General features: G+C 33.1%; 5 protein-coding genes across 6 annotated transcripts; 4 read left to right on the forward strand and 1 right to left on the reverse strand.

Annotated features, from left to right (window-relative positions):
• The first annotated feature begins 14,721 nt into the window (after positions 1-14,721).
• Positions 14,722-32,633, forward strand: LOC137920818 (chitinase-like protein EN03). The gene is made up of 9 exons (XM_068763903.1): positions 14,722-14,890; positions 25,107-25,357; positions 26,395-26,527; positions 27,247-27,417; positions 28,452-28,620; positions 29,599-29,729; positions 30,412-30,537; positions 31,437-31,536; positions 32,337-32,633. The coding sequence occupies exons 1-9, from the start codon at positions 14,779-14,781 to the stop codon at positions 32,446-32,448; spliced, it is 1,305 nt and encodes a 434-aa protein (XP_068620004.1). The 5' UTR covers positions 14,722-14,778; the 3' UTR covers positions 32,449-32,633.
• A 1,137-nt stretch (positions 32,634-33,770) lies between these two features.
• On the reverse strand, positions 33,771-35,418 carry LOC137919056 (transcription initiation factor TFIID subunit 7-like). The gene has a single exon (XM_068762027.1). It carries the CDS (start codon positions 35,319-35,321, stop codon positions 34,122-34,124), a length of 1,200 nt encoding a protein of 399 aa, XP_068618128.1. The 5' UTR covers positions 35,322-35,418; the 3' UTR covers positions 33,771-34,121.
• A 427-nt stretch (positions 35,419-35,845) lies between these two features.
• LOC137919859 (nucleobindin-2-like) lies at positions 35,846-56,360 on the forward strand. Of its 2 annotated transcripts, none has more exons than XM_068763179.1 (10): positions 35,846-35,956; positions 36,878-36,999; positions 42,710-42,817; positions 44,214-44,321; positions 46,395-46,565; positions 47,606-47,728; positions 51,761-51,860; positions 54,063-54,296; positions 55,339-55,442; positions 55,513-56,360. In XM_068763179.1, the coding sequence occupies exons 2-10, from the start codon at positions 36,883-36,885 to the stop codon at positions 56,197-56,199; spliced, it is 1,752 nt and encodes a 583-aa protein (XP_068619280.1). In that variant the 5' UTR covers positions 35,846-35,956; positions 36,878-36,882; the 3' UTR covers positions 56,200-56,360. The 2 variants fall into 2 exon arrangements, with proteins under 2 accessions (XP_068619280.1, XP_068619211.1); XM_068763110.1 differs by lacking the exon at positions 51,761-51,860 and adding an exon at positions 51,913-52,015.
• A 1,959-nt stretch (positions 56,361-58,319) lies between these two features.
• Positions 58,320-59,021, forward strand: LOC137924656 (ATP synthase subunit b, mitochondrial-like). The gene has a single exon (XM_068768113.1). The coding sequence runs from the start codon at positions 58,320-58,322 to the stop codon at positions 59,019-59,021; it is 702 nt and encodes a 233-aa protein (XP_068624214.1).
• A 112-nt stretch (positions 59,022-59,133) lies between these two features.
• LOC137924756 (kunitz-type serine protease inhibitor A-like) lies at positions 59,134-65,573 on the forward strand. Its single transcript, XM_068768195.1, has 5 exons — positions 59,134-59,245; positions 61,340-61,424; positions 62,687-62,799; positions 64,667-64,760; positions 65,450-65,573. Exons 1-5 carry the CDS (start codon positions 59,134-59,136, stop codon positions 65,571-65,573), a joined length of 528 nt encoding a protein of 175 aa, XP_068624296.1.
• The last annotated feature ends 6,516 nt before the right edge of the window (positions 65,574-72,089 follow it).

Here is a 72,089-nt window from a genome sequence, read left to right on the forward strand (position 1 = left end):
AAACTTATTATTAGATTTGTGTTCCACAGATATTTGTGCCTTTGTTTTCGCATTTACGTTTTATATTTCCGAATATTTCACACGTTATCGCATGTAACAGGATTTAAAAAAAAGGACGATCTGTTTTAACGACGCCATAACAATGTCCAGTTTTTAAGATTACGTTTCGTGCGACCCATTATTCATTCCTATTACATATTGGCATACTCAATTCGTACGCCAATATATGTGCGGTGGTTGGCATATTCGCCACATCGATGAATCTTGCGATCGCATTGAGTTCGTCCATATGGATCAGTAATATGCTCGGTGTATTGTATTATATAATACACGAGTTCGTGTGACGTGTTATTGCTACCACTGCATGATGGATGCTGTTATAAAGCTCGAAGGTGTCTTGCTCGACGGACTACCATGACCACCTCGATCTTTAGCTACTGGGCCTCGTGTATAGTTTAAGCAGTATTATCATAATTTTAATTTATATTAGCCACATCTTAATAAATGATAAAGACATCTAAGCGAAATAGAAATATAAAAATACAATGCGTAAGTAAAAGAAAACCATTCGACGGTGAGACTGAATTCTTTCTGCTTGAGACTTGACTTTGGAAAACTAATACAACTAATATATTCATGTATACAGAAGAAACGATTTAGTCACTGGAGACTGGGAATCTCGGCTCCAGGTGAGGTAAAGAAGGCAGAAAAAAAAATGATTTTAAAGTTCAAATTATTCAGATAATGTATTTATTAAATTAAATTTCATTTTAAAATCAACTAACGTATCGATTTGGTTTATTAAGTTCTGTGTAGATAGTCTGATGTTCGGATGCATCAATAAGTTCGCAAAATATTTATTAAAAACTGTTGCAGTATGTACCTGTGCGTTTTTAGCTGGTTTATTTAAAGATTCCGCGGTTTCGTGTGGCAGGTCTTTTTAAGGCAGCGAAGTTCGGGGTCTCACATCGGTTCGGGCCGCTACATATTATAATTTTACCGGATTCGGAGGCTGCCTAGGAATAAGATCGTTATGGAATTACTAGGCTCAAAGGAACTCAAATGAAGACCTCAACTTATTGATAATACTCGTTTAGCGTTACGACTAAAAAAACCCGCGAGTGCCGAAACTTATTTGGTCCGTTGTATTACCTGGCAAACTTCTGTAAACATTACCGCTGAGGGAAACGGTGAAAGAAGCCGCTACTAGCATATGTGATTTCATTTATAAGATAGAGAAGAGGAGTTTAAAGAAATCTATGAGTTTTAGTAAATTTATATTTGTGTTATGAATTTGCTAAACAAATTTATAATATCGTTGTTTGAAGCATAAGATATTATATTTTATGAAACATAGTAAGGCTTGGCAAACCATTAGATACAGGCTTTGATGCCTTTACGGTAATTTTTTTTTTAATTTAAAGGGTTTTTTCTCGCGATGTATAGTGTAATTATTACATTTGAAAGTCACACAAGGAACTTTTGCTTTGAATGTTACTTGATACCGTATCGATGGCGCCTTTATGGTCCGTATCTCGGCTCGATCGGCATTTTCTATTGAATCTGTTCTATAGGCGTTAATATTCTTGTCTTTATGTACATATATTATTTCCCTCTATTGGCCTTGTTTGCTTACGTTTTGGTTTCTTCAAAATAAGAGTGTCACAGTGTTTACCTGTATTTACTTATGTTTAAGTTAATCAAGTCCCTACTTAAACTATTTATTAATGTTAATGTTACTTAATTGAAGTGTTATTGCTACTTATTTTAACTTTTTTTGTATTTGACGAATAAGTGCATTGTTTTTTCTTAATTTATTTATCCTTTTGTCTTATTATTGAGTAATTTGTTTAAAATTTAAAAACCTATGCATTAAATTTTTCTTATACGAAGCTCTTGCAATTTTACATGGACAATGATCGGCTTAATTAGTTGACGAGATAACGATACTAAGATTTAGAAAAACATCAGAATTAGGTTGGGAAGTGGACGGAAGAAATTCCAGGAATGTTCTATTATTGATTGATAAAAATCTGTATGGTACGTGGTGGTACCACGTATACGTGATGTGACCTTATCCGTAAAGATAGAGTCTAAAGCAGAGTTTCCCAAACTTTTTTGTGTCGTAGGCCCTTTGCCATGTTTTTCCGTGTTGGGTAGACCCCCTACTTACCTGATATTGATTTCCTGTAAATTTCTAGCTGTAGTGAAGTTTAGTATTAAAACCTTAAAGTAAAAACACATGATAATTTATACATTTATTAATTGAATTTAAGTTAAAACTACTCAAAATAAAATTTTGTATCTGTTATGTAAAATATACGTAACATTAAATAAACATAAAATAAATTAAAAATAAAATAACATAAGCAATAAGTCAATATTTTTAGTGAGAAGGATGAACTTGATGCTTTAATAATAAATTACCCATTTTCATTTTATGGACCCCCAATTTCTTTTTCGCTGACGTAGACCCCTTGCAGGTTGTCATAGACCCCTAGGGGTCGATATAGACCACTTTGGGAATCACTGGTCTAAAGTGTATTCGAATATTGTAGAAATTCATATACTTTAAATTAAATTTAGCTGGTTCCGGTGAACCCCCTGTTGCTACATTTCTACCATATGCCCAAAACTAGACAAACCTGTACAGTTTACATCTAACTTTTTCGAAAATTCCATAAAGTTAATAAAGTTCATACTAGATTGCAAGCACACACACGGCAAGCCGTATTTCGTCCCTTTGCACGTAACAAGCGTATCCAAGTAGCTTTACGAGTATAGACACTTTGTACTGAATATGAAATATGTAAATTTATACAAATAATAGTCAATTAGCTTCTAAAATATTATTTGTCTATATTGAAAAGTACAGTCAAGCCAATATTTTAGTTCTGAATTTTTGAAGGTAGTAAATGTGGTAGAACAGAGTCCAATTATTTACACAATATTTAAATATTCCTTGTCGGAAAACACATATTTGTTTCTATTTTGTCAATATTTGTAATTTACTATAGTATTAAAATTCGGACCGCTTATAGTACTACTAAATTCCTTTGCAAAACATAGATATTTTCCTGTTACTATCTAGTACTTGACTATACATATGTATATGTATATATATGCATAAATTTATGGCAGACGGAACGTGACGACCGGCCCAGAAAGTGTGTGTAAAAAAAGGGTGTACAATGTGGGAGGGGTTTCAACTCTGGGATTTTCACAGACATAAGCTTCCACATAGATTTCCAATAGAACCGATTAGAATCCACCCGCATCCGGCGTCTTTCAACAGCTTTAATATGGAGTATATAAGGAATAGAGTGGAACTGCAATGGCAAGCTTATGATTGCATTATATGCGTACGTATTTTTTTAAAACAAATATGTAAATGAATAAATGCATATTAATTTCACGAGTTGAGAAATAATTTTAAATAATTTGAATTAATTAACATTTACCACATCGTCTCAATTGTTTATTCAACGATCAGCGAATGAAGTTGTACTTTTTTTTAGCGAATCGTATGTGATATCGGTGTGTATCGCGGCAGCCGAATATCGTGTGCCGATAGCTTTTTATTTCATCATACTTTGCCACACTTGACGTGTTCTTTTATGTATTTTTTTCGTTTTAAATTTATAAAAAGGTTTTATTTATTATTGTGTACCGTGTAGACGATGGACACAGTATAAATCTTTAATACAGAATGTATATGTAATCTGTGACTAATTGTTTTATAAAGATTGTTTACAACAAACTAAGTTCAAGAGCAGAGGTGAAATTTTAAATATATACGATGACATGTATTTAAAAATCACATATTTAAAAGTAGTGAAGATAGTTAAAGATAACTGAAATGTAATATTTCTTAATACTGTAATATTCCCTTAACCGAGGTCAACTGGGAACCGATTTTACGTAATCAGCACTAGCTCTAATCTTTTTGAGCAGTGATCTAGCGGTAGAGGGCTGAGACTTGCGATTTTAGGTCGCAAATTCGATACCTGGGATACAATCTTATATAAATCACACTTTGTACATTAATTACATAAGATTGCCACTGCTCACAAACAAGTTTTCAGAAGATGGGCAACAGCGTCCTCTGCGTAACTACACTGCGAACGCCAACCTGCCTGCCATGCGGGGCTATACATGTATATATATATATATCGCTTATACATATAAATCTTGACCAGTTAAATCGATCAAGAGAAAATTACTAACGTCGTTTTGTTGAATGCAGTCTCACTGCTGCATAAGTGACATTAGATTTAGGGCTCAGAGCTTAGTCTAAGACATCTGAAGGTAGCGAAGTTCGTGGGCTCCTAGGGGAAATTAGGTTCGGGCCACAATACATAAGGGGGACCGGAGAGTATGTCGCTTTCTTAAGTTGAATTCACACGACTACATTTTTAACAAGTTTTTATTTCTAGTCAATGTATTGACTTTCGTTATCAACAACCTTTTGCTATCAAGTATACAAATTGCCGGAGTGGTAAAAATAAATTCATTTTTCTGTAAAATATGTAGACAGAAACGACTGTAATTTTCGTTCTCCCTTTAAGGCGTATTAACTTCTTACCGTGAGCGCCGAACTCTTATTTTGCTTCAGCGAACGCTCTATGGAGTGTTTAGGCCATGGTTGCACAGACTTATTAAGACTAGGGGCCACTCGGGCAAATCATGAACTGGCGGGCCGGCCGCCAGAAGTATAGGTAATTATTTTTTTTTTGGTTTTATTCTGGAATAGAATCCAATATTTTTCGAATGTACGAAAGTATTATTTTTGCTGTCGGCGGGCCACCAGTATTCGACTCCGGGGCGCATGCGGCCGCGGTCTGTGCATCCAAGGTCTAGGCCAACGGACTCTTATAAGAGGATATAGGCCTGAACTGTCAATCGCTACTACTTCCACTTCCGAAAGCGTTAGCGCTGCGTGAAGAAGTGGCGGAAGAATCCGGCAATGCTTCTATCTAGTATAATTGTAGTATACGATCCAACCCCGTTCCCGGCTAGACATCTTGGTTATCGAAGAGTACATGTGCACAAAAAGTTCTACATCTTGGAATATGATAACTTGTTTTAAGGGTAGTAAATATGACATTAAATATGTTATAATCTTTATAAATTGTTGAAAATTCCAAGAAAGATTACATATATGTAAACAATTTGCTAACTCTAAATATAACACTTTAAATCAAAGAGATTGTGACCTCGACGGTGACCAGGAAAAAGTTATATATAAACAATGTAACGAGGAAAAGGGGAAATCCCGTTAACATAAACTTATCGAATTTAATCTTGTGTATATATTTCATTCGAATAATCGGCACAGGCTTTACCCATATATTGATAATAGAATCGGTTGGAAGCGGCCTGTGTCCTACGTCTTCCGATGATTTTAACAAAGTCGCCGATCTTTTTAGTAAGAGCTTTCCGGTTTTATATTGTTGGAACTACTTATGTGTTCTCACAAGACAATACATTAGTTGTTTCAACAACTGGCACAAGCCGAAGCTCCTGAGGCTGTCCTTTAGGTTTGTCACTACGAATTTAGGATTCACGGTTTTTATTTCTAAATTTATGTGACACTTTTCGATAGAAACCGAAATTTCTTATTATCTGATTCTAAATAAATATTTAAAAACAATTTCTAACTGGTCGAAAAGACATTGGACAAAAAATCGTTGGTATTATTTTGATGTTATTGTTGTTTTTTTTTTGTTGCGAGCGCTTTGAATTGTTATGATCCGGCCACTTCTGTTAACAATACCACTTATATTATGACTAATGATTGAATTCATTTTTCGAATTCAAATTCGAATTAGGTTGCTGCATGTTATTGTCGCTGTCTGTATGAATCATCAAATCTGTGCAAAACTAAATCTACTGATTGGATTATTTGTTATTCTTATTTTCTTTAAAGCAAGAGAGCACTGCGAAGATAAAAAAAAGTAAAATTAGCTAAAAAGTAAAAAAGGGATATAGTAATAGGATATAAAGTATGACAATGATCTCATTGCCAAGCTCATGGTCGCTTATCGAGTCAGGGAAAAGGCTATGATCTGGATTTCTCTACGAGATCGCATTACCAATGTGGAGACTCGTAGACGAGTGTAAATAACTCGGACCAGCGGGTTAGCAAGTTGAAATGACAGTGGCTAGACCATATAGCGTGTAAAGAAGATGGCTGCAGAAGAATTAAGGTGCCAGAGGCTATGGGACGGCAAGCGCTACCTAAGAAGTTCACCCATCAGTCAGACAGACGACCTTGTTAGGTTAACTTGGTATATAGGTCGTTCTAGTTGGTCTTGTTCTAAATTTGTGGTGGAGGCTTTTGTTCAGCAGGGGAGATCTTACGAGTAAAGATGATAATTGTAAAGTACTTAACATAAAAATAATCGTTTTCTATTATAAAGACGTTAAATTAATAAATTAAGCGATGAATTTAAAATAAATTTATTTTATTTTGTTTTGGAAAAGACACAGTGTTTTTCTGAGGGCGCCTTTAAACTATTTACCCAGGACATCTGGATCCCTCAATCCTGCCCTGTCGCATTTGTAAGTATGAGTGGGCGTTGATTTAATATAACAATCAGTCCGGCGGCTGAAGGAAACGTTCGTTAACAATCTGTTTGCATCACTATCTGAGTCACACCGCAACACGTCTTTGTATGCAGAGCGTGGAACTCGCATGGACACGCAAACAAGGTCACGATGCCTTCTTTATTTTCCTATATTATAATAAAAATAATAACGTCCAGCGGTAGAGGTTTCAAATCAAGCGACACCTCTAGCTTTTATATTAATTTCCCCGCCGATCTCGACTTTTCATGTAAAACTTATATTTGCTCACATCTTTCAAAAATAGGAGCCATCGTCGTGAAACTAAGTCGATTAAACGCGCAAACTGAAAAACTGGAGCATCATTTAAAAAAAACATCGCGAAGGTTGCGAAAAAGTAGGTTTTCTACGTGTCAGCAAATATAATGTTTTTTTATGTTAGACAAAAGTTTTATTCGTGTTAACGTCAACTAAATATTTATTTATGTTGTAATACTTTAATTATAACGAAATCTGTAACTTTGTTCTGTTGTCCGCATACTAAACAATTTATTGGACGCTTAAATGGCGAATATGCATTTATGTTACAAAACTGCCAATTCACATGAATGTGCAAATTTCGATATAAGCACGTAAATAATATATATATTTAATTTTCACAGAACAGAAAGGAGTTTTTATTAGACAAAGCATAATCTGTAAAAAAAATCTATTTGTTGCTGATACCGTTTCACAAGTAGGTTAAGTTTATTTGACAGACGCAACCCTAAATATTACGAAACCAAATTATAATACTGTGATCAAAAAGTAAGTTGAATAGGTTTATATAATGTAAATTATTTATTTATTCTTCTAAATAAATTTCATCTCCGTCAAAGTAATTCCCGTCCGATAAAACGCACTATTGCCAATGCCTTATCCAGTTCTCGAAAACAGACGGAATAGTCTTTTTCCCGTTTCCGCCTTCGATTCGGTTTTTACATGGTTTTATTTAGTTCGACCCGTACGGAATTTATTTGTTTATTTATTTGGGTCAAAATTAGAAATTGAAATTTAAACATCTTCCCGTTGTCAGATTGATCTGAAATTTGGTACACATTTAATTTAGATGACAATACAATATAATAAAATAACATTATAAATCTAAGAGGGCCGCCGATACAAAATGGCGGATTACATATTTTTCCTTAACCCCCTCAATATGGGTATCAAATGAAAGGGCTACACTAGTAAAACACGATGATTATGTCAAAATTTAAAATTCAAGATGGACGCCGTTCCAATATGGCGGAGTAGGTACATATTTTTCCACTACCACCACAATATGGATATCAAAAACCGTTTAACTTAAAAGTTTTTTAAATGTATTTATTATATCCTAAATCGAAGTCAAAACGTCGTCCCCGCATAGGCCTTTTGAGTTTGTTGAACAGCTAGAAGTCGCACGGAGCGGAATGAATGCGGTGGTTGAGGAAAGATATGAGTCGGCTTCTTGACCTTGTTTTTTTTTTTTTCAAAAAATTGTCCGATTTTTGCACCAATTGGGACTTGACGCGTTTGACTGAATTGAAACATTTAGCTAAGACATGTGTAACTCGGAGATAATTAAAACTTTTGACAAACAGACGCTTGGCAGACAGTCCTACTTACCTAGGAAAAAAATAACTGACGTCCTTATGCCCGGGCGTTTAAATGACAATTTTACCCTAGTTTTTAATCTCAGGTATATATCCGTATTTTGGAATTTTTCCAAATGTGTCAGGAAATTACAAAACTTTTACATTACACGCGACACTCGCGCAAGCATTTTCGGATTTTTTTTTAAATTTTCGAGTACTTTTCATAATACATCAGTACTTCAACTGTATGTAAATGTCGAACGTGATTTACGATCATATTTATTAAAAAAATAATCATGTACCTCAATAAGATAGATAAAACTTAATACATTATTATATCAATATATTTTTTTATTATTACAATAATGTATTTATTTTATTAAACTAATAAATGACTGGACAAAAGTTTGTCGCTAATTTTTTAACAAAAAGAATCATATTTTTATAGCAAAGAAGCATACCATTCTATCGACGCGTGTTCTTGCTCTTTGATAGTTTAGAGGGTATCTTTTTTTTTAAAAAAAAAAGATTATGTTGCAATATAGAAACACCTAAGTCATCGATATGATTATACAATTATTTCTAAAAATTCTTTAGAATTCAATATAAGATCTGTCATTTAAGAAATATGGTGGTCATGTGTACGCAGTTACCGATGAGGAAAACGAAACCTGATCTTCCATCCTGGTCCACAAGTTCCAATTCGATCAACAACAGGAAGTTATTCAATTGGAAGACAATTAATTGCAGGCAATGACTGTTATTAAAGAATTAGATACGTTAACGGGAATTGATGTAGAGTACCAAGAGATAAATATTGCACATCGACTTTTGGAAAGAGACTATCGGTTAATTTCGGCTTCTTAGAGTATTATCTCTGTCCCACATTACCTATGTGACATATTGTCAGTTTTTTTTTTCAGTTTATCCCTTTCCAAAGGTCGATGTGCAATATTTATCGCCGGGTATTGTCTTTTGGACAACCATTATCAATTGCTTCAGTTCCCATATAGATTTTTTGTAAACCTTAAAATTATATTCTTTATTCAAATAATTGTGTAAGGGCATTGGTTTATACACAGGGTGTAATGTAATGCTTAAGGTGTGAATGTATAGCTCGTTTCGTCAAATTATCAATACAACAACATCCTATATAAAGTGATCGGTATGAAACTATTGGAATGGGACAGGCCTATAATTTCTAGCTGTATAAAGTCAGGGACAGATAGTAAATAATAATTAAATTTAGATCGTAGCAATTCGAATTTTAAAAACGCATTTTAGTATGTTACCATTACGTTATTTATTAAATTTTAAACCATTCATTTTTTATAAAGTGTACCTTACATTAATTGACAATAAATTAGCTATATTTCCCTTCCCCCCTATAAAACTTTAATACCTTTAACCTATTATACTGTATATTAGAACAAAAGAAATGAAATCTGATTTCTTTTTCATTTCATCATATTTTTGGATCGCATACATGTACCTAAAGTTACTGGGGGAATGATTTTTTACGACCTCATATAGTGGTCTAGGACTTGTCTGAGCTCTCATAGTTTTGCTTTAGTAATATTGTGGTAAGGTTTGAGAGGGAAACATTGAAAAGAAATTAGATGATAGATATTGAAATCTTTGATTTATTACCCAGAATCGTCTATATGCCCTCAGTATAAATTAAAAAATTATTATCAAGTTGTTTTTGTTACTAATTTATAATTTTTGTTACATTAAAATATTTTTGATAATATTACGTAAATGCATTGTCTAGCAGACTATATATACTGTAAATAATTAAATTAATTGTATTTATAAATATCAAAAACCTTATTGCAAGTCAGTGCCTATTTAGGTGTCTAGATGTCAAAATCAGTTTGTTTCTTGTTCATATACTGCTTGCTAACAAATATTTCTCATGTGGTATTGTTTATTTTTTAACATTAGTAAAAATAAAAGTTTAATTATTAATAAATAAAATTTAATAGCTTTATCCCGTTTTCATAGCGTTCTCTTACGGTATTTTATCATGGGGCAGTGTCGACATATAAAATTCTATATTTATTTTACAGAAAACAGTTGTACGGACTATTTATAACTTAAAAGTTAGAGATTTCCTTTGAAAGAAACTGCTTTTCTAACGTTTACTTCGCAATACATTATTAGTAACATTGTTTAAAGACTATAATTACAAATCTTATATGAAAAATTGTAACAGAAATAAGATAAATACAATAAATAAAAATAAACTCGTAACGCCTAAATTTCGTCTTCAAAATGTTAAGAAATCCGTCATGGATATACGAATCTATAATAAAGTTCCATTAGATATATTAGATCTTCCTTTTCTTAGTTTTAAATCTACAATTAAAAGTACATTATGAAATGAATCTTTTTGGATTTTTCTAATACTATTTTATATTACTTTGTAGTACTTCTACTATATACTTTTTACTATGTATTCTATTTTGTAATACTTTATAATAATTTTTTTTCGATCAACTAAAAACTACTTTTGAGGTAAGCGAAAAAAAATGGTACTTGGTTTGTTGACTCATTTACATGATTTATATAATAATGTACACGTGAAATAACGTTATTTTTTTTTAAATAGCAACTGTTGAGTTTCTGTGCGTCTTTTCTCAACAGATAAGTGTTCTGAGTCTGTGGTCAGTTCCTTATAATGAAAAAATAATAGACGATTCAAAAGCGCATGTGAATGTCTAATCGAATAAAGAAATTTTGAATTTCGAATTTTAATTCTCGAATCGAGAAGAGTTCCAAGTAATAAAACAAATAACAATGATTTCTATGAACAAGGTTTGATATTTACATTCTATTTCAACACCAACCGGTATAGATTTGGTTCTTTTTTTTTGAGGCAAACTTTAAAAAAAAAGTTGTCGTACGAAATCGTTTTATTAATCTACCAACGATGACATCATTGAGTAAGCAACAATCATAGACTAAGAATCTGAGAGAATCTGAACTTTCGTATTGTGCCTACGAACATTAGATTGTATGTTCGAGATTTTTATATGTAAAATTATTATTTATTTTTATACCTATATCTTTACACTACCTGCAAATTGACTACAGGATATTCGCAGTAGAATAAAGTCAAGGATAAAATAATACACGCATTGGGCATGTACCTTTACCTTCGTCTTCTATTTGTAAATTTTCGTTCATGGAAAAAAGGGGTTTGCTTGTTTGAATTCCCACCAGATTTCAGGACAGATGGCAGCTAAGCATAGACCTCACTAGAGGTCGCAATGTTGACCGTTCTAGCGTCGCATCCAGGGATATGCCGCGATCTTGACTATGTCGTCAAACCATCTAACGGGAGACGGATCCCCGCCGCGTGTTTTTATTCATTTTATTTATTCACTTTTATTAGGGGAATCGAAAAATAATGTATATATATATATATATATATATATATATATATATATATATATATATATATATATACGAGTATATATATATATATATAAGTTTCCTTTAACATTTAGCATCATTCCAAACAAATTCAAATATATTTGGAATGAAGCTTTATAGTGATCAAATATAAAGTCAGTCATAGGTATCGGAATATCATCATCACCATCATCATTTTGGCCGTAGGACATCCAAGTCTCCATTCCAGAACATAACGACCACAGCGCTCATCCGTTTTGCGCGCTATGTAATCTGTTTATACTTACCATTCTTCGACTTACCATTTCGCTGGGCTATGTCGGTTATTATCGCATGTCTACAAATCTCCTCACTGCTGACTCGATCTCGTAGAGATATACCGTTCATAGCATTCTTCATGACTCGTTGAGCGACGCTTGCCAATAAGGCCCAAAGTGACGCACGTTGGTCATAAACCTTCGTCAAAGGGATTTTAGATAGGATCATAAATTTTCGAGTTTACCACTCGGGGGCTTATTCAATCAATTGTTATTTTGACATGTAATTGTTTTGTTAGGAAAAATGGGCACTACTGAATAATCATGATATATCTGGAACCATGAGGCTTAGAGACTTGAAATTTTTGAAGGAATAATCATTTCGCTTGATAGAAGTTAGCTATTAAGTGGATTTGGAAGAAAATCCTCCCACTTGGTGGTAAAAAGGACGTAAGTTCGAAGAGTAGGCGGCGGGCAGCTAGTCTATATATAAATATGAATGTGTTGTGATGAATTGGTTTGATATGTTGTGATTTTTAAACTGTGATGAATTTAAAAATCACCCATCCACTCACCGTAAGAATTTGCTAAATTATTAACTATAAACCCAGGAAGATTTTGGAAAATTTGCTTTTTTTATTATTTTATGTTGGAGGTGTCAGAACTGCCTTTTTGTTTAGAATTTAAATTACATATATAACACAACAACGCGTAATTCGCTCCATTTAGTACCATATAGAACAACTTTCGGTCTTTAAAAATGGGATATTTTGTTTCTTCTGGTCGATTTTGTTTCTATGTTTAAAACATAGATATACATACCGAAATGTAAAGCTGTATCCAATTTACTTGATTATAATGTATTTGTCGTTGTTCCCGAGATATCTTAACTAATATCATAGGAGTTAAGACGCAGGGATTTATAATCTTTTCGAAGTCAATTCTTAGCATATAAACATGGCAGTTGGTTTCGTCTTTTACATATATTACTGTGATCAAAAATAAAATGACATTAGGAAATCAGGTAAATTATTTTGCTAGGTTGGTAGGACTGTCTATTGCAGTGTTTCCCAAACTTTTTTTTTTACCATGCCCCACCTTAGCTTATTTAAAATTGTTATGCTCAGCATTTCAAATTTATTTTGTATACAATTATATTTAATTAAGAATTTGCTTTTAACTTTAAACTTGACATCTGGCATTGCCTTTAAAAGGGCCTGTGCGGAAGGCTTAAACTCATATTGAGTCCTTTGTGGGGCGTGGGCCCCACGTTGGGAAACACTGGTATGGCATTTGTCAAGCGTCTCTTTGTCAAAAGGTTTAATTGTCGCGTCAAGCCTCGATTAGTGCCAAAATAGCTCAATGTTTTGGAAAAAAGCTCCGAAATCTGGACTCATATGGTTCCGCAACCACCGTATTCGCCTGATTTGGTTGTGTGCGACTTCTAGCTATTTAAACTCAAAAAGCCAATACGGGGACGCCGTTTAGACATAATTGAGGATATAAAAACTGAATTGAAGGTCTTGAAATCAATACCGGAAAAAGGAAATTCTGACTGTTGTCAAAACTGGAAAAGGCTTTGGCAATAATGTATTTTATCAGACAGAGGGATTACTTAGAAAGGGATAAAATTGATTTGTAAGGGTAAATAGTTTACATTATATAAACAAATTCACCTTACTTTTTTGATCAAAGTATTATATCATAAAATATTTGCATTATTTTCGGCCAGTCAAATAATGGGAGGAAAACTTGCAATAATATTAGGGAGATATGGATGTCATATTAATATTGAATTTTGTTGTTACCAGGATTTGGATTGGAGACCATGGACCTGGAAGCGCAGCGAAGGACGTCCTTACCGAAAGATGACCCACAAGATAGTTAGATGACTTTGGTCGTTGAAAGACGCTGATAATAAACGAATGGGTGTAACCATTAACAATTTAATAATAGGAGTTTCTAGAGTTATAGCCCGAATAGAACCCCTACGGAAATCGAAAGGAATAAAAAGAGGATAGACATTTCTAGTAATAAAGACGATGAAGATTTTGTAAATAATACTTTAATTATTAAGAACTAATTTATAAAACTGTTGTGTGTCATAAATAATAAATGTTTATATTTCAAAATGCGTTTTTTTCTGCCCCGGAATTGGAATAATACAATTATAAATTTACTTTTTAAATTAATGATTGCACTTTCTGAGATGGATATCCTGAGATTTATCTGTTTTAAAATATCTCGTATGCTTCTTGTTAGTCGCGCACTCCCGGTTTCACCATCGGCAGTGTCCACCACTACTGCGTACGTTACAATCCAAATTCGTAAACAAATAGCTTTATGTAAGCAAATATGTAAATAGTAGTGAATAAACCTGTCAAGTTTTCGATCTTAATTATTATTTTAAAATGAAAAACAGACTGTTTCAATCGGAAGAATGTTTGAGTGGTATTCAACTAATAAAGTTATTTATATATATATATGTGTGTATGTGTATATATATATATATAGATACATATATATATATATATATATACATATATATATATATATATATATACATATATATATACATATATATATATATATATATATATATATATAAGAAAGATTAGTTTAGTGAAAGTAAACGGCTTTAAACAAAAGAATAATGTTCGAATTACGAATAAAAAAAGAAATCAAAATGTAAAAGAACGTTCGTGTGGTTGGCAATAAAAAAAAATTGTCAAATTTATGATCCTATGTTGTCCAGGGTAAAGTTTATCGTAAACTTCTTCTGTTGATAAGTAACGTTCGGCTTTCGTTACTAATCTTTGACCTCACGGCAACGGTCATCCGTTCTCAGTGGGCTTTGAGAGCGCTCATTCGTCACATAGTCTTCGTGGGGATCGGACGACGAGAACTATTCCAACATGAGGGCGTTGATTGCCTTCTTCGCTGCCTTATCCGTGGCAGTAGCCAACCCACCAGTATCTGTCTCCAAGGTTGTCTGCTACTATGACAGCAAGAGTTATACCAGGGAATGTAAGTATATCTTTCGCTGTGCGTTTCTTTATTTTTGCGAGATTAATTAAAAAAAATAATAATAATAACTTAAATTCCACGAGTGAGGAAAACACCGAAAAGTTTGTAAATAAAATGGAAAGATCGAGAATTTTAAAAAGATTTTTTTGCCATCAACTTGTTATAAGTTACATAACTGTGTAAATGCGTTTCCAGTGCGTTATAGTCGATCTTAAATAGGCAAAACCGTAGAGATTAGATTTTAACACAAACTCTTTAATATATCGGCTTTGCGTGATTTTTATTCATACGTGTTTTTTTACATATTCTCATCAATTATTATTGATAGTAAGTTAGTTATATGTACATTAAACGCGAAAATATTTAATTTTAAAAAGATATTCGTATATTTTATTAAAATATAATAAAACATAAGAAATGTAGTAATTAATTAATAGTATAAAATAGATTCTAAAAATAAATTAGTCCTTACATTGGAGGTTTGGAAAGACAAAATTTATCAAAGCATAGCGCGACTGTTTGTGATATTAAAGTATAAATATTTATTTTAAAAGAATATTAACGGAATTATAATTAAATGTAATTAACAAAAATAGGTACCGTGATTTCGCCTTAATTTTCTATTATAGAGACTGACCACATTAATGTAACAAAGACTTTAAAAGACTATAAAAATAAAGTCTAGCGATGATGCATTGAGAATACTTCAAGGAAAATATCTCAGTTAACACTGTACTCTAGTATGAAAAGCATACATCGCGTTCTAAATCCAACCATTAACAAATCCTTCAAGTATATATACATAAGCAACCTTGAGTATATTAAGGCATTTGTATTTTGCCTACTAATAAATTAAAATTTCTTTTTTTTTCATATGTCTAATGCTGTTGTGAATTTTATGTGAATTAAAGCTTTTCCATATATGTTTTTGATGGCTAAAAAAAATCACAATTTTAAATTGAAAAATCATATTTTTGGTCTTATAGTCTAGAAGTGTTAATAGATCTATTTAGCAGGTTAATGTTAATGTAACAATGCAGCTCAACGACAATGGAACATTATATTCTTCTCTTTGTTGCTTGGTAGTGGAAATAAATTCCAAGAGTAAATATTTATTACCATATACGTCGTAACTTCATCATCATTCCAGCCATAGATTGTCTACTATTGGATATACACCTACCCCATAGATTTCCTCTAGAACCAGTCGGAAGTTTAGCATCTTTTCATCACCTTTATGAGGTCGTCAATCTATCTAGTGGACGTCTTACGCTACGGTTGCCCGACCGTGATCTCCACTCTAAAACCTTATGGGTCCAGCGGCAATTAGTTCTGCGCGCTATATGCGGCACAACTTGTTGCTTAGTAATGAAAGTAAAGATGCGATTACACGGATACAAAATATCAATCACACGTTACGATTAGTTGTGGTCAAAATCGGTTTAACAGGACTCGAAATAATAACAACGAAGTCTAAAAATGAAACCCTATTAATTAATGTTCCATTAATTTCATAACGGTAATTATCTAATTATTTGTTTTAGATTATTTGTAGTAATTAATTACACTTTATATATACTATAATAGCAAGCTTACTCGACTAATCAGTTTTAAAAAGGAGCTCGTGCCCGAATAGTTTCTCCAACAGTATTAAAAAAAAAATCGAAGTCCGTTTTAATAAACGAATGACGTGTCATATGATTTATAATAGTCTTTCAACTGTCAATGGCATAAAATCTCAGACTTTGGTCTATGAAATTCAAGGTCGTGAGATTTTAACCGCCTTTCGACTATTCTATTGTGCTTAGTATAATATAGAAGAGAAATCGTCACTGTAATCGTTACCGCTAAAAAAATTCTCGTAATATTTTTATGTAAATTATACATAACGATTTTACGTAATTATATTTAAAATCTGTGTTTGAATGGCATTTTGTACACAATGATACATCATGCTAATGCGTACAGTCGCGTACATTCTACTCTAACATATTACGTAATAATGTATGTATCAATTGTTCTATTGTACTTGTTATCGAATATTATTCATGCAGTCATATATCAATGCAAATTGTGTATATTAGTCTAAAATCGTATATGCAATTCCTGTGGAATAAAAGCGATTTTAACAAAATATTGTTTTGAATAACACAAGATATAAGACGATTGATGCTTTCAACCGGTATCTAGTCCAGTGATGGACTTCCTTCGGTTAATATGATGATGGCGATGATGAAAAATTACTTTAGAGCTCTTAAAATTAATCAATGTGTATTGATAAGTTCAAAGGAGATAATCAATTTCTGTTTTATAGTGTATGATCTATATATATATAAATCTCGATTTTCCGTAGTCACACCATAAATTAACTGCGCAAGTACTATTACTATTGATTATTATACATAGCGTCTGTCAAGTTAGATATTTAGTAAATAAATATTATACAATAAATACGTTTAGAACATTTATTATTTAATTTGCACCTGTGACAGATTGTACGTGTTATGTCTTTGAAAAATGATATCATCAATTATGTAGATATGTATAGTATATTTAGTGTAATTTAATTTGAATATTTACTTTGAAAATATCAAAAAAATAAACACCGGTTACTAATTTTTTTTGGAAAATCGATACTTCGCAAAACACTATTGTTTTTAAATAAGAGTCGACAACGTCCAAAACAAAATTTAGAATATCATACAACCGTCTACGGTTCTTTCCCTTAATTAGATTATATAACGCATTCATTGATTCGGCGAACTAAAAGGAAGTGAATGTAAACTGGAATAAAAATTGAACCTACTTGTCTAATACTGCATAACATGCATATAGAATTGTTTTGTACATTCTTGAGGCTTCATACAATTTGGCGTAATATAAAAGAGATTTTTATCTTAGCTATTTATTAATTATCCAACAAAAATTTAATTTCTGATCTAGTCTATTTTTGTGTAATTATTGTTTAATGTTATATATATATATATATTATATGAGATTATGTGTATAGATTTTATGATTGGGTAATATTTTTTTATTATTAATAGTATATTATTAATAATTGGACATAAATTATCACCATAATCATTTCAGCTGTATGACGTCCATTTCTCGTAGATTTAAAATAAGACTGGTTGAAAGCCGCCTGCATACAGAATTATAAATTATAAGGTTGACATATCTATATGCAATTCCTTCATTATGTTAACAAAATAAAAAAAATATACTTATTTTAAATATAGAATATTTTAGTATTTCGGCGTATTTTAGTGTTAAACCGCATCTTAATTCAGACCTCGTGGAATTGAAGTCGTGTTTGTGTTGCAAACAGGTCCGTCAAGCATAACCATTACGCCATAGGACCTTCACATTCATACAAAGATGAGGTCAATTGAGATTTGAACAGATTTTTCCTCTGCAAACAATTTTATTTGTGATTCGCTTACCTTGATCGCAACGATGTTTTACATCCCCCGTAATTGATGTCTAGTATAACGATAGTATTATATTGTTTTTGTTAGCATTAAAATACTTAAAAATAAGGCTGTTAAAAGATATTATTATTATATTTCAAAATAAGTGCCATTTTTTATAAACACAATAATTTCTTTTGTATGTATTAATTTTTTTTAGTGTTTATAAATCATTTTACGTTATGGTAATCGAATCTCATGTTCAGTAGGTTTATGTCAGTCGTTTTCAAAAGCGAGAAAAAAATTCTAGACATACATACGTGTATGTATTCTTTCTGCCTATTGCAAGGTATGGGTTTCCGCCAAAGATATCTATGGAAGAATATACCATTAACGCCACGCTTGGCAGGCGGGTTGGCATTCGCAGCATGGTATTATTGTTCGCAAATGACGCTGCCTACCATCCTCTGAGAACCTGTGTACAGTGCAAATCCTAAATAATTGATGCACAAAGTGTGAATTATATGAGATTCTATCCCGGGAATCGAACCCGGCGACCTAAGGTTGCAAGTATTAGTTCTTTACCGCTGTGGTACCACTGCTCAATATATCACATTTATGTACTTAACATTCTGGTGTAAATTTTGTTTTGGTGACTTCATTTGTTTTGATGTGAAACTTTATTGAAGTCATATGATTTGAATTAGTTGCTATGCCGCTATCAGTTTATAAAAAATCGTAGCTGTATACATACACGTAAAGCTTATACAAAATAACTTCCTTTGGGATGGACGTATGATATTTATTGTTACTCTTGAACGACTACCTTATTTTAATTTGAACGCTATTCGATTATTTTTCTGTTATCGTTTTTTTACAAGGATCTAGTACTATCCGAAAATCGATATGATCTTTATGTATATACAAATAAAAAGTGATTAAATATATAAATAAATTTAATTCAAATATTATAAAATAAATAAAAAGACAGTAATATTTGTAACGTATAGTGTTTCCTTAATGTTACTTATTAGTGATGTTAGTAATTTCTTTTTCTTTGATTTGGACGTCTCTTTGGGTATAGTCTTCCTCCAGCGTATACCACGCTTCTTGGCTTGTTCACCTAGAACTTTCCTGCAACTTTTGGATGGCTAACCAATTTTACTTTTGCCTATTGGACCTTTCCATTTCATTGACACAGTCCATCGTCACTTTGATCTCAAGGCATAGGTCAGAGCATCGTGAACTTTGATAATGCATGTTATATCTAGGCATCTGATTTTTTGAGCTCTTATTTTAATATGCTCCTGTCCATCGATCTTTGCCTGGTCTTTATTCTGCTTTGTTCAGCATATCTAGTCTTATCATTATGTATAAATACAAATGTATTTTTTAAATAAAATACTTTTAAGTTAAACGGTTTTTTGATATCCATACTGTGGTGGTTGTGGAAAAATATGTACCTAGTCCGCCATATTGGAACGGCGTCCATCTTCAATTTTAAATTTTGACATAATCATCGTGTTTTACTAGTGTAGCCCTTTCATTTGATACCCATATTGAGGGGTTTAAGGAAAAATATGTAATCCGCCATTTTGTATCGGCGGCCATCTTAGATTTATAATGTTATTGATTTTATTATATTGTATTGTTGTCTAAATTAAATGTGTGTACCAAATTTCAGATCAATCTGACAACGGGAAGGTGCTTAAATTTCAATTTCTAATTTTGACCCAAATAAACAAATTCCGTACGGGTCGAACTAAATAAAACCGTTTAATAAAAATAGCCCAATTTTTGTTTATTTTTTTCCTGTTGTCTGCAGATTTGTATGCTAGTTGGCAAAGGCCTCCTCTTTCACTTCCATCTATTGTTTGCCACTTTGTGCCATATTCTTTCAGGGACCTGATCAATATAGACCCACTATTTCTATGGTATTCCTCCCTTCCTTTACGCTTATCTAGCGTATCGAGTCATGTATCGAGTTATGGTTCCATTTTCCTGTTCCTCATTCCGTTTCTCATAATGTTTTTACCTTTCGCGTTATGTCACTTCAAATTATTGTGGTATTTACAGTAAAAAGATATGTATAGTTTTCAACCCAACCGGATTTAAAACAAATTAATCATAATTGTGTAAATTGTTATTTATTGTTTTTAGCTATAATGAGATAAACATACGATTGTGTTTATTTAGTTATTAGTAAGAGAGATAGATTATCTTTTAGTTAGAAAAACAATGACACATGACCCCAATATCGTTCGTGTCAATACGAGATAAATTAAATAAACAAGTTCATAAATGTTCTAGAATTATTCGTCATGGAAATTATCTTTATTAACCTTTTCATATCTTTCGTGTTACATATGTTAATTAAATTTATTGTTTGTCACAAATTATTATGTCAAACAATAGATTATATTAAAAATACCTATTCTAATGAATGTCTTTACTGCTTGGGCAGGGACTTGAAATAATGTACTAATTAATGTATAACTGAGTGAAACTTCTAAATTGTATTGTATATGTATTTATATTTATTATATGTATAAATTTTAGCTGTATTTACCTATAAGAAAAATTGTAAATAATAATAAAACGCTGTTGTGACTCGCAGCTGGGAGAAGAAAGATCCGTATCAAATAGCGGCAACCCTCACCCAACTGTCTGCGTTTAATAAACGCGAAAAAAAAGTGTAAATAAAACATTAGCCATACAAATTAGAATTAATAAAAAAAACCTAATGTATATCAAAAGCACTGTCTCCTGTCGCTCCCTCAACGCCTGAAATTTTATAAAATCCGTTCTTATCTGAATTCTACTCGGTGAAAGGAATTTTTTTAACTTTACCTACTTTAAATCTCTATTCTGGAGTTATCGTATTCAGCCAGTTACCATAATTTCAGACGAAAGAAGTTCACCACGAACATAAATTAAATTCCTTCATGTCTCTCATCTAGATCCAAAGGTTGTCTGGTAGAGATCGGCTTGAGTGATAAAAACGCCTATTGTACTATACGAATTGTTTCTTTTTTTTCTCTGTTTATTATCTATGGTGTACAAAAAAGTGTAAATGAATTAAAAAAAAATAAACCTACCTCATTAGGATTCCAACACTTTGCCAAGGTCACCTCGTATTAATGAGTCAGTACTTTTTGGAAATCTATATGTGAACTAGCTGATCCCGCAAACGTTGTTTTGCAAAAAAATTAAAGTTTTTAATTAAGAAATGTAAGATAAGGGTTGATCGTAGAGGGGTGAAAATTTAGGTTTGTATGTATTTTTGTATGCTGTATCATAATAAAATAAAAACCAAAAAAATTGTCTAAAAAATTTAAAAATAAAATTTAGGGGTGGACCACCCTTATCACTTAGGGGTATGGAAAATAGATAGTACCTGATTCTCAAACATACTGAATACGCATGTAAAATTTGGTAAAAATCGGTCAAGCCGTTTCGGAGGAGTTCAAGTTCGAACACCGTGACACGAGAATTTTATATATTAGATAGAAATAATAAGTGTAAGTTATATATCTGTTTACTTGATAACCTTTCATATCTGTTTATTCAGCGTATCTGAGACTCTTTGTTGGCTTGTTTAAAATATCAAAATAGGCCTTTATTTTGATAATAATATATAACTCTCGCAGAGCTTGTATACCACTTGAATGTTGATATATAACAAATTTGTATTTAAAAGTTATAAATATTTTATTAATATATTCAATTTTAATACACAGAATGTAATGCGATATTACGATGTAACACGAGATACTAAATTTAAAATACGTCCTTAATTTGTACTGGTTGACTTTAATGACGCGGCGGGAAGTGGTTGATTTGAGGGAAACAAAGAAATAAACACACTACTCCTCGATTTGCCCACGCAAGATGAAACAATAGCTTATGCGTCTGACAGTTACAAATCCTTGTACGGCTTGTTTGTTAGATATAAACGATTATAAAATGGAATCATATCATGAGGTAAATAAATATGCAATAAAAAAGAAGTATAATAAATATTCTTTATCTGTATGACGTCACTGTTCAATGTGGCATCAAGATAGCACTGTTCGGGATTTCTCTATGAGATCGAAACGTGAATGAGTTCCGTAGATGAGAAATAGAAGTAACCTACAGCGGTCTTACTGTTCTGAAATGGAGACTACGAATAGAGAAGCACAGCGTAGTATTTTCACCCACAAGTTAGACAGATGACTTTGTTAAGATCGTCGAAAAATACCGGATACAGGCCTTTTCCTACCATTCTTATTGGAAATGGGATGAGTTATGGTTAGCTGAGGAAGTCGTGCGACTAAACCAGAGTTCCCCAAACTTTTTGTGTCGTAGACCCCTTGCGATGTTTTTCCGTGTTTAGTAGACCCCCTACTTACCTGATATTGATTTCCTGTAAATTTCTAACTGTAGTGATGTTTAGTGTTAAAAACTTAAAGTAAAAACACATGTTAATTTAATAATCCTACAACTTACACAATTTTATGAACATATACAATAATTTTTTTACTTCATAGGTACTTTTATAAATAATGTAAATGTTTTGATATTATAAGATAGTATGATGTAAGTAAATAGGTACTATCAGTGTATGTGTTAAGATCCACTATCGTGGACCCCCATTATCATTTCATGGACCCCCAAATTTTTTTTCGCTGACGTAGACCTCTTGCAGGTTGCCATAGACCCCTAGGGGTCGATATAGACCACTTTGGGAATCACTGGGCTAAACTGACATCACGTTGTTGATGACGTCACTTCGATTGATTTATATTTGAAGTTAATAAATTTAAATTTATTCCAAGGTATCAGTCATTTCGTACGGGTCTAGTATCTAAATAATTACTTATCGAGACAACTCCATCGTGGCAACCGGCATTGGCGTGGAATAATTTAGATAATTATTCCGTTATTATACGTTTTAAATGAGTTTTTTTTTTGGCAACACTAATTATAGAAATGATAACAAATTAAAACAATATATCTAAATATAAATTTAGATATATTGTTAATATTTCTTTGTTTACATTTTTTAACAATGATAATATTTTATATTTTCTTCACATCCGATATTATAATAAAACTCATTGCTTAACAAAAGAATATATTAAAACTGACGTGTAGCGTTAAGACATACTGGGCTGTTATTAAACTCGGATCGTTTCCTAAGGATCGTGAGTCCTTCTGACTCCGTGTTTGGCACTAATCGGTGTAACATAACTCCTGAAGATGCCCCGTGGAGGGGTAAAACACGTGTTGAGTAATTTGGCGGTGGCGGTTGTGTGATTCGCATTGTTTGCCGGATACGCATTTATCAGCGGGCTGGCGGGCGGTGCACTTTGTTGCACGACTACCACTGCATGTGCGGAAGTGGCTAAATATTGATCCTTTTCTTACTTAGGATGGACTTCCGCAAGGTAACGCCTGATTCCATTAAATACCTTCTGACTCCATCAATCGGTTGACTTCATGCATTGAATTCCTTTCTAGTTATATTGCAGCACTAATTAGGAACCCCAGCACTCGATATCTGCCTTTATTACCTTCGAGAGTTTGGATCTTTTCTCTCCTTCCTTATACTGTCCTAGTACTTCTCCTTCTTCTTTTTGGCCCATAGACGCCCACTGCAAGGCGAATGCCTCCCCCAAAGATCGCTACAATGTTTTATATCGCTGCCCGCATCAAGCGATTGTTCGGGTCATAAATTATGTCATCAGTCCACCCAGCGAGGGGCCTATCTATGCGACGTCTACCAGTTCGTTCTACCCCTTGAGAACCTTTCTCACTACCACGTCGAGCTTCGAGCCATTCTTTATTTCTGATTAGATCTCGCAGCGAAACTGCAAGCATAGCCCTCGTAAGCGTTCACGTCTCAGATGCATATGTCATCGCTGTCAACACACATTGGCCAAAGACTTTTTTAGATTTTAGACAAGATGTTTCGCAGCTTCTCGAATGCTGCACATCCGAGTTCAACTCGCCGAGTGTTCTCTTTCTCAAAGTCTGGACTTACAAAGACTTAGAAAGTTTATACTTTCCTATGTAGCCTAGTGAACTACAGGTCAATAACGGCATGCTCCATATATATCTTTACCATACTATTATACTTTATCGTTACTATACGAAAAAGAATCCAAATGGTAAGGCGATGCAAAAATAATGCATAACAATCGATGTGGTTACGGATTTCGTCGGTTATAGTCATATTTTTTGTTTAAAACAGTTTGTTTAAAGTTTGTAACAAAGTTTTGGATACAATTTATTGCATAAAAATACAGGATAATTGGTTATAGGTGTATATATATATATATATACATATATATATATATATATACATATATATACATATATATATATATATACATATATATATATATATATATATATATATATATATATATATATATATATATATTTACCCAGTTATAGGGTATAGCTCATTGCAGTCAATTGATACATGCTACACCATATGTAAAGATCAATGGTTAAAGAAATAAATCGAAATCAATATATAGCAAGGAAAAGCGTTTAAAAAATTCGAATTATTTACATGTAAAATTAAAATATTTTTACTATCCGTCCTAATTTTATACAGCCAGAAATTATTGTTTATAATATTATTATTTCAAAATTAATAACTATAGTGCCCGTAATTGTATTTCAATTTAATAATATTCTTTCTCTTGTGAATATAAAAAAGAACCTAACCTAACCTAACCTTACTGTTTCTTTCCATTCCTTGATAACTTTACTTTCTAAGAAATATTAAAATAAATCAATTTCCCCAGCTCAAGCACGTATGCTGCCGTTGGATTTGGACCCGGCCCTACCCTTCTGCACCCACTTAGTGTACGGTTACGCCGGTATCCACCCCGACACGTACAAGATGGTGCCTCTGAACGAGAACCTAGATGTCGACCGAACACACGCCAATTACAGAGCCATCACGAACATGAAAACCAAATATGTTGCCTTGAAGACACTCCTGTCTGTAGGCGGTGATGCGGATACTGAAGACGTTCAGAAATACAATGCACTGGTAAGAATCGGTAATATTTAAAAACAAGCTGTCTCCCGCCATCTTTGTAAAGTTAATGACCGACCCTTCACCTTTGTGTATAAATTTTCTTACAATTAATTCTTAGCTGAATTTTACTAAATGCAAAGAATATTTCTACCAAATTTCAAATCTCTATATCTTATGGTTCCAGAGATATCGTGATGAGTCAGTATATAGGTGGAAATGTTGTATATATACTCGTAGATAGATAAACATAAAAATCTTCTAATATCTTCAACAAAGGATCTAAAGATTATAACGCATCTTTGTATAATACAATCTATGGTCTTTTTATTTTAAATCTAAAGGTATGAATCACCAAATGTCATTTTAAGGAGTAAAATACTAATAGGTAAATTTTTGTAAATATTTTTTAAAGTCACGATGAAAGAATATGTAGAATAGTAATAGTATATACTAAGGTGGAATTTTTTAAAGAAGTCAACACACTAATAAACTATATCATCATCATTAATTTCATCATTTCTGACGTAGATGGCAGATTGATCCCTGCTAGAAGTAGGCTGTCCCTTACCGTACAACCTTAACAAGGTCGTCTGTCCACGTTTCGTGTGGGCGTTCTATGTTGCGCTTGTCTGTCTATGGGCTCCATTCCAGAACCTTAAGGCTGCAGTTGCGATCTGTTTTTCGCGCTATGTGGCTTGCCTAGTCCTCTGCCTATCATTTGTATATGGATCACCTCATCACCACACGGGCTTAGCCCATTCTATTATCGGTTCAGCAACTATATAAAGATAATAAATTATATCTATAAAAGGGTTGTCATAAAAAACTATGTATTGGTCCAAACCAAGGTTACTAAAGGAGCTCGTGTAGTTTGCTACTAAAAATGCTGGAATTTATTTTTCGCTTCCTCTACGCATTATTCCTCAAACCTGCAGAATATGTTAATGCCAGTAAGACAATTAACATATTGGAAAAAATATATTAAAAATTATTGCCATGAATATTAAAAAATACTTGGACGATTAAGTAATTTCTATGTTACTTTATAGCTGGAGTCTCCTCAAGCCCGTACCGCATTCGTGAATTCTGCCGTACTATTAGCTGAACAACACGGCTTCGACGGTATTGATTTGGCATGGCAGTTCCCTAAGATGAAGCCAAAGAAGATCCGTTCTACTTGGGGTAAGTAATATATCAGTCAGGTCCAGAAAATTAGTACCAACTTACTAGGCAACTGTGAACTACTCTATAATGCCTTGGAAAAATATTTAAGCTCTATTAGTTATTTAATATAATTTTTAAGTGATCATACAGACAGACAATAAATTGATATACGAATACATACGTATAATTACATAATTGCTCTCTCCTTCATGTCTCTCATGTCCATCCAAAAGTTGTCTGGTAGAGATCGCCTTGAGAAATAAGACCGCCTCTTGTGCCATACGAATTGGTTTTTTTTCCTCTGTGTCTATGGTGAACAAAAAGTGTAAATAAATACGTATAACTCGCAGTGTTATATTTACATCAGTGTTTCAACGAGCCATTCTCTAAGAGATCGAATAGGCAAAGAAGAGATTGATAAACGAACGAAAGTAACCGATATAGTCCTGTAGATTAGCAAATAAAAATAGCAAACCGTGACAATCATTGGCCGCTGAGGACTGAATATTCTAGAAGGAAAACTATGGACTAGATAATACAGCGTGAGACATCCACGTACAAGGTAATCGGATGATTTTATAAAGGTCGTAAGACGCGGGACGCAGGCAGAGTAAAACCGGTCATGGTGGAGATCTTCTATGCCTTGCAGTAGGCGACTATTGACTGACACAAATAAATGATAACTGACATTTTAATATCAAAAGTCTCCTAGACAATGACATAAGTTTTTTTTATAGGCTCTATCTGGCATGGTATCAAGAAAACGTTCGCCACCACACCTGTCGACGACAAAGAAGCTGAGCATCGCGAAGGCTTCACGGCGCTAGTACGTGATATGAAGCAAGCTCTAAGCCTTAAACCCAACATGCAGTTGTCGGTGACTGTACTTCCTAACGTTAATGCTTCGAGTGAGTATAAGTTTAACCACATGTCTTTATTTTAATAAACGTAAGAATCATTTTTCAATGACTACTCAACGGTACATTTAATTTGAACATAATATTATTTCGGAATTGCTATTTGAGGTGCGGTTAAGCTGCGTGTACACGCAGACAAAATGTCAATCTATATATGTCGTTTGCATTGTGTTGACGCGTTTTCTAGCTCTTATATTGATTAAGTCTATTTACAGACAGATTTCTATTTAACCTGCGACTAAAGCAAATTGGTTGCACAGCTATAAATTTAATTTTACTTTTATAATTTTAAACCATTATCTCTCCATTAAACTTCCTTACAAAAGCACAATTGAACAATCGCAGTATTCACTCTCTTCAGCAAATACATATATGGGAAAACTATTGAATTTACAAGTCATAAATGTTATATTATTACTAGCAAAAAAATTAACATTAACCGTTCGACACTCGAAAACAACTTCAAGAAAAAAAAGTAATAAAATACATTTAAAAAAGGTTTTAAGTTAAACGGTTTTTTTAATACCCATATTGTGGTGGTTGTGGAAAAATATGTACCTAGTCCGCCATATTGGAACGGCGTCCGTCTTGAATTTTAAATTTTGACATAATCATCGTGTTTTACTAGTGTAGCCCTTTCATTTGATACCCATATTGAGGGGGTTAAGGAAAAACACGTAATCCGCCATTTTGTATCGGCGGCCATCTTAGATTTATAATGATGATTTTATTATATTGTATTGTCATCTGAATTAAATGTGTGTACCAAATTTTAGATCAATCTGACAACGGGAAGGTGCTTAAATTTAAATTTCTAATTTTGATCCAAATAAATTCCGTACGGGTCGAACTAAATAAAACCGTTTAAAAAAGATTGTGGAGTCATCTAAATTAAACAAATCGCCTTCTCGGCTCATCACCTAATCGGTTCACTTCTGTCAGTTTAACACACACACACACACGCAGACAGAGAGATATATAATATGTATATATAAACATCGTATAACAACTATTATGTTATTTAGTTTACATCGATGTACCCGCAATCATCAACCACGTCGACTTCGTGAATCTGGAAGCCTTCGATTACAGCACCCCGGAGAGGAACCCCAAAGAAGCCGACTACACAGCCCCCATATACACTCCGCAAAAAAGGAATGAACTGCTTAACGCCAATGCTGCGGTGAACTACTTGTAAGTAATTTAATTATATATATATATATATATATATATATATATATATATATATATATAATTAAGAGTTTTGAGTCCATTCCGATTATATTTTCCGTCATATAATTTGGCATTTTTCTTGTAAGTATACTTCAAATGATTCCACACGAATAATGACGTCAATGAATTCACGTATATACGTATACAAGAAGACATCCGTAGACGAAAGCAACATATATCGACAGTTTAAAGTGGCATTAGGCAGGTCAAATTAAGTGGAGCGCAGAGCAATGGCCGCAAGGGACTTAATATTTTAGACTAGAGATAATGGATAGGCACGAACAGTGTTCCACAAGGTGGTCAGACGACTTTGTTAAAGTAGCCGGAAGAAGCTGACTGCTGAATCCAACTGATCCTATTAAAATCTATTGGCGGGGCCTGGTATAAACGCTAGTGGTCGTCGCCGTTTCAGACCATAGACGCCCATTGTAAAGCATGTCTCGCTTAAAAATATCTATGGAGGATATACCATAATAGGTTGGCGATCGCTGTGTGGTATTAAGGTAAGAAGAGGACGCTGCTACCCATCCTCTGAAAACTTGACTGTGAGACTGTAGCAATCTTATATATTTAATGTACAAAGTGTGGATTATTTACCCCGGGATATATTATATATTTATACCCCGGGAATCGTAACCGCGATCTAAGATAGCAAGTCTCACTTGTATTTAGAAATAAAACTTGTGTTATTATGTAACTGTCTGGGAACACAGTTTGCATGTTCCTATTCAATAAAATCAACATACTACTAATACGGTAATGGCGCCGCTTCAAACCTGGTGAAATCCACATATTTATTAGTAACCAAAAAAAAACACATGTTTATTTACTATCTTCTTTGCTATTAAAACTTTAGTCGTACTAACCCAAGAAAAGTTTAATTTATAAAAAAAGGTTTAATTAAAATCATTTTACGAACTTATTTTATCTGTATTATAGCACAGAGGCGGGAGCTCCACCTTTCAAGATTGTTCTTGGCATTGCAACATACGGACGTACATGGAGTCTTGACTCTGACAGTGAAATTGCTGGAGTTCCTCCAATCCACACTAACGGCCCTGGAGAAGCTGGTTTGTAGATCTTTTAAGAGACTATTGTTAAACAGTAACTTACGTATTAATATCTGGTTAGGGCAAGATGGTGGGTAGTAACTGGACAGCGCGAGATCGGTCAATGTGGCAATCCTTGAAGGAAGCCTAGGCTAACATCATGATGATCTGCAGAGGTTTCTGCAGAGTTCGAATCAGAAGAATCAAAAGCCGCCGACGTAACTCGAAGAATTGCTCGTTTTAAGTGGCAGTGTCTGATGGCCGGTGCGGCAGACCAGTCTCTTGTGGCGAATACTAGTTGGTAGGCGCGGCTTGGGCAGTTTCCCTACTAAGTGAATTAGCGATATAGTCAGGGTTACGCAAAGTCACTGGATACGAGGTAGAGATGGTGGCGTTCTTTAAGAGAGTCCTATGCAGAGGGTGAAGAAAAAAGTACAAAATACTATACACTTTTCCACGTGTGGATATGTGTACATATGTATATATATATTTTTGTATATATGTATGTGTTTGTACGCACGTACACCCTAAACGGCCCTCTCCTTGATGTCTCCCATCTCCATCGAGAGGTTGTCTGGTATAGATCGCTTCGAGGGATAAGACCGCCTCTTTTATCTTTATATGAATTGTTTTTTTTTTAGTTATTATCAATAGTGTAAAAAAAGTGTAAATAAATAGATAAATAACTTGTTTTTGTTTTTAGGCCCATACACAAAAACAGAAGGTCTTTTAAGCTACCCAGAAGTTTGCGCGAAATTGATCAATCCCAACCATCAAAAGGGAATGCGCCCACACTTGAGGAAGGTCACCGACACAAGCAAACGTTTTGGTACGTATTATCATATAATTTAACCGGCTCGTGTAAAATTACACGCGAATCAGCGGCTGCTTTTAAATTTTCAGACAAGGGCTTAACAAAGGATGCCGATTTGTCGTTAATATTTGGTTGGTACGCATTTATACGCTTTGAGCTTCTAGCGAGCAAAAAAAACTATTGCCTATGGCTTATCGCTAGCTTCGTAATATTTATTTACAACTTGATTAAAAATAAAACGATTTATTATCTGTATTTTTTTATATTTACAACAATAATTATTTACTAAATTTTTTTATTTGATTTTTTTTTAATTCCTTACATAAGTTTATATCACGTCGACATAATGTCATGCCGCTATACCGGATAGTTGGTTATAGATGTTAAGGCTTTAAAGGAGTAAATGCTAAGCTCATTTATCACCAAAAAGCTTTAAAGCTTTTACACCTATTACCAACCATCCTAAAGTGAGCACTCTGAAATATGTAACATTTATTTTTTCTGTTGTAATTGCGACTGGCCAATAACTTTTAGAAATACATAGTCTGCAGGGACAGATAGTAAACAATAATTAATTTTAACATTCTATAATTCGAAATTTATAAAAAAAAATTAAGAAAGATGTTACCGTATTATTATTCAGCTAATAATTATTTTTAAAACCATTGATTTTTTGATAGTACATATATTAGTTGACAACATATGTGTAGATTCAACCCTTTTAAAGCCTTTACACCTATAACTAATCTATTACCCTGTTAATAATATTTATTATAAATACTAACCTAATCTTTCACCGTTCACTATATTTAGCAAATACTTTACACAATGTCACTAAATAATCTTTTACGTTGCTATTATTTCTTTTGAATATGTGTAATATTTTTTTAATATGTTCATTTATTTGTTTGTAGGAACTTATGCCTTCCGCCTACCAGATGATAACGGCGAAGGTGGTTGCTGGGTTTCCTACGAAGATCCCGACACAGCTGGGCAGAAAGCAGCCTTTGTAAAGTACGTAGTTACAATTTGACACGCTCTTTTAATCACGAATTGGAATGAAAAACGCATTTCAAGTGACAGATCAAACTAAGTTTCCGCCATAAGCATTTTTAAATTAAGAACCTTAATTTAAAAATCCTTATGGCGGAATTAAGAACCTATCCTAATTGAAATAAAGAAATGTGAAGTAGTATGTGTGAAGTATAGCGTTTGTCTTTTTTTGGAACGGACTCTACTGAACAAATGGAATTTGTAGAGCTGACGGGTTTGTCGTGACAGGGCGCAGAGAGTGCCTCACGTAAAACCTCTTTTAAGATAGTGAAGCTTGAGGTCTCCAGAGGGAGCTACGACTGTAGCTACTTCATAGTAGCATTTTAGCGGATTGGGAGGTCGCCGAGCAATAAATGTTTAACTCCAAAGCAAAAGCAAACTGCATTACCCCGTGACAAAAATGTTCCTGAATTAGTTATATAAATTTTATTTAATATGTGGTCTTTTAAAAGGTAACTTAAAATGGATAGGAAAAACTTTAAAGTGGTGTATGTATACCTTTTAAAATTATTTTCAATCTATTCTTCATTGTAGACAAAAAATAAATTTTAATGCGCAGTAATCTGAATTTTAAAAAGTTTTTTCTTATAATTTTAGTAATAAAAACCATTTTAATCATTACATTTTTTATTATTTCTGAAACCATTTTTTTTAAATAAAATGTAACGTACATCTATTGACAACTATATTTTGACAGCTATACTTGTTTAACGCTTTTACACTTCTTGTGAATCCAGTATACAATCTGTTTTATTTTTTAGGTCGAGGGGCTTAGGAGGAGTCTCGATCGTGGACCTGTCGATGGACGATTTCCGTGGTCTCTGCACTAGCGACAAATACCCAATTCTTCGTGCAGCTAAATACCGACTTTAAATTCTGATTCAATATTTTTTTTTATTATTAAACTTAATTTAAGACTTACATATATATTACATGTAAACATCGTAAAGATCTCCACAGTAATGAATAAAATGCACTGGTAATTCCAAATAATTTCATTAATTAATATTTGTTGCGAAATAGTACTCTATCATTTGTAATAAATCTAAAGAAATATATATTTTTCTTTAATTTATCATTATCCTTTATGAAATGTCACTTATTTAACTGCCTTATGATGCTGCTCAAGACACGTTCAATGGTGCACATGACCATTAACCTAAAAATTCTTTGAAGGTAGCAAAGTTCCAGGGCTTCATGGGGAGTCTTGGCTCGGGCTCCTGCATACTACAGTTTCACCAGATTAAGAGGCGGTCGAACAGTTAAATAGCTTAGGCGAACGCTTCATGACTAGAATTAAAGAGACGACTTTAATCAATTAAAAATTAGGTGTAAATGTTGAAGCTTTTTTAGCTCATTTGTTAAAACTTTTATAAGCCTATTTATAATAATTTCTGTATAAAATGGTCACTGAAACTGAATGCAGCAGGCCAGTAACTTCTGGCAGTAAAAAATGTGCAGGGACAAATAGTAAGTAGTGATTCATTTTAATATGTAATTATATAAATTTTGTTAAAAAAAATTATTAATACTATTTCTATATTTTTTATTTCTGAAACCATTGATTTTTGGATAGGGCGTACCATACATTTATTGAAAGCAAATGAGTTAAGCATTTACTTCTTAAAACTTTTACACCTTAAATCAGTCATCCTGTATATGTATGTACTGGGTGTAAGAGCTGATAAACTTACAGTTTAAATTAACTCTGTATTTACTAATGATATGTAGTTATGTGCCCATTGCTTGGTACATTTATCTGTGTCCATTTTTAGTCCTTTAAGTTGGTTTTATTTTTGCACAACACTACATTTGAACACTACTATATAATAGTTTTATACAAGTTGTATCTAAATAACATTTATAATAAATTGTTTTGCATTTCAAAATACTGGGTCCTATACTGTACAATAACATAGATTTAACATGAAATTAGCTTAATGATTATTCTATTAATGATTAGATAATCACATTGATCTCATCAGTGGCCATCTTAGACCAGTATCATTAGACTAACCTACTTTGAGACACTTGGACCCCATTTGTGGCATGCTCAGCAAATACAAAACCGTCAAGTGAAAACTTCTGGACATTTTAATGGATAAATAAAAAACTGGCAGTAGTTAACTGTATATTCTCTTACAATTATTAAAAGTAATCATGATTAAAAGATACCATGATAACATATTGCTAAAGAAACTACTGCACACTGATATGTAGACAGGATATAATTTTGTTCTCTCTAATAATACTAATTAATATAGATTAAAAATTTCATCTTCAAAAACTTTAAAAAAATATAAATTGAAACTAACATAATTAATAGTCTTAGTAAATTCTAACAAAATGATATTTCTCAAAAAGGCGAGTATAAAAAAATCTAATAACCATAAACCTCCTTACATATCTAAACATGTAAAAATAAACAATAAGAATAAAAATTTAAAGTTGTAAATAAATTACTCTGCTATATGCGCAGCGGCCAATAAAGATGCCAGGGTAGACTTTTTAAACATTATCACTACAGAAAAATAGAAATATTTAATCTAGATGTCATCTGAATTCTGCAGCGTAATCAGGCCTTGATGTTCCATCTCCTTGTACATTATATCCTGATTAAGTGTATGCAAAATCTCCTGGAATCTTTGTTTTAAAGCCATATTCTCAATACCAGCAATCTCATTCTGAGTTCTCTGCCTGCGTTGCTTCAGTTCATCCAATTCAGCCTTCAATTCATCAATCCTTACTTGCATGTTATCTTTGGACATATTGCGAGAGTAATAATCAACATCTTCTTCTGAAGAAATTCCACCACTCTTTGATACTGTCGATGTTGCAGGCGTAGCGGAGCTACTCTGGCTTGCCGATTTCTTAGACCCATGACCTTGAAACATTTGATATTCAAACTGAAGTGGATAGTCTCTCTTCAAATGCAAGTCAGCCAACTCATTCAGAGAGTCTATGTCAGATAAGCGGCTATCATATGGTGATAGGCGGCTGTCTTCAATTTCAGCATTGATATTGTCATCTTCACTGTCACTAACTGCTCCACCAAATATATCAACAACATTAGATGATTCCTGATTGGTGGACTCTGATGTTTTTTTATCCCTTTTAGAATTTCGCTCAGCCTTTGATTTTCTTTCAGATTTAGAGTGGGTTGATGTGCTTGGTTCCGGCTTCGGATGGTCATCTTCTTCTTTTATCACCTCATATGTGACGCTGATAGCTTCATTGTCAGCTCGGAGAAGCCTCTTCACTTCTTTTTCTATTTCTGGCGCTTCTACGCACTTTTTCTTCAATGTTTTCCTGAATCGCCGTTTTCGAACATTTTTAGTTGGCGGAGTAATCCCGTGAGGCCATAAAAACTTTTTGTCCACTTTATATGGATCTTTCTTCTTATTTTTAGATGATGACTCCTCTTCTACAGTAGGAGTATCGGGCTCATCTTTACAAATCATCATTTGACAAATGTCGGCAGTTTTATAAAAACTTTTATTATCGATTGTTTTAAGGGATTCTACAATTGTCGGCAAATCCACAATCTTGGCGTGCATTAACCAGTGATCGAGTTGAACCTCGCCATGGCGCATATCATTTTCAATCTTAATAGTTAATCGATTTTTCAAACTTTGTCCAGACTTTAGGACTTCTCGAAGCATCTTGGCCGGCTCCTCAGGAAGCCGTAGTACCAGTTGTGATTCAAGTTCCGCAGGATACTCAACATCCTTTTTATCTCTGCTCATGTTCAATTTTAGTTAATTAGTTCAATTCTTCAGGAATTTTATTGTAAACAACAAATACCGCCTTTATCTCAACTTAAGGAATTTTAGTATTGATCGATCTTTGCCTGTGTAAATAAAATAATAGTTCATTGACACCTAAGCCATAGACTATATTAAGTATTGATCGCAAATCAACTAGATTAAGTTTTTGTTAATTTATTATCACCGTTATTAAATATAAATAAAAAAGTTTTCATTAGTGTCAAATTTGGTACTTGATTTTCCTTACATTAAAATAGTGTCCTTATAATAAACTAATAAACTTATAATTTATATGGATCTAAAAAAAAGCAATTTAGTTCTGACCTCGGCCTTTTAAAACTACTGTATTTTATGAAAACGTAATTTAAATATTTTTAATTTTAAATATATTTTGCAATATATTTAAAATGAGATTTCGCTAAATTTCAAAATAAGTGTCATAGATAGCGCAATGACGTTCACATTTTACTATAGGCTATACTAAAGTCTATGGTTTGGGACACGTCAATAACATAAAAATAAAAAGTTACAAATGAATAGAATTCCGTTGAGGTAAATGTGTACAGTAGTCTCATTGGTTTACGTTAAAATTCATTTTTGGTGATAACAGAAAGGTAAGAAATATGTGTTTTGTCTAATTACAATTAGTATATAACTGTGTACAATTTTAGTAAAACTAACTATATCAAATAAAAATATTACCAAAGATTTCCACAAATTTTGTTTTAGTTCAGCTTAGTTCTTATCATACAAGTTGTACACAGTTTAAGTTCTCTGTAATAACAATTTTCAATAAATCAAATATACATTGCGTAATTAAATAATATTAAGTATGTATTATTTAGGGCGTTGTTTTCGCAAGCCGATAATTTTCATTTAAAATTTAAGAATAATATATTTGTTTATTTAATTTTCTCCGCAAAAAAGGGAATGTGTTGTAGTACATAGTTAAGTTTAAGAGGTAAATTATTTTATTTTTAATAAAATGAGTCACGTCGATTAGGGCTTCCCCGAAATAAAATTCTTATAAAATGCTACTCGTCGGTATAACACTGTCATCAACCACGCCGACCTGTTAATAGTCGGTCCACCCACCTAGTACTAGCTACAGACTTCATTCTAAGTCTTACAAACTTGATTGCTTTGTCATCTCAAACCCAGAGAAAGTTGCAATGTCCTTGTTGAAAAAAAAAAACCTTTACTGATCCAGGTAGGTCTGCAGGGGTCCAAAAATGTTTATAAGCTTTTGATACTGAAGTGCTAAAATGTAGGCAGATAATATTTTAAGAAGCTCAGCAATTGTTACTTGTAATAACTTGCATATTCCATATTCAATATAGCATGTTGAGATGTTGAAAATCACTATCATACCAACACTTGTTTAGACTGGGAATATGGTACAGATATAGCTAAAGTGTTCCACCATGACTAGATAAATTTTGTAAGCTTTCTATGAGAAAATGTCTGGTAACCTGCTCTAGAAATATAATTTAAATGAAACAATCATACATGATGTTTTTACTTTTTGTTCATAGAGGCTATGATGAAGTTGAAAGGAGGGATATTGTGCTTATTGGTGATAATACACTGCTCATATGCTCCACCTGTCTCTCAAGATAAATCTAAGGAACAGGACAGCGAAATAAAGGATGATCTGGTAAATAATTTTTTTTTAATATAATCTATTGACTATTATGTACACTATATATATATTTGTATTTTTGAAAGTACAGGCTAAAATTTTAAAAAGGGAATTTAATACTAAAAAGTAATTTTTGAGCTTGCATCCCAAGACTAAAAATAATATTGCTGTTTTGTTTCAATCAATTGCAACTGTTTTGACCAGATATTGGATGAACCATCCAATAAGAACACTTTCATTTGTCAACAATTTGGAAATTATCATTTATGGCTAACAATAACCAGATTTCTGATATTTGGATGTATATTTAGTGAAAATATCTTGTTCATTAAATAATTATGGAGGCAACTTTATTTACTAATAGATAAATCACCAAAAGAAACTATTGAGACAAAAAATCTAAAACAATTAAATCTTTTATGTACTACATCATTGGTAGCAGACATAAAAACATTAAAGAGGTGTATGTTTAGCTCATTTGTCACCAATTAATTTATAGTTCTGTGTAAAAATCAGTTTTCGAAATAATACATAATGTAATGATAATGTAGTTGAAGAAGTGTTTCAAAATTTGCATTGTTGCATGTAAAAATAATTATTGTGTACTATCTGTTCCTACCGAACATGTGCGGTCAAAAGTTATTAGCCAGTCAAATTCCAATAGCAAAAATAAATGAATGTAACATGTTTCAGGGTAATCACTTTATAAAGGCAAAGGTGTAAATGCTTTGAAGGTTTTTGCTGACAATTTAGCTATACTTTCACCAATTTAAATTTTTATAACCTATAATTAATAATAATAATAGAATATTATTATTAATAAGTGATTTTATGTCACTAAGACCCACTGTGAAAAGACATAGAAGTGATCTAAGCACCTATTTAAACCAATTAAGGTTTATGTGTTGTTTGTAATGTTACATGTATGTACAGATTTAAAAAATAAAAACAATGTTTTTTTTTTAAATACAAAAATGCATTCTGTAGTAATTCAACGCTTCTTGTACTGTACTTATTATATTATTGGCTTTGACATTAAAATGACTTATTGATAAAAATAAATTTGACCTGTACTTTCAAAATAATTGAGTTGTTTCTTGCTAACCTTCAGAACTTGATTGTTGGCTTCAATAATGTCATACTCTGTGCTTTCAATGTATTTAAGTTAAACATGTTCAAATTTAAATTATTATAGTTATGCTTATGCATTTTCATATAAATTTATTTCTTTACAAAATAAATATTATTGTGTTTATTACTATGTTACTATGTACTTTTACCCTATTTAGATCAATTATAGTGTTCATATAACATGAGAAGAATGCTAGAAGTTTCTCCAATTTGAAAAAAAAAACAATACATGATATAGATCCTTTGAAATTTGAAATATTGCTTTAGGGATTCTAAACACACTCTGATCTGAAAAGAGACGTAAACTCAGGCAGGTTTATTTATGTAATCAATTTTATTAACGGCCTGTATAAGGTAGTTGATTGAGATTCATTTACAAGCCTTAATACAAAATGATCTTAAAATTTAACGCCTTTGAGAATTTTATGGCCTAAATCTCAAAGGGGTTGTGGCAGTAAATGTAGGTTAAAGTCTATTCTCAATTCTTTTTATATGGTATACTTTCTTGGTGCAGTGATTACCAAAAAAATTCTTGGGCATATGATCATGTCTCTGTATAACATGGTAATACCAATGTATGAGTTCATATTAGATAGAACTGTTGCTAGAGTTCATTCTGCTATATAACTATCACATGTGTTAGTATCGTTAGCCAGGCAATAGCAACTAACCAAGTTGAGGTTCAGTTCTCTTGGGCACCCTTGTGCTGGAATGCTAAATAGTTATTGACTAGTGACAGCCCATGCCGAGGTCTTCTCGTGTGGGTTCTTTAGCCTAGTCCTACCATGGAGCATCCACTCAAGCGATTTAAGAGCTTAGTGGACTCCAAATCCGATTAAATAGTAGTAGCGGCCCGAAACAAGGCTTTCCCAGAAGCCCTAGGGTTTAGCTATCTTAAAAGAGGTCATAGGCTAGGCGCACTCCTTGCGTCTGCGCTATTTAAGCACCGGTGAGAGTTCGGCTCTAAAAATATATGAGATTCAGATGACTCCGCATGACCAGCATAAGTTTTGAATATCTATTACTCATTTAGTTTGTTCATTTGATTTTTTTAAGCGTTCATTTATATGTAAAGACTTGCTTAGATAAGAAACATAACTAATTTGTTATGTATAGAGTACATACACACAGTATAATTATCTATTATTATTATTTTATGATTAGATGTAGCATTATAGAGGAAAAACTAATTATTACTTTTTGATTTATTAATCATTTAGTGGCCTATGTTAATTTTGCTCTACAAACATTGTTACATATTGTGAACTTTTAATTTATTGCCATGTTGTCCGAAAACAAATAAATTTATGACAATTTTAATATAATTTTGATATATAGCATATGCGAATTACATTTATACATAATAGTTACCTATTTTGTTATTATATTCATTATAAGTAAATGGTAAAGAAATATTTATTAAGCTATTGATCCTTTAGTTCATTGTTTTTTTCTTTCTGTTTTTTTTCTAATTATTTGAGGCAAGAGCAATGCAAATTAGTTTGATGTTTTTATTTATTATTGCATGTAGAATTATGTGTTATACTGTGTTTATTATGAGTATATATGAATACACGTATGGTATATACATACGTATGTATGTAAATACACGTTTATGGATGTCTGGAAGAAATTGCCATGTGTGATAAGACCGCTATACTTTTTCTTTGCTATTATGCAAATATGTACATACTTTATAGCGTGTACAAATAAAGAGTATTGAATTAAAATTATAATGAATATTATTTAATGTTATTGTGCGACAGATGCTAAGCGTTTATTTACGAAGTGTCCTGATAAGTCGGTGAAGACATCATCATCATCATATCCATCGTAAGACGCCCATTGCTAGGCATAGGCTTCCTTCATAGATTTCCAGTTGGATTGGTTCGAAGTGGTATTTATCTAGCATTCTCCGACCTTAGCATGGTCGGCTGTGTAACTTGTGTCTTGTGTTTGCCGGTTCTTTGTCCCCACTCGAACCTTAAGGCCTGCCACTTCAACTTTTCATTCACCTGGACTACGTAAGCTACTTTCTTTCGTTAAAATATAAATGAAATATTATTCTTTATGATCCTGTAGTCTGTCTGTAGTACATGCAGAGCAAGCAATTTCGAACTGTATTTTCAATGTGAATCGATATAATGTTGTCTACTTTATTTCCGTACGGACCTGGGGAGTTCGGACATATGTCCACAGGTAGTTGACAGGTTAAATAGTTTTACTTATAATAATAATTATAAGTAACATAATTATGAAAATTTCTAGATGGCCAGTAGTTTTTTTTTATTTATTTATTATGATGAGTGATGACTCAAGGCACAGAAATGTAGTCTTTAATTTTGGTCGTCGTAAGGTTTACAATCGCGTAATCACCCGTGAAGAACGCTACGTTCGGGATTTCTATATGTCATTGAATCAGCAATAAAGAGATTCGTAGAAGAATACATAATCTAGGAGATTGGCGAAGTTGAAGTAGTCACATTGGTAGACGACCGCTGGGTAGGAATGGACTACGGACTGGCAGGCATACCCCATAAAGTGAAAGTGAACAAGACGACTTATATCTAGCAGATGATGTTCTCCATCTTAAATATGACACCATAAATGATGATGATGCTGTTGTTTCTCCAAAAATATAACTAAACTCGTTGTTTCATATTTAAACTAATGCATGTTGCAAAAAATCATTGGTTGACATGACCTTGTTAGAACAATTGGATAAATTAGTATGAATTGGAGTTAGAATTTCCTTAAGGATCATTAGGATAATGTAGTGCCATTTGATAGTACAGATTTAGACGTGATCTCAAGCTTTTGGCGTTTCATCATATGAATAATTTTTTTTTTCAACTTTAAAAATATTTTAGAATTATAATTATGATTTTTATTATTAAATTTTGTTGTCTGTACAAGAATTTTGTGTTGGTAATTTAAAAAAAAATTATAGTAAGTTACTATGAAAGTAGTATTATTGTGTATCTGTCATACGCCCGCTATGCGAACTTAATAAGCCCTCAATCCCTCCCACCTGGAGGTGTAATTTCATGAAATGGATTCTTAGCTGAACTCTATTTGACGTGAGGAATATGTCTACCAAATTTCAAGAATCTACGCGTTATGTTTCTGGAGATATCGTGATGAGTCAGAACTTAACACGTTCTCTGTCACGTCTGACACGTTACTTTTAGGCCTATTAAAAATCAATAATCTGTTTATTTACTTAACTGTTTTTTTAGCTTGTATGCTTTAACCTTTTACTCAATTGTCACTTGGTTAACAAAAGTCAATTTGAGCCAATATTTATGGATGTTTTTTTCAATAAATTTCTTTGTATGGTATTTGTTGTTTTTCTTTCTAAGTTCTTAAATTTTTAAAAAACAACTTGATATAGAAGAGCTAGAGCGACACACGGGTCAAGTAATATGAGATTTAGTCAGACAGCACTGAAACTCTCGTAAAACGCGGTCACCAATGGCTGACGCGGCTTGGACAACAAACTGCATTTTTTTTCTCGACAAAGAACGTGTTAAGCGGAAAAAATATATGTTTGTTGAATATATTTGTCATATATTTTTTTTACTAAAAATTTTAACCATGCGAATTTAATTGAAGAATATTAGAGCAGGTTAACTCTAATATTCTTTTATGTCGTCATATCTTTGCTCGCGCATAAGCTACATAATACTGTATAATTAACAGGAAAAAGTTATAAATTTTAATATGCTTTACGTACGCGCATACTGAAGTTACTTATATATACTTATATATATTCTGCCCTGCGTTTCATTTTTTAAGAATCCTTTGTGTTTCAATGAGAACTGCTAATGGCCTGATTGAAGTACAGCGAGGGTCGTAAGCGCCCCACATGACATGGAATGTGTTAATTCTTAAAACAATGTCCACTGCTGGCTCAGTATCTCCTGACGGCATTGTGTGTGTGTGATATGTATACGTAATTCCCTGTGTATGTCGATCTGTCCATTTGTAATGCGCAATCCGCTGACCTGTTGCGGTTTCTTTCATTCGTCTGATTCCTGAATCGATCTCGTAGGGAAATTCCGAGTAAAACATTTTTTGTTGCTTGTTCATTGACTAATTTAACCAATGAGGCCCGTAGTGAACATGTTTCAGCAGCTCCGCGCGTTTTTTTTTTTAAATTAGAGGCCTGTCAAATAGCTATATCTAATATATAAAATTCTCGTGTCACGGTGTTCGAACTTGAACTCCTCCGAAACGGCTTGACCGATTTTTACCAAATTTTACATGCGTATTCAGTATGTCTGAGAATCGGCTACTATCTATTTTCCATACCCCTAAGTGATAAGGGTGGTCCACCCCTAAATTTTATTTTTAATTTTTTAGACAATTTTTTTTGGTTTTTATTTTATTATGATACAGCATACAAAAATACATACAAACCTTAATTTTCACCCCTCTACGATCAACCCTTATCTTACATTTGTTAATTAAAAACTTTAATTTTTTTGCAAAACAACGTTTGCGGGATCAGCTAGTTTGTGATATAAAGATAATAATTGTTAAATTATTTAGAGGCTTGTGAATAATTATTATTAATTTTTTAATATTTTAGGAGGAGTATATGGAATATCATAGATATTTAAAGGAAGTGGTGCAAACTTTGGAAAGTGATCCAGATTTTAGAGAGAGGTTGGAAAAGGCAGAGGAAGAAGATGTACGGGTAAGCTATAGTTTTATCATATATGCCCAAGAGGAGGGGGGAGGGAGGAGGGGGGGGAGGGAGGAGCTAACTTGTTTATCCTCATGTTGCGTAGCTCGCCTACTGTAGTGTTTTGAAGGATAATATATGGCTTTCGATAAATGTACCCGAGTACTTATGTATATATATTTCTTTTTAATGTTTGTGTTTATTTATATTATTAGTAATATTTTAGTGCCAACGTTGTAACATTGTTATGTTATTTATTTAAAAATAATTAATATCTATTTTCAAGACTTTAAATATTTATATAAATACGGTTGGTGAAAAATATTAAATTATAAAAATTGCGTAGAATGTCAAGGTTGACCACCCCTGATATAATCTTTAAAAATTTCCATGCTTTGTTGATAGTATAAGTTTATTTTCTCATTTTAAGAATATTTTACGTCAGATATAATTTGAAAGATTTACTTTATCAAGCATTTTTACTATTATTTAAATTATTTTTTTTTATAAATTTAAAATCCAGAGCTTACTTAATAAATGTTATTAAACATTGCATGGCCAGCTTACTTGATAAGTCTATGAATCGTAAATAGATTGTTAGTCTATTCTCGATCATTATTTGCCACATATCTTTCGGATTATTAGTGTTAATATAATTCACAATATGAATTGGACGGTAGACGCTACATGCAGGCCACTACCAACGTTCCTATTAAAAATCTAAGGAGAAGGCCTATGACCAGCAGTGAATGTCGAATGTCTAATTGCCGTCGTTTCAGCTTATAGATGTCCATTGTAAGGCATTGTCTACCCCCAAAGATCTATAGCTGGATATATCATAATCGCCATACTTAGCAAGCGGGTTGGCGATCGCAATGTGGTATGATGGTACGCAGAGGATACTGCTGACCATCATCAGGTCCCATTAAAGCACTAAGTGTGAATTACAAGATGTTATTTTGGAAATCGAACCCGTGACCTACAATCATAAGTTTCAATCCTCAACCGCTAGGTAATAATAAGATATAATTTACGAGTATGGGAAACAAACCCATGACCTACTATCGAAAATTATGGTCTAACCACTGCGTTACTATTGATTAAAACTATACTACAAAATATTTCTTATATATAGGTTTCCTGCAAAAATTACACAACTTTTCCTGTAATAGAGACATAACGTCTTATCATCTCACGGATCGAAGAATCCATCGGGTGTTCGAGGTTGCAGCTCCTATAGCAGGCTTAGAGAGACTGCCTTGCAATGTCCACTTCTCAATTTTAAATGTATAAATAAATAAATAGATGACGTATTCTATACGGGTATATGGTCGATTTATAAATACAATTTAGTTATTTTCTTTATTATTGTATTATATAAATTTATTAAAAATTTGAAAATTTTCAGTCTGGAAAAATCGCCGAGCAATTGGATTTTGTCAATCACAACGTCAGAACGAAACTTGATGAGATAAAGCGACGAGAACTGGATAGGCTTCGTCACTTAGCGACTAAGGTGAGATTAAACGACTAATGTTAATATAGTTACGTAATCTTTTCTAAGCCTTGAATTTGAAGCCAAGTAAGTTGGCATATAAAATTAGTCTTAGCTTGTGTAAAGACCACGAACCCAACTAGGTGATGAAGAAATAGTTAAAGTCGCGGGAAGTCATGTCATCGTGGTGATCGGCTGATGTGTTAATGATGATCTGCAGCGGGCTATGCTCCTTCGCTTCTATCGAATCAGAAATAAGATCCACAGAAAAGTCACCGAAGTAACTCGAAGATATGCTCCTCAGAAGTTGCAGTATATGGTGCATATCGCGCGGCTACCACTAGCTGGTGGACGCGGGCCATGTAAGACGGTCATAGTGGCGATCTTTTGGCTTATTGTTCGGTTAAGTTCAAATATTAAACGTAATTAATGACAGTTGATCTAGATCCTCAATTAGGATTTTTTTAATCCTTATAGGCCTTATTTGACCTCTATCTCGTCAGATCTTAGGCGATGACGAATTCTACATTGGTACATGCTTGTTAGAAGAAACCTATTCACTCTTATAAAAAATAAGTTTATTACAAGATTTTTTATTTTGTCATAAACCAACCACCGCACAACGCATCAACCTCGGTCTAGAATCACATAATTCATTTTAAAATAAAAATGATCTGGATTAACAAAAATTATTTAAAAAAAAACTGATAAAACGTAATCCGTTATGGCATCTGTTTCATCAGCAAAATATAAAACATGTAGCCTTTTCATGTAGTTAATTTGGTCACAAAACAATCTTCAGCAATTTTATTAAAGTTTTGTTTGTTTATTTGGTACCTGGTAATTGTGGTTGTTTATAATAAATCAAGTTTGATATTTGAATCTTGTTCACATTAATAAATACAATACAAATAAGTACGTAAACCTATAAGGTATGTTGTGTATAGCTCTATGGATGCAGTCCGCTACCAACTGGCCTTATTGGAAATCTATGGGAAAAGGCCATTTACAACAGTAAACACCGTACGGCAGTGATGAATATGATGAATTAATTATGTTAATCATCATTAGTGTGTACCTTGATACAGTTAAACATATCTATAATATTTATTGATGATAAATAAGTAATTAATGATAACCTTTGAAGTACAAATATCCATTGCATCGCAGATATGAATCATGTATTTTCACTTTTCTCTCTGGTAATTATTAAACTTCTGTATGAAAGAAATCGAGAAATAATTAAACTGGTTTATGGCTTTGTTGTGATGTAGATAAAATAGTTTTCTTTAATCTGTTATTCATTAAAGCCGTCTCTGTAACTTCTTAAAAAAATAAAATAAAATCTGTTTACTAGGACCTAAGTTGGTTTTGAAAACTTGATTTTTATTATCAGCTCAAAATAATTACTCAGTTGTATTTCTGTAATCGAAGTTATAAATAACGTAGACAATAATTACAGTTCCAATATGTTTTGTAGGATTTAATTATCTGATAAGAAGGTTTGAACAAAATCACTTCACATGTCATTAATCTTATCTAATTTTATTTATCTTTTCAAGATGAATCGAAAGTTTTACACCGCAACAATATTAATTGTTTATGTAGCGATAATAAATTAATAAATGTGTGTTTTATTAAGAATTTTATATAATGTAAACTACTTTGTTATAAAATCAATCTCATACTTGACGTGTTGTTGTGGGCGTTAGACATCGTTGGACGTAGGCCGCTTTCTACAGATCATATTGGAAATTAACCCTTTCATTACCAGCGTCGGAGTTAGCCGTCGTCCACCCTGTAATGTGGGATTTATCACAGCCAAATAAATTACTAAGAATTAACCTAACTACTATTTTTATTAATAAACCAGTAAAATCTTTAAATATGTAACACAAATGAGAAAATTCGAACATCACCTTACCGCCATGCCCGGTTCAGTAGCGTCACTTCGGCGGATTTAACTGCGGTAATGAAAGGGTTAAAGAAGGCGGTCTGTGTCCAGTATTGGACGTCATACAGCTAAAATGATGTCGATGATGAATCTAAAGCAATAAGACATAAGACTGAGTTTATCATAAATTTAATTTTCAGCAATTCGAATTGACTAATAACCTGGAAATCGATACGGGGAAGATACCGTCGAATGAACATTTGGATCATGCCAATCCGCACACTTTCGAAATTGAAGATCTCAAGAAACTGATTAAAAAGACAACGTCTGATCTGGAAGCGGCTGATAAACAAAGGAAGCAACAGTTCAAGGTAAGAATTATCAAAAAAAAAATGTTTGTCACTGTATTTATTAAGTAACACATTCCATGTCATGTGGGGCGTATACGACTCCCGCTGCACTTTTCAGTTCAGGCCTTTTGCAGTTCTCATTGAAAAAGAAACAATTCTTAAAAAATGAATTGTAGGGTCGAATATAGATAACTTCACATCACGTATGCGCGTACGTAATGCATATTAAAATTAATTTTTTCCTCGCTAATTATAGCTTTGCATTATTGAAAAAGTGTAAAGCATACATTTTAAACGACTTTTAAAATTTTTAGTGTGGGTCGTATACGCCCTATCATATATATAACTTCAAAAATTGCCGTGCACGGAACGTGTTAATTAATTTTTTTACAAGTCAACGAAATGTGCAGAGATAATTACTAGATTGTGTAAATGTCATAAAAAGTTATTTAACTATGTTGACATATAATTACAAGATATTTACTGTAATTATTATTTAATTACTTATAAATACATACATATATGTTATACTATATCATATAATTATACTATATAATATACTTATAAATACATACATGTTCATATTATTACTATACATTATTTATCATTCAAGATGATTACAGTGACTTTTGTTTGTCTTCCTAGAAATGGTCTATGATATTCTTGAAATCAGAAATATGTCAATATTTCAAATGTGCCGCGTGCTTCGAATGTGTGTCCATACTATCTGGTATATATAAGTAGGATTTTCTTATCAGTTAGTTGTCCCAACAATCCTTGCACAACCAGAAGTATCATATAAGACCTGTCATATTTCAAAGGAAAACACATTAAGAAAGATTACTTGCTTGATCAAAATTTATTCACATTTATTTCAAAATAAATATAATGTGATTGGTAAATACTGGTAGATGCTGTCTATATTGGCAAGTTAGAGTGGCATTGGACAAGAGTCTGCAGCTGAGATTACTGACCCTCAACCCAGCATAGGACCTTGTTAATGTCATTTTAAGATGTTAAATACAAATTAATAAATTAATTTTATGTTCTTGACTTTCCAGGAATATGAAATGCAGAAGGAATTTGAGAAGCATCAGAAATTGGAGACGATGAACGAAGAACAAAAGAAAGAGTACATGGATAAGATTAAACAAGAGGAAGAAGCAAAGAAACATCACCAGCCGGTTAGTACACTGTTCATTATTATCAAACAATTGTTTCAATTGAATTGACGTGTATAAGCATGCTACGTGTTATGCATATTGATTTTACGGTGCGCTTTAGTCATACTTCTTGGTACTATTTTGTTTACAATACTCGAAATTGTTTTCCAGTTAATCATTGCATATGCAAGACTTTAAGCACCGAAAATATTATTTTGCTTTCATTTTATATGTTGTACAATTTGTATTAAGCAGCTTTTATTAAGTTTCATAAAAATCTTTTGTAAACAACTGTGTGCAATATTACAAAATCACATTTCCAAATTACCAAATTTAAAAAGTTTTATTAAGAATGCTTTTGAAAAAAGCCTTTAATAGCGTAAAAGGATTATTTAAATTATAATAAAGCTTCGGAATTAGTCGCTCAATTACAAGTATTGAAGACATTGTGTGAGTAGTCATTAAAAAAAGTGCATCTGAGTTTTTTGTGGGCTTTTTTCACATCAGGACTTTTAGAACCCACATAACTTTAAGTTGAATGATTCCATTAATGAGCAACTTAATTTTATTATAATTTTAAATGAATGAGGTTCTTTTAATATTCTCGCCTTACATAAGTGATTACTGTCAATGGAAATATAAATAATACTTATTGAAACCTTCTCAATTTGTTATAAAATATAACATTTACATGTAGTATGTACATAGCCACAAAAGATATCAGATTTATCCAACATATGACAAGATATTGATATAGAATTCTTTCATGTACAATTTAATTACATTGAAATAAGAAGCAGTATTTATAAAGTATTTTTCTTTTTTAGCTTTTTACCTTTTTATATTAAATATAGCTATTTTAATTTTAATTTAAAATGTGAGGACATTACAAGATTAGATTTTAGTTTGTTTTTTATCGCTAGCTATCTAGAATGTTTGTATATAAGACAATTTCTCTCGACTATGTAAGTATATGTTTCAAAAAAACAATAATGCGTTGTTCTGAAAACAGAGAAACGATATTTAAAGTTACTATTTAAATTGTCGTTTCTTTTTAAACGTTTTTCCGCTGTATTTTAACCCTTAAATGCATGGAATTTTTTATTGTGATAATAAAAATATATGTTATATATATAGGGGTAACAAATACGGGAAAAATAGTAAAATAAATATTTATGTAATACTATCATAAATTTTTATAAAAAAACGTATGGTATCATTTTTGATACAACATGCATTTAATACCTAATCAAGTATTCACGGCCCTTAGAGATTTTAGTTTTTTGATAAGGTGTTTTCTATTTTCAGGAATAATGAAAAATGTTTGCAAAGTAATGAATTATTTATTAGGAATAAGTAATTAAACGTGGAACTTGTTAAAACAGTCAGAATTTTGTTTGAACACAGAAAAACTTTGCATTTTTCACATTTGATGTGTTTAGCAGCTTACACCCTGGCATCATACACCGCATGCGATTATCCGTGCGTATTTGTTTGTGGTCAGTACCATCGTGTATAATGTCTGTTGATGGCACTACCTGAAGGATATTCCTCCGCTTAGGAGCTGGTTCCTCTATAGTACCGTTAAGAATACTACTACTACTTGGTCGACCTCTTGCAGGTTGGGTGTGGATTTTATATTTACATAGAACATCTGCAAGTTCTGTTCTAAACTCTGCTAAATTCAATATATCTTTCGCACATATCTTCTTTTTATAGCAAACCTGCTTATAAAAGACCCACGAATTTATAACCGTCAAATCAAGAAGATTATGGAATAGTCTAATGTACCACTTCCTACTTTTCATGCGGATTCTGTATCTGCCCAAGTACGAGTCCATTAAATCTACACCGCCCATATGTGCGTTGTATTCTTTCACAACCTTTGGACACTGTATAAATTTCTTCCGCTTCTCAACCTTATCGTAGCGCTCAATCGTGGATACAGGCTCAGCGCCCACATAAGTAGACAGCAAAGTCACTTGTGTATTATCCTTCCAACTCACCGAAGACATTTCATTTCCATCGTAGCTGGTCACGTATTCTTCATAATATCCCCTCTCCACAGACTTTGCCATTACTTGTTGCTTTGTAGGCAATTTGCAAGATTTTCCAAGACGGTTTCTCTGCACAGTTCCTAAACACCAAATGCCTTGTTTTGCCATATAGTACATGAGTGGCAAAGAAGTGTAGAAATTGTCAAAGTAGACAATGTGATTCATTCTTCTTAGAATGGCTCAAGATAGTTTTATGACGACATTACCAACGGTTCCTATATCTGTTTCTTCTTGAGATATAAGTGACTGCTTTTTCCATATAAGCCTTTGCACATCAATAGCTTCATGAATTGGTTGGCTACCACTATATTATTGTGTATACCTGGCACAGGTTCTTCAATTAAAGGAGGATCTTCTATCAAAGGAGGGTCTTGCACATCGGCTTGAGGTTCAAATTGCTCACCATCTTCAATTACCGCTCGCAGCTCTGCAGTAGTTAGAATTTCTTCTAAATCGTTTTCATCTACTTCGTCGGATAAGTAACCATCTTCTAACTGGCTTAAATAATCTTCAATATCCTTATCGGTAATTCTTTTACGTTCCGTTCTAAAACAAAATACATAAAAAGCTCAAGCCCGCAACCAAGCAAAAATATAAACAAGTCAAAGTCCCAAATGCATGATGTCTCATTTTTGATACAAGCAAAAGAAATGCTTTTATTATTTATAATATAAAATTCGAATGTAAAATATTATGGTACCATGCAATCAAAGTACTTACCTACGATAAAATATTTTTTTTATCTGGATTAGCTTCAAGATTCATTCAATAACACCTGATGAAAACTTTTAAATTCACTTGTTGTTGAAACTTGTAACCGACAGCGAACAATGACATTTTAACGCATCATAAAATGTCGGACCAATCACAATGCTTTACTTTTTCCTTCAGAAACTACTATTCGTTTATATTATAAGTCAAAATTATGCGTAGTAAAAATTTTAAGGGCTCTGAATCGTGAAAAACTTTCTGTTTCGTTTTTGATACAATATGCATTTAAGGGTTAAATTATCACTTTGACATCTCAAATAACAACTGGCGACCGCAATGGGCGCCATCACAACACTATTATTAACAGCGCCATCTATGAAATGTCAAGGTTAAACGGCCACTGCTTTACCGACATCAAATAAGCGCCGCACAATATGAAACAGAATTATTAAAGAATATATATGTATATAAATATACACTACTTGACATAGGTCTGCTTTATAGATTTCCAATAGTACTGGTTTGAAACTGGATGAAGTCTCTCTCTGTAGTGGCCTGCCCAAGGCACCAACGGCCACGCAAGTTATATGGTCTGCCCCTGCCACTTCAACTTGTTAATCCCTGGTCCACATCGGCTATGATATCTTTAATTTATGCGACTTTAATTCTTTGTTTTAGACATTGTATTGTTATAATTATTATAATATGTCTGTTATATTACCTGACCCCGTCCTCTTGACGAACTTGATAAACGCCTATTTTTTAAAGTCCCTCCTTCACTGTAAAGTATAAGCTTCCCCCCAAAGCTCGCCACGACGCTCGTATGGTCTTGCGCTTGGTGTGGCGACTTCCTGTGACTACTATAGCGTCCGTCCACCTAGTGGTCGCAAATAATATTTTCAGCCTCAACGGTCATCGGCCTTTTTAATTGTTCTTTACTCAATGAGTGTAATTTCTCTTTCTAAATTTCAAGTATTTATGCTTTATGGTTCCGGAGATATTGTGATTTGTCAGTATGTAGGAGGAAATATATATATATATATATATATATATAGATATATATTACAGAAATCTTTATGTACAAAATCCAGAGTATTGCGCCTTAAAATATTAGAATGAATATTGTTCACTAGAATGGAGGCACATGGCTTCTATGTTATTCAACGATAGATTATAATAAAGATTATGTAAAAGAAACCTTTTAAAGTATCAGAAGTTGAATTAATAATGTATGTATGTAATGTGGTATGTGTAGCTAGCATGTATAGATCTTTTATAAACACAGCTCCATCACCCCGGTTCTAAGCAACAATTGGAGGAGGTGTGGGAAAAGCAGGATCATATGGACCAACAGTTTGACCCCAAAGCGTTCTTCATGATGCACGGTGAGTTGTGTCTTAGGAGATAATAATTTTTTTCGTTTATTATCTGTGACAGTTGCATCACCCTGTGACCAGAGAACAGATATTAGAGCTATGGAAAAACGCCGACAATATGGAAACAAAAGATTTCAACCCAAAAGCGTTTTTCATGATGCATGGTAAGATCCATAGCGTGCTAGTTTTATTTTTTATGTAGGTAGTTGTTTATTTCAAAAAGGCGTTTTAGTATTATGGTCAGAGATCGGATGTTGGATGTATATTTGCCTGAATTTATTTTCCCCGCGAAATGTATAAAGAAATCTTAAACTTTGATATAATGACATGTTTATAAAATATTTAATTGTATCTTTTTAAATAAGTGTTTTTTTTCTTGCGCAATTAGAAAAATTATTATTAATGGTAAAAATTTTAATGAAATAGAAATAAAAGTTGTAAAAAAATTATGCATATTTTGAAGTAGCGTATTATCACTAAACTAAAAAGAGATCAATTCTATATTTCATTGAAAAAATGCATTCATTTCCATAACTCAGACCTCAAAACCACAGTTTTACGATGCAATAAAGTCATTCCATAACATTCAACTAATAAACGTGTGTATTTATAGTTTCATTAAATTATTTAAATCAAAACATTATTGATTTTTAAACCACGGACGCAAAAATATATTTCATATATTTAATTACATAATAACACCAAAAATATTTAATTTCTTGGATGCAAAGGCTTTCAATGATAGGCCTAGAATTTAAATTTAGGTAAATATTCATCCGAAATTCCGATCTATATTGCAAATAGGCATTATGGATTGTATTATTGATTGTAGTGTAATGCTGTTTTTGTTGAAAATACCAAATCTGCCTGTTAAATGTTTCGCTACTCGCACGCTCATTGGATTTTACGTATTGTTTTGATTTGTGTGTTTGTGTGTTATGTTAAATGTTACCTCGCTTCTTAGCGCATGAAATTGTGATTGTGTTTTAAGTTATTGCTTTTTATCTTTCGTAAAAGATATGTTTGTCCATCTATAGAAATATAAGGTTTTATTTTTGTAACATGTTCGTTTAGATATTTTGTGATAAATTCTAAAAATATTTTAGTGATCAAAGTTGCATATTAATTTATTAGTTAGTAATAAATATCTAAATAGCAATATTTTGGTCAGGGTGACAGGAAGATCTGTATTTATAGGGTGTCTTATAAATTTACATTAGGCCGAAATTTATTAGGTAGTGGCTAACTAAATCATCATCATATCAGCTTTTAGTCGCCAACTGCAGGGCATTAGGCTTCTCCTAAGATCGTCACGATGACCGTTTACCGCTGCGCACGAGTGCCTAAGAGTTATTAGAGATACACCGGTGACTTTGGAATTTCTGTGAATCTCATTTCTGATTCCATTCCGAAGCCAATTTCCAGACATAGACCTCTCATTACTCTCTGAGTGACCTTCAGTCTCTCTGAAATTTTCTATTACTTCTTCTCAATACTTTTCTTCATTACAGCAGGTCCTGTCCTTTGATGGAATCGAAAATAAGCTCCATCTATACCATTGTATCGTCTGTTGCCTCAGGGCAGTATTGATAGGGAGTAGTTTTTTATTGGACTTGATCAGACTAGTGGAAAGGTGATGGTCCACATGATCTTTTACCGTTTACTTTCCGCATAACCAACAATTTAACGAGGTTTTCTTGATGAGCCAAAAATAATTTTAAGTAATTTTACAATTTTAAACAGTGCATACTAATGTATACTTTTCTAATTTTATTTCATTTTCATGTTGTCTTTTTATCACACCATGTACTCAAAATTATTACCAAATTCGACTGTTTTAAAAAAAATTGTTAATAATTTTTTTGCAGATAGTGCAATGTAGTGGTCTACGTGTACATTCAGTCGATTTCAGCTTTAGGTTTATTTATAGGACACCCTGTATATGTACTCTATCCAGATATTTTAAAGTAAAAAAAAATTGTTCAATTTAATTATCCTCTTAACTATGAAACATGAATGTAAATTTAATTTTTTTGTTATTTTTTTCTCTAACGACTTATTATTATCTGTAGTATGACTTATTGTTAAAAATACAATACATTATTGGAGTGATTTTGAAAATTTAATAATTTAATCAGTATAAAGAATAGAAAAGTATTTATGTAGGATTTTTTAATTAGTTGTCATTTTGATTTCATCATATAACATCAGACGTTGACGGCAACGGTGTATGGGACGCCGATGAAGTGAAAGCTCTATTCATCAAGGAGTTGGACAAGGTATACGGTCCTGGTGGTCCTAATAAGGACCGCCATGAAAGAGCCGAGGAGATGGAACGAATGCGGGAGCATGTGTTCAAAGAGAATGATCGAAACCGCGATGGCTTGATCGACTTCCAAGAGTTCATGATGGAGACACAAAAAGCAGACTTCAATCAAGATGAAGGTAAACTTCTTAAATATATACAGGATGATTGTTTATAGGTGCCAAAGTAAGGCTTTTATGTTATATCTATTATATTTAACTATGCATGATTAATCATTAGTAATAAAAAATCTCATTTCTCTTTTGTGTAAAAATACTGCAATATAACACAGAGATCAATGAACATTAGATCAAATACAGGGTGTTTGGTTATGGCTGTATAGCTTTAAAGCCGTGAATGGATCATATCGATTAAAGTTTAGTACACCATATTAAAAAAATCAATGCTTTTGCAAATAAAAAAATAGGTAATAATAATATAGTAATAAAAGGCATGTACAAAAATCGGATGTCTTAATATTATTTTCTACTATTTCTGCAGACTTTAAACTGCCAGAAGGTGGCATGTCGCATTCCAATAAAAAAAAACTAATGTAACTTAGATAGAGATTAGTTTTAGGTGTCAAAGACTTAAAGGGGTGAATGTATAGCTCAATTGCAAGGGTGCAATTTGTCCAAAAATCAGTGGATTCATGAATAATAAATATTATATAACCGAAAAGCCTTTTCAAACAATGGGAGTATAACATATTAAAATTAATTATTGTGTACTATGTCCTTTACAGGACAATAACTTATGACATATTAGTACAAAGTATATCAAGGCAGCGAGTAATTAATTTTGATTTTAATATATCTATATTCTCCAAAAACATTATCGATTTTGACCTACAGTTTTCTTATTGTCAAAAAGGCTTGTCACAGTCCAATAGATATATACATATAAACAATACGTGTTTTTGAGTTGATCACTTTATTATTTAAATTAATATTATTAATACAAAACCTGCGTATAATAATAACATACTTTTTTTAGTTCCGAAAAATCATAATTTTTTTTTTTCAAAATTGTTCATTTATTCATTCTTCAACTTGATGATTTGATGTTAAGTGATTGTAACATGTTCGCTAGGACAGATAGTATTGTAATACTAGTAATATTAATAATATATAAACTATTATTAATAATTTCGAGTTATTAATAGAATTGTATTTGATCTAGGCTGGAAACCAATCGATGAGAACCAAATATACACTCAAGCTGAATACGAAGAGTTTGAAAGAAGGAGGCTCGAGGAATTAAGATACTTGCAGCAGCGTGGATTGGTATGTTTGGAATTTTAAAATTTTCATTACATATATAGAATATGTATAACCTTAATTGTATCTCCTCCAGGTTGACGCCCACGGACGACCTATACCCGGAGCTCAACATCAAATCCATCAGGCGTATCTACAACAACAGCAGGCTTACCAACAACAAAAACAGCAGCTCCATCAACAAGGGCAATTACTAGCTCAACCACCAGGTTTCCAAGGTCAACAACAGTACTACCAAGGCCATCCCCAAGGACAAGTTCCACTGCAGTACGCCCACGGACAGGCGCCTCCTGGATATCAAGCACAATATCAACCGCAACAAGGACAAGGACAGCCGCAGTACCAGCAACCACCTCAAGGGCAGCCGCAGTACCAGCAGCCACCTCAAGGACAACCGCAGTACCAGCAGCCACCTCAAGGGCAGCCGCAGTACCAGCAACAACCCCAAGGACAACCACAGTACCAGCAACAACCCCAAGGACAACCACAGCACCAGCAACAACCCCAAGGTCAAGGGCCACCACCGGTCTATGCACAGCAAGGGCAGCCGAAAGTCGACGTAGTGCAGAATCCACCTGCTCAGAATCGCGAACAGCCTCAAGTGCAACGCATTGATCCAGCCGTTCCTAGCCAACCTGCCCCAGTGCAAGCTCAAAGCCAAGGTAGTCAATCCCAAGGTCAACCGCAACAGGCGCAAGGTCAAAGTCAAGGGCAAGCGCCTCCCTTACAAGCGCAGCCACCGCAACCAAACGCAAACCCTTAGCTTCTCGCACCACAACAGCATAATCGTTTACCCCCCACTCCGCCGCGAGCCCAAACTGGTGCCAAAATAAGTCCCAGCTAACTACCCATACTCATAAATTATTATGTAGTGTTTAGTTAATTCGCTTACACTTGTAGTGTTAAATATAATAATTGAACGGCAGAAGTGTTTTATTTAACTCTATTATACAGCATGACCCAGGAAAAAAAATGTAAAGTAGGAGGATAGGACTTGTCAAGTTTTGGATGCAGGCCGCTTGATGCCGGTCCTTTTGGAAATCTCTGGATAAACCTATCTCCAGTAGTGGATGTCCTTCAGTTGTATTAATGATGAATTATTGGATGGATTTGTTCACTTTAGTATTAAAATTAAAAACCTCGTGTACAATTTTGTATGCACCATATCACTATAGGGTTTATAAATATAGATACTACTATATTCGTATACAGTGACATGATTTCCGTAATTACTTCTGAAAAAAATACTAAAAATCTGCACTTTGTTATTCGATAAAAGTAAGTTATTATTTAAACTGTTCTGTTGTCTGATACCTGCCTAAGCCACGTGTCAATCTACTTCGTCGGCTATCAATTCCCCGTTGGTAGGATGCAGTGAGACACTTAGCTTTGAGAAAATTACGAAGGTCTGACATCCAATAATGACTATAATATACAATTTGGAATAAATTAAATTGTCATCACTATGGGACTCTAAAAAAATATTCAAGTTTTGAAAACTATAACAGAATTTCTAAAATTAAAGATTTCACAAAGCACTTCAGTATTTTTGAAATTTTAAAATATTACATTTCGCTAATTCCCGGCGAAGTTTTTGGTGAAAATTTAAAATGCGTGTACATTTAAACAACAGGACTGATTTAGTAGCCATAGAATATATTTATTTTGTCATAAAAACATTAAAACTTAATGTTACTGTCGACAGTAATGTATCAAAGCGCTCATTAGCGCCATCTATGGAACTAGTTAAATAATAAGCTAATTTCTACCAAATCAAATTGTAATAGTTCTAATTTCGGCCACGCAATTACAAATGGCGCACATGCAATGCTGTAAAATTGATATCTAATGTAGAATTATCCCTTTTTCGTTTTGATCCACCCAACGTAATACACGCTCAACTACCTTATCCAAATTTTTTACTTTGGTCTAATTGTTCGTCACAGGGCACCTGTACCACTTAGTCTTTTAAGAATACTACTGTAAACGCCTGTAGAAATAATCATAGCAATTAAACAGGAAAGCGAAATTGTTTTCCTATTTAGATTTTATAAATTGATTCGATTTTAGCAATAAAATAACAGAATTAAAAGGGGGAAATATTTGGTGTATGTAAATTCATCGCAATAATTTAAACATTTTCTTTTTTCAAAAAAATAAACAATCTAATTATTCGCATCACGATAGCATTTATGTAATACAAACTTTAATACGGCTTGACAGATTCCCCAAAACATTGAAATCATATTTTTGTTAATAAAGAAGGTTTTTTAGAGCGAAAAAAAAATTAAAATTTCAACTAAAACAATTAAAACAAATTATTACTTTACAGACCATAAAGTAAGCTTTAAATAGGCTTTCATATAAGAACTCTTTGTATTCCTGGCCACTATGGCCAAAATGGCTCTTGCGCATTCGAATTCAAATTCGAACAAGTATTTGAATTTGTACGCTGCTTTCTCGTCTTTGCAGTTGAGCTAATTTTTGTGTAGCTAATACAAGCACAGGTAGTTGTTTAGATAAACGCGTGTATAAATCAAAACACATAGGTGATGATAAATCCGGTACGGTAATGAAAATATACTCACATTATTAAAAGTGAAATAAAAATTATCCATTAAAATGACTCAATTTGTTTTGTATATTATTTGTTAGTTGTAATAAATAAAAACAACAAATAATGTTGTTATAAAATAAGTGCATTTTTTTTATTGGACTGCATCAGGCCATTGAATGCATTGAAGTTTACCGGAGTTTAAAATATAAATCCCTTGTCATGTCTGACATTACGTTAGGAAATATAATTTCCTGTTTGTAATATATAATAAATTAGTTATGAACATCCAAAGATTGTTATTATTCAAAAATGCAACAGGGTATGTAATGCCTAAAGCTATTTTCGCATCACATACTAAAACATGTCCTGTAGGATCTAAAAAGGACGATGGCAACGCTCCTCTCAAACGTGCGATGAAGTCTGGCAAAGTTAGATTTGGTTTCATACCAGATGAGTGTTTTAAATTCTTCTATACCAAAACTGGTGTCACCGGACCATATCTTTTCGGCATAATGTTATTGAACTACGCATTCAGCAAGGAAATATACGTAATGGAACATGAATACTATTGTGGTCTATCTATTCTAGCTATGGTTTACTTTGCAACTAAAAAACTGGGCCCATCTATTGCAGCTTCTTTAGACGAACAAGTGGATGAAGTAGAAGCCAAAGCTAATGCAACAAGAAAACAAGAGGAGACGTTTTATGAAGACATAGTAAAAGATGCTAAAGATAAACAGATGAGGGCAAATGGTCAAAAGCTTTTGATGGATGCAAAGAAAGAGAATGTCGCTATGCAACTAGAAGCAGCCTACAGGGAAAGATTAATGCAAGTATACAGAACTGTAAAGAAACGTATGGATTATCATATGAAACGTTATAGAGTTGAAACTCAAATTCAACAGAAGTGGATGACGACTTGGATTCTAAACAACGTGATAAAGGCAATTACTCCTGATATCGAAAAGAAGGCGATGGATCAAGCAATTGCCGATCTCTCAGCTATAGCAGATCGTATCAAGAAATAAATATAACTGATTTTTTTAATCCTCAAACTATTGAACCATTGAATTGTTTGATAACAAAGCGTGAAATTGTATTGTGGCAGTTATTACATTGACGGAAGCTAACAAAGATTTTATGTCTCGTGCACAAGAAACTATTTTTTTCTCCTATTTATTAGTTTTATTCTTTTCAAAATGTGATGCGAATACAACGAGTAAAACTACTATAAAAACTACAACGTTCAGTGGTCAGTAATTTACATACATTATTGTTTACATTTTATCTTCATCACGAGAATCTTTTAAGCTTTTGTAAAAATTATTTACCTTTAATTTTATTAATATAAATACAATCAGGTCTCTGCTCCATCACAAATGTACAAGCGGAGAAATTTGCGAGCTTCAATATTCTATTTTCCTTATTGGTGTCATTTCGCCTCTGACTTAGTCAATACATGTGTTTCCTTGACGTAAACTATAATAAATCATATTCTCAAAAGTACGCCTTATTTTCCTATTTAAACTGTCCTTTGGAATTAACTCTCTCTCAGAATTAGACTGTAGTAATGGAAGGTTCGAGATCGATTTTTCTTTTTGTTTATTATATAGTATGTCAGAAAGTTACCTAGAGAACAGTGAATCGTAAATCAAAAAAATCGTGCTGGAAGCTTCGCTGTTAAATCTATTCAGTAATGAAGATATCCGCAGAAGAATCAAGGCCATTGACGTATTCGTTCATCAGATGGCCATTGGGGCCTAAAAGTACTTGAGTGGCAACCTTGTGGACTCGGTCTGGGTAGACCCATCATTGGATGGACAAACGACACAGCCCTTGTCGCAGGAGGTCTCTGGATACTGGCAGCACAAGACTGGTTATCGTGGGTGGCCCAATCCTTGCAGTATGCGTCTCTTGGCTGAAATGACGGTGATAATGATAAAGTGTGTAATTTTTATACATCTAAATACGTATTTAGGCATACGTTTATAAGTATTTAGGTAAAACTAATAGATATTTATACGGCCGTGCATTGATTATCTCTGCACCACTCTGAATTGACTAGTAGAGAATGTAAGACAAATTCGTCTTTAAAGTATGTGTGTGAAAAAGTGTAAATAGATATGTAGGGGGAACATTAAGTCACCGTCAGAGGAGCATCGAAAAAGGGGATTTCTACGGAAATAAAATTGTTTATTTACATCGGTATAAATAAGGGCAAGCTTCGGACTACGTGTTGTTAATTCCTCCTCTGCCCTAAGAATAATTCCACAGATAATTAAGACTAGAAAAAATTTGTTAAACTCTCTCGATGGTCATTATCAGTAATTTGAGGATACTAGGGGACTTTTACGGAATGCACCGATTCCTCGCGACAATGAGCAGATAACGCAAGGAAACTATAGCTTTCTATGAGACCAATTTGTATAACTGTCGTCCATGGGGTTGGCTTTAGTGTACAATGGCTTACTATAAAGTTTCGTGAATTCAGGAGGGACTTAAGAACTTCTTTTAATAAAAACCCAAAACTAATAGTAATATCCAAGTTATGCAAATGCTAGACTATGGTTTGGAGCAACGATAGACCAGGTTAAAGAGTACGACTCTATATCCAAAAGTCAAAAATTTTTTAAGGTTCAAGTGAGGGCCGTCCCGGAACCGCTCATAGAGCTGGGGACTCCCCCATAGTCAATACTGACTATGAATATATCTATCTATCTATCTATATATATATATATATATATAATATATAAAATTCTCGTGTCACGGTGTTGGAACTTGAACTCCTCTGAAAAGGCTTGACCGATTTTTACCAAATTTTATATCCGTATTCAGTAGGTCTGAGAATCGGCTACTATCTATTTTCCATACCCCTAAGTGATGAAGGTGGTCCCACCCCTAAAATTTTTTTTAATTTTTTGACGATTTTTTTTGTTTTTATTTCTTTACGATACAGCAAACAAAAATACATACAACCCTAAATTTTTACCCCTCTACGATAAACCCTTATTTTTTATTTGTTAATTAACTTTTTTTTTGCAAAACAACGTTTGCGTGATCAGCTAGTATATATATATATCAAGTTCGGGTAAGCTAAGTTTCCCTGGTGGAGGCCCTTGGGCCAAGTTATTCCATGGATTGTTCACCTACGCGATCTAAGAGATATGCTGTCTCCCAATCCGTTAGATGCAGTGACCTGAGCCAAGAATCCTCCGGGATCCCCAAGCTATACTATTTTAACATAGTTTTAGGTTAAGCATTAGCCTGTTGTTTTGTAGTATAAGTCAAATGAGAAGATGAAGACGTTCGCATTGTTCTATGTTTTAATGTTAATATTTTTTTACAGATCTAGTGTTTCATGATTTGGAAATATTATGCAAATTGCAACCGAATTCGTTCGATTGTGATGGGAGTGGTTACCGAACACCATAGTAAGTTATAATGGATTAGTTTCTTGTGTTTACGATAGCATGTTAGCTCTCAAAGTATACTAGACGGTCAGGTAGACGGTGTTCTAATTTAAATTGGCGTGATAAAAAAAATGAGGATTGACAATTCGCAAGCGTAAGCTGTCTACGGTAATTTATATGCTTTCGATAATGAAGAACTTTAATATGGGCTTCGCTATACCTATCAATGTAGGCAGATAATATTTTTCTTTTCTGTTACTTGCAAAATTAATCAACTAAACAATTTTTTTTGGAAACGTTTAATTTTTTTTTTGTGCCGAGTTTTGGGAACATAATAGTAATAAAGTTGTAGTGGTTCATCGGAATGAAACGATTAAAAGGTTATCCGGTGTGTGGACGTTGAGGGTTATGGCCTTTATCTTTCACTCGATGCGAAATTGAGAAGAGGTGTAACGCGAAGTGGTCTCGTGTTGCTGTGGTACTGCGAGGATGCGGAGGGAGACCCAGCTTCCCAGTGGGATTTGTCTTGGCATGGTACTGAAGGGCAGCAGCGGGTTCCGTATAAGATCCGATGACCCCTCAAAAGGTACCAAAGACGACCGCCGAGGAGTTTTAAGTGGGTAGAAAATTCTCCTCCTTCTACCAAAGATAGGTTTCCACCGTTATATGTTAAATTTTAAAAATGGTTTATGAGAAAAAAGTCTGACGAACTGTTTTAGCAGTAACTGTACTCAAAATTTTTTTAATATACTCCGATCACACAAATTCAGAATAAAATGGTAAAAACACAACTTTTTTAAAAATATCGTTTTTGTGTTTAGGCGTAAAAAACCTTAGGTATATAGAAGTCTTCTATCCTAACTAATAAATATATTGTTGTGTGATATGTCACAAATGATACGAATGATTATTTAATAACAACGCTAATACAGAATGCTTGTATTGTCAAGGTTATTTATGAATCTGTGGGAATATAATATCATGATGAACTCCCACAGTCGCGCGGCGCAAGTATTATATAGTCGTGTTGTACTTTAGTCGTTTCTCGAAGTTCGTCGTTGTCAACAAGTCGATTATCTTGTTGTTGGTTGAGACTCGTTATTGGAAAATTTTGATAATAATTCACATGATGCAATAAGACGTTATTTATAGATTCTTGTCATTTTATTTCACGGATATAGCGGCTTATTTCATGGAACTCTTTTGATGGAGGCTACCAATATGTCTGGATATAAGTTACATAACGTTTATCTTTAAAATTAAATATTTATTAACGGTTACAGCTATTATTATGACGTCAAGATGGAAGATTGCAAGTCGGCGTTTTTCGGAAATCACTGTCCGTACAATACGAATATGTTCAAATCTTTAAAGGACTGTCACAATAGTTGCCGAGGTATTACGTGTTCTTTTTCATATAGTCAACTAAAAAGCGATGATCATCATGTAAGTAGTAAGACAACTGCAAAAGCTTTTTTTTTCTCAAAGATCCGCACAGTGACCGGTCTTGGGTTGCGCGCGACCAGGAAATTTTCGCGACAATAACTATGTTGTCTATTTATTTATTAAACGGTTTTATTTAGTTCGACCCGTACGGAATTTGTTTATGTGGGTCAAAATTAGAAATTGAAATTTAAGCACCTTCCCGTTGTCAGATTGATCTGAAATAATTTGGTACACACATTTAATTTAGATGACAATACAATGTAATAAAATCAATAACATTATAAATCTAAGATGGCCGCCGATACAAAATGGTGGATTACACATTTTTTCTTAACCCCCTCAATATGGGCATCAAATGAAAGGGCTACACTAGTAAAACACGATGATTATGTCAAAATTTAAAATTCAAGATGGACGCCGTTCCAATATGGCGGACTAGGTACATATATTTTTCCACAAACACCACAATATGGATATCAAAAAACCGTTTAACTTAAAAGTTTTTTAAATGTATTTATTGGGGTGCATAAACACACCGGGCAGTGATAGCTTAGCAGTAAAGAATTGAGGTTTACAATCTTAGGGATCGCGGGTTTGATTCCCGATACGCAAGCCTTTATAATTCACACTGCTCACAAATAAATTTCCAAAGGTCTGCGTACTATAATACTGCGACCCCAAACCCACCTGCCAAGCATGGCGATTATGGTACATCCTCCCATAAATATCTCTGGGAGAGGCCTGAAGTCTTAAAGTGGATGTCTATAGGGCTTATAATACCGGTATTCCGGAATCCCGAATACCGAAATCCCGGACGATTTTTTTCCGTTATTAAAAACCGGTATTCATGTAAAAATACCGGAATTTTGGTTTTACATTAGTTGATAAAAATTGAATTGATGCACAATATAAATCTAATTTAATTTGTACGAAAATTCAGTCCTCGCTTGATGATGAAACGATTATTGTGTTTTTTAAGAGAATACTTTAATAAACATAACATATATTTTTTGCTTCTTTAATTATGTAATGTCATACGAGCCTGTTACACGTATAATGTAACATACATACAATTTAATGTGTAATTATTTTTGGCTTTCACGTTTTTTGTACATATCTACTGCTATTCTCTATTCAATAAAATAAATAATATCTTCTCATTACGGAACAATGTTTATTGTATTTCATATATTATTTGTTAACGAGTCAATATAACAACTGAGATAAATAAAAACATAAGTAATTTTTTATTAATATTAATTAAAATATAATTTAATAATACCGGTTTTTCAAATTTCTAATATCAAATACCGGTACTCAGATTTTAGTTCGGTATTGTAAGCCCTAGGTGTCTATGGACTGAAACGACTATATCACATCACATATATCTGCTTGTGGTCATCACATTCGGCTCTAACCCTTTCCACTCCAATGTCGAGTGTCACTCGACACTGATTTTGTTCCACAAGCTCCACTGTCGAGTGATACTCGACATGGTGTAATACTTCTTTTTGCGGAAAATTTTAAAACAGGAAAGATTCTTGTTACTAAAATGTTTGAATCACGAATGAATGAAACATATTCTAGAATCGCAAGATTTATCGATGCTACATAACAGCCTTGGAGTGGAAAGGGTAAAGGTTGCACGATGTATGTCCACTACAGATGAGCAATTCTCCAAACTATGTGAACATTAGTTCTTCTGTGCATCTTGCAGCGAAGCTCGAAGCGTAGCATGACTTTACTTAATGCAATTGTTTTATTTTTCATTTAATCAGGAAGATGAATGTAATTTATTATTAAAATTTACCTTGCAGTATCAGGAAGAGTTATGATCGATTATAAAGTTCCCAACAAAGTATTTTGCAGGATGCAACCTGATTTTGGATACTGTAACAGCTATCAACCTATGTGAGTGAGATTTAGTTATTTATTGTTTTGTAACGCCGCGTCTACTATCTACATAATAATAAAAATAAAAAAACATTTTAGCATTATTCCAGAGACGTAATTTCTTAGTAGTCTATGGACTCGTTTTTGGACCGAAATCTGGCTAATAGCGTTTGCAGATTTGAGGCGGCAGGCATAGGGTGCCAAGTCTTAGACCTCTTTTAATTTAGCCAAGCTCGAGGGCTCATGGAGAAGCCTCGATTCGGGCCGCTACATACCAGTATTTTACCGGACTAAGAGGCAGCCGAGCCTTTGAAATTGCTTTGGTGGACGCTCCACAAAGTGACATCAGCTTGGACTAACACTCGTCAATAATATCCGCTTAACATTCTAATATAAACCTAATTTTGAATTCATCGGTTCCTATTGCCTGGCTTATAACATTACAACTTTAGAAAGCTTTAGTGCTGTGAGAAGTAGAAAGATCTCCAGCAACGCTTCTATCTAGTATGATCAAGGGTTAGCCTCCCCTGTATTACACAATCTGGCCTCGTTTGCGACGAGACCGATTAAAATGGCACCGTATATCCATTACTTCATTTGTTCAGAGACCTTTACGTTTATAATAAGAATGCGCAGCTATGTAATACGAACAATTTTTTTTACCTTTTAATTGAAAAAGCATCTAATAATTGAATTTGTCTATACAGGTGGTATTATGACATGAGTACTAAAAGATGCAGAGGTTTTTCGTACAGCGGATGTGGCGGTAACCAGAACAGATTTGTAACGAGTCGTCAATGCAATAAAGTCTGCTGGGAGGTCTTTCATTGATGTTTTAAAAATAAATTCCACAATGTCTTGTTTAATGCTTTTTTTTATTTATTTAATACCTTTCATTTTACACACCGGTAATGAAATAAACATATACAATATAACTACGAAAAAGTGCAATGGTCGCTATTATGAACTAAGGCAATTTCTTATAGACAAGTATAGTACAGAGAGAGAGAGAGAGAGAGAGAGAGAGAGAGAGAGAGAGAGAGAGAGAGAGTATTCAAATAAAAAATGTGTGACAAAAATAAAATAAATGTTCCATACTACCCGAACATCGGCGGTTGCGAATACAAAAATTAAAATTTCAAAATATCTTTATTCAAGTATGTTCTTACACTTTTAAATTCGATAAATATTTTTACTCTAAGCTTCCTGCGGCTCGGAATGTTTATCTGTAAATAAAAGCCGGCTAGAAACTCTACAGTTGTTTTTTCTTAAATGAAATTTTAACTTTACAATATTTGATGTATACATTTTAATATCAACCCTGCAAATGTGTATACCTAGTTCCTTACATTTCGATCCGTTGAAAACCCTAGAATGTCGAATAAGATTTATTTATTAATATACTATTAATTTTAGTCTTAAAATAAAAAAAGGAACGTCTAAGATATCTTGTGGAACTTTAAAACTTTGAAAACACTTTGGAGTCACTGATGTTCAAATCGCTGCAAGAAGTTTCTGCCTAATCTATACATGACTTCCAAGCCCGGGGAAATGATGTATATGTTAGAGTTCCCGTGAGCAGCTTTCCGGGTTAACGATGTTTTTTTTTTCCTTTTATATGCCCCCCGCTATTGGAGGCCTCTTGTACCCCTAATTTGTTGGCATCAGGGTCTTTGTTTAGGAATAAGTTTTTAAAAATTTTATCTTTACTCTTCACTCACTTTCATTCTTCTCAATTTCTTTTGTTCTTACCTTTTTTCCTTCACAATATCTTTCATTTTGTTTTTTAATTCCTTCTTGTTTTCATCGCCTTTCTTCCATCATCTTATTACTCTTAGGTGGCTTGGTACATTTCTTTGATTCTTTATTTTACTACTTATCCTTTTTAGGGTTAGCGATGTTAGAAAGGCAATAAAAACCGAACAGACCGAGGACTTTGAGTTGGAATGCTAAAGGCGTATTGTGTGATAGTCTCAACCGAGGTTTGCTTGCGCCATGGAACACACGCCTAAGAGGTCAGCGACCTCCCATTACAGTAATAATGTATGCGATCTAACATTTCGAGCACTAGTTCCCGACCCCCTCGGGAACTATAAACTATCCACAAGGAACATTAACGATGCCAAATTGCAAATCAAAAAGTGAATAACTATTACGGATGCGAACATATGCGCCCAATTAAGTGAATAAACTTAAAAGTTTAAATTAAAAATAAATAATGGAAATTACAAAATGAAATACAAAAAATGTTTGGGATTATGTATTTATTTTTCTATTACTATAATAAATCGTACCAGTAAAACACTACACCTCACAACAATGCTAAACAAAAATATAAAGTATAAGCAAGAAAAGGACCAATATTTAGCTACTACCGCACATGCAGTGGTAGTCGTAACATAACTCCTGAAGATGCCCCGTGGAGGGGTGAAACACGTGTTGAGTGATTTGACGGTGGCAGTTGTGTAATTCGCATTGTTTGCCGCATACGCATTTTTTTGCGGGCTGGCGGGAGGTGCACTTTGTTGCACGACTACCGCTGCATGTGCGGAAGTGGCTAAATATTGGTCCTTTTCTTACTTAGGATGGACTTCCGCAAGGTAACGCCTGATTCCATTAAATAAATAAAGTGTAATATCTACTGTAATAAGTCGGTGTTGTATTAAAGATAGTTACATATCATTTTATTTATTTTAATTAATAAAATGATGGATACATGTAAAATTATATCAATCATGTTAAGTTTATTATCTAAGTGAATGTGAGCAACAACAAAAAATATTCGTTTATATGGCGCAATATTTAAAAATACAACATTTTTTGTGATAATTAAAAAGTAATAAAATTCATCCGCGTGCATTCGGCTATCTGCCATCACAGGCGGTTTTTTTAATTCCATTCCCCCTGGTAGGTGTAGGACAGTAACGTTACAATTTTGGATAATATGTTTTTCAGATACATTTTGTTATTAATGTTTGTCTTCTTTCTTCCTTCGCAGTGTATTTCATGCTTTTTCTTTCTTTCATCCATCATACAATTTTTAACTCCATTAACATTATTGCCTTTAAACCACCGCCTTTCATGCTTCTTCTCTATTCCTAAAGTATCACAAACTATCACATTATCGATTCCTAGTTTTATGTTTTGACTTTTGTATCTCACATTGAATTATATTCTACAATTAATTTATTATTATTCAACTTTAGCGCCTTTTTATCTATTCTTAAATATTGTTTCATCCCTTTGGGCTTGCCCAACTCTTTATTAGGGCTTGCCCGACTTTATAAATTTTATTAGTAATATTCAAATTTTTATATCTCTCAATTATTTCCTTTATTGTTTTTCTGCATTACTTCAGAAATGGTGGGCGACACTCATCGTCGGCCAAAAATGGCGGCAATCAGTCTATTTCCTTCTCTATTTCCTGTTCCCAAAATTTGTTATCTTCCGAATGCGGGACAGCCGGTGACCAAGTGCAGCTCGGTCTGGTCCACTCCCAGGTCGCAGAAGCACGAGGGACTCTTCGCGAACTTAAACCGATGAAGGTACTCTGAGAGTCCTCCGTGCCCCTAAACGTCTGAATCAGTACCGTGTCCATCTGCACTTGTGGCCTCGTCGTCACGCAGGCCTATCGTGAAGTACACGATAGGCCTGCGTGACGCTCGGGAAAAATATCCAAGCAGTTAATATACATTGGTCACCACTTTCGACGTTATCAGAACAGTAAATGAATTATACTTTTTCAGACAGACGTAATATTTCCAAGGGAGAGTAAGGGAAATAATGATATAATACTGATAAAAATACTTCACTTTTTAAAAATTATTAAACCAATTATATTTAAAGTGTCGAGTACTTTTAAGTGCGCGATGATATTGACACCGAGTACATAGGGAGATGATCACGCGTTCCACTCACGAATAGAGCTTATAGGAAACCATTGCTGCCCACTCGTATTAAGTACTTCATTTAGTTGAAGAGCGCTCTATGAAATCATGTGTGCAATAACAGACAGCAATAAACGTCAAAATTATATGACGTCATTGACTGTCGAAAGTTAGTTCCATGTTAATTTGGTTTATGTAATATATATAAATACAATTAAAAAACTTTTAAGTTAAATGGTTTTTTGATACCCATATTGTGGTGGTTGTGGAAAAATATGTACCTAGTCCGCCATATTGGATCGGCGTCCATCTTGTATTTTTAATTTTGACATAATCATTGTGTTTTACTAGTGTAGCCCTTTCATTTGATACCCATATTGAGGGGGTTAAGGAAAAATATGTAATCCGCCATTTTGTATCGGCGGCCATCTTAGATTTATAATGTTATTGGTTTTATTATATTGTATTGTCATCTAAATTAAACGTGTGTACCAAATTTCAGATCAATCTGACAACGGGAAGATGCTTAAATTTCAATTTCTAATTTTTACCCAAATAAATAAATTTCGTAAGGGTCGAACTAAATAAAACCGTTTAATAATTATAGACATATTTATTAAAATTGTATTCATATTTAACTATAGTATATTGGTACCATATAAATAAATAATTTTTTGCCATCTTGTATGTAGTGTCATAAAGCCTTCGCTCTACAAATTTTGCAATTTCTGATAAAAAACACAAGAAGATTTGACAGTATTCTCATGATGGTAACTTAAAAGCCTAAAGAACTCTGAAGAGAAGAAACAAATGAAAATCACCTTCGAGCGAAATTCTCTTGTGTGCCCTAGCCTTAATAAGACGAAAGACCACCTCCTCTGTATTCATTATTATTGTCCGATTTCTTTTTTTTATAATCTTACCAGACGATGTCTGTATAGATAAGAGTTGAAGGTTCTACACGGCGGTAAAACCTCATAATAAACAATGCTTTTCCAATCCCACCATACGCAGCATCTCCTCATTGTGAATTAATCGGAGTTTTTCCACAGTCCGTGAAGCCTGACAGATTACAAACAACGACATTTTTCGCAGGCTGTTGCCGTATTTCCTCTAATTTTAATCATCAAAAATCAAATTCTTTGAAAACGGTAGGATTTGATTACGTCCCAATAAATAATCACAAATAAGTAAAGTTTATTAGGTTTCTTTTACTCAGTTCGTGTGGTTCACAGTATTTTTTAATTTTTAAATTTATCGAATTTCTTAACTATCTATAGATTTATTAATTTGAACAGAAAGAAAAACAAATATAAAAGAGTACGAAACTGAATTTTACTAACTTGTATTTTTTGTTTAAATGTAATCTATTTTTATTCTTAATTTTATTACAAGTTTATCCGTTTAAAAAACTATTTTTGAAAAAGCTTTTACCCTACCTAATATGTAAATAAAAATATATATTTGGTAGCTGGAATATATCACATACGGGAATTGGAAAATATAAAATATTTTACGTCGTTTCACCGTATATTGGTGTTTTAATTATTAAAATTACAGAGCACTGCGTTTGATGATTTTGTTTTCACTATTTGCTTTAATGCTATTTACAGTTAACGCCGAAGGGTGTTTGGATTTTTACGAAAATGATTTACTTATTAATTTACGAGGCATGTTATCAACATAAGGACATTCTATTAACTATCATTATATGTCTCTATACAAGCATTTATATCTAGGTATTGTCTGGTGGCATGTTTAGTTTTTCAATTTTACATAAAAAATGTTATTTTTAACTTACAGTTTTAATAAAAGCATTGAACTATAGAACGAAAATGCGGATTTAATATTTTAAAGATTATATCTTCTAAATATCTTTCGTCGAGTTGAACACACTGTTCAAAACGGAACATCGTGTTCTGCGTCACTTTTGTTACATCAATTTTATAACTACCATAAAAAATAAATAAATAAGAATAAAGGATTAATAGAAACTGTGTCAAAGACACCAACTAAAATTGAAAACGTTTGTTTTTTCATCGTCGTACAATATTTAAGTTGAGAGTTTTTTACCAAATATTGAAGGAGATGTACAGGCGTCATGTTTATTCCCAAGTTGGTTTTGTGTCTTTCTAGTTTGATATTGTTGTGTGTAATCTCAACGTTAAATTTGAAATCGACGAACAGAATGTGTTCCTAGAGACCGTAACACGATGATCCGATAAGGACATTTTTAAGAAAATGTCTGTATAGTAATAGGTATGCGGGATGCTGTAAACATTTTTATTTGCTAAGGCGGAGGTTCTATGGAGGGACCTGGCTCTAGAGTCCACGAAAGCCTTAATGAGGACTTAAGGCGCAATTAGCACACCGACTTAATGATGCACAAGTGGGTGAATTATACTTTGGTTGGTCTTGATTTATAGATATTATTTATAGATAAAAGTAAACACGTACATAATACAAGAATCTCCATGATTGTGTGTTGTGTTCAGGAGGAAAGTATATAAAATGTCATATAGTATCTTTGTTAAAGATACAAAATAGACTGCATAAATAACTAGTCAATTAATAATAGGAAAAATAAACTAAAAATAGAATAAGAACAGAGTAGTATTGTAATAAAAAAGTTAAACTCAAAGAAAAAGAAAACTGTGATAAAAAAACAGGATAAGTAATAAAAAAAAGAATAAAAAAAATGTACCTAGCCACCTAAGAGTAATAAGATGATGGAAGGAAGGCGATGAAAGCAAGAAGGAATGAAAGATATTGTGAAGAATTGAGAAGAATGAAAGTCAGTGAAGAATAAGGATAAAAATTTGAAAAACTTATTTGTAAACAGAGACATTGATCTCAACAAATTAGGGGTACGAGAGGTCTCCAGTAGCGGGGGCCATAAAAAGAGTATCTTTGTTAAATCAACATTTACAATATGTTACATTTAATACGTTCTGTCCGCCAAACGCAACTAAGGATGTCCACCCACGACGTTGTTTAGGTGATCGGAAGATTATAGATGAAAGCCGCTTCCAATCTTCTTCGTCTTGTATGCGACGGGTTATTAATATCTGGCAGTACAAATTCTGAACGGCTACTACTCAATAAAAGTATGACATTATAAAAATATATAGTCGGGTGATTTTAAATGGAAGGCTTTATTTATTTATATAATTTATGTATAACAGCGAACAAAATGCCGATGGCATTCTCTACCAGTTACCCGTGAAACAAAATATTAATTTAAATAATTTATAAATATATTAATGGCTACTACTTACTATAATTACATAAAAATGTACTACAACATACATTTAAATATCTATGTATACTATTTATATAAATATAATTAATTAAAGAAATCCAATGATCGTGATGATTCCGTCGGCTTGTCAAGAAACAGTTTTCGAACCTTCTGTTTTCAACGATTTCTGATCATCCTGATATCGAGTGGGAGCGCGTT

This window comes from Battus philenor, unplaced genomic scaffold, assembly GCF_028537555.1.
Source record: "Battus philenor isolate CCGP_79_NKW_IND1 unplaced genomic scaffold, ilBatPhil1.0.hap1 SCAF_1, whole genome shotgun sequence".
NCBI classification, from domain to species: Eukaryota; Metazoa; Arthropoda; class Insecta; order Lepidoptera; family Papilionidae; genus Battus; species Battus philenor.

Coding starts and splice junctions, on each gene's coding strand:
- LOC137920818 (XM_068763903.1), top strand. CDS start 14,779: ATGAGGGCGTTGATTGCCTTCTTCGCTGCCTTATCCGTGGCAGTAGCC. Junction 14,891..25,106: donor CAAGAGTTATACCAGGGAAT/GTAAGTATATCT, acceptor CAATTTCCCCAG/CTCAAGCACGTATGCTGCCG. Junction 29,730..30,411: donor TAACGGCCCTGGAGAAGCTG/GTTTGTAGATCT, acceptor TTTTGTTTTTAG/GCCCATACACAAAAACAGAA.
- LOC137919056 (XM_068762027.1), bottom strand. CDS start 35,321: ATGAGCAGAGATAAAAAGGATGTTGAGTATCCTGCGGAACTTGAATCA.
- LOC137919859 (XM_068763110.1), top strand. CDS start 36,883: ATGATGAAGTTGAAAGGAGGGATATTGTGCTTATTGGTGATAATACAC. Junction 37,000..42,709: donor GCGAAATAAAGGATGATCTG/GTAAATAATTTT, acceptor TTAATATTTTAG/GAGGAGTATATGGAATATCA. Junction 55,443..55,512: donor ACTTGCAGCAGCGTGGATTG/GTATGTTTGGAA, acceptor TATCTCCTCCAG/GTTGACGCCCACGGACGACC.
- LOC137924656 (XM_068768113.1), top strand. CDS start 58,320: ATGCCTAAAGCTATTTTCGCATCACATACTAAAACATGTCCTGTAGGA.
- LOC137924756 (XM_068768195.1), top strand. CDS start 59,134: ATGTCTCGTGCACAAGAAACTATTTTTTTCTCCTATTTATTAGTTTTA. Junction 61,425..62,686: donor AGTGGTTACCGAACACCATA/GTAAGTTATAAT, acceptor TAACGGTTACAG/CTATTATTATGACGTCAAGA. Junction 62,800..64,666: donor CTGTCACAATAGTTGCCGAG/GTATTACGTGTT, acceptor TTTACCTTGCAG/TATCAGGAAGAGTTATGATC.